General features: G+C 34.9%; 2 long non-coding RNA genes across 3 annotated transcripts; both read left to right on the forward strand.

Annotated features, from left to right (window-relative positions):
* Positions 1-31,917: 31,917 nt before the first annotated feature.
* Positions 31,918-33,062, forward strand: LOC141716966 (uncharacterized). Of its 2 annotated transcripts, none has more exons than XR_012573469.1 (3): positions 31,918-32,122; positions 32,233-32,303; positions 32,724-33,062. It is a non-coding gene; the product is annotated as an uncharacterized LOC141716966 (long non-coding RNA). The 2 variants fall into 2 exon arrangements; XR_012573468.1 differs by having other exon boundaries at positions 32,233-32,299.
* Positions 33,063-33,942: 880 nt separating this feature from the next.
* LOC141716990 (uncharacterized) lies at positions 33,943-34,726 on the forward strand. Its single transcript, XR_012573481.1, has 3 exons — positions 33,943-34,157; positions 34,239-34,342; positions 34,605-34,726. It is a non-coding gene; the product is annotated as an uncharacterized LOC141716990 (long non-coding RNA).
* The last annotated feature ends 37,363 nt before the right edge of the window (positions 34,727-72,089 follow it).

Consider the following 72,089-nt stretch of genomic DNA (forward strand, 5'->3'; position numbering starts at 1 on the left):
ATCCTCAATTGAATATTCAAATAATATTCATTTAATATAAAGGAGTCATACGCCTTCGAATAATATTCGAAATAATATTCAATAATAAAATAAAGTTAAAGTTATCGAATAAACCTTATTCGATTAATAGTTTTGAAAACTATGACCATATATATATATAAATATATATATATATATATCCATATCCTTATATACAAAATCTACTCGGGATCCTCGACTCCCGGTTTTAGAAAATATTTTCACCTTTGGGTCCCTATACTAAGGGTATATGCAAGTTACCGCTATTCTCTAGCATAGGTATTATCAACTGAACCAACAGATATATATTTCAAGAATATGAAACAGGCATGCATATATACCATATCACATGCTACAATATATCGCAAGAATTTTGCTAAATAACCAATATGCATTTATCGCAAGATCATGCATATACAAATGTATACATCACAACAACAGTATAACGGATAGAATACTTGCCTGAGCGACTTGGGGTGATAAAAGGCTCGGGACGAGTCTGGTAACCTATAAACAACAAGTAAGTTGGAATTAAACCAAAATCACTTGTAAATCTATACTTTAACTAACTTAGACTCTAACGCTTGATTTGCGCTCACTGATTTGCTTAAGTCACTCGGGTACCCTCGACTCCACCATTTTTAGTAATTTAACCTTTACGAGTTTTAAAGCGATTCCTTCGCGAGTGTCTTACCAACTGCCTAACACACTTACCATAAATGTTTCATACATTAATTAACCCTTTTTGGTCTTTAACCTATGTTTCAAAGTAAGGCGAGGGAAAAAGTTTCGTTCGCGAAACGCCGTTACTTGAAACGGTCGCTTCTCCTAAACCATGCATCGGAATCGAACGAACTACATATCAAAACGAAGCTCGTAACATGAGCTATCTAAACATGGCAGTGGTCATATTCTAGCAGGGGGTTCTCGGGTCCTAATGCCATGCACAAAAACAGTCCAAAGAAAATCGGACGTTACGACGGCTATGTTTACGCGATTTCCAAATTTTAAACCATTCAAAACCAACCACAAACCAACCTCAAATCCAACATACAACCAACACCCATCCTTATCACATCATAACAATCCCAACCAATTCAATTTAATCATTCATACTTATGCCTAAACTTAACTTTAATCATACTTAAGTTCTTTTAAATCAAAACCACAACAATTACCATTCCATTTCACTACCATTCCAAATCCCAAACTCTAAATCATAACAACAAGCTACAATATCATCCTACTAATCAAAATCATCTTATAATATATAGGAATCTAGGGTTTGGAGATGGTATATCTTCCTTGAAGTGGTGGGAGGAGCTAGGAAGCCTTAAGAAGCTTTGAGAAGTCTTAAGAATGCTTGGATCTTCAAGAAAAACAAGAAAAATTTCAAGTTAAAAACTTGAAAACACTATTCATTGTCTTCTTCTTTGATTAAATGATGAAGATTGAGAAGGAATTAATGGCTTAAACTCATGATATAGTCCTAACTAAGCATGAAGATGATTAGGGAATTATCTTACCAATTTAGGAGGCTTGGATCTTGAGTTTTGAAAATCTTCTTGCCTTTTGAATAGTGAAAAGCCGAGAGCTTCAAGAACAAAGCCTTGGTTGCTTTTTGATTTTTGATGAAAATGATTTTACTTGGCTTGGTTGCTTGGTTTTTGTATTTGATTTAGTCAATTACCTTTTTGCCCTTGAATTGTGTGGTTACAAAGCTACCACACCTCCTTCCTTCCCATGTCATGCTTATGTCATCCTCATGATGTCATCCTCCCTTCCTTGTCCTCTTTCTATTGGTTGGATGACATCATTCCCACTAATCCCTTTGATTAGCTTTTAATTGTTTTCCTAATGACCGCTGATCTGTTATACGGTTCGCTTAACTTTCGTTCTCGTTTATCGTTTGAGGGATCATACCCGGGATCTTATTACTTAGGTTCGCTTAACCTTTCTCAATATATTGTATTCCTTCTATGATCCTCTCTTATAATCCTTTAATTTAAATCCTTTTTATCATGTTATCTTATACTCAATTCTCTCCGTATCTTGTGGATTTCCGGGAAAAATCAAAGTGTTCGGAATTGGATTCTGACGATCTTTACATACACTTATATACCACATAGAGTACTAATAATATCCCATAAGATCAATAACAGAACCCCTACATAGCGTGGCATGAAAAGTTTTCTCGTTCAGCAAAAACACTATTCATAAGGGTGTCAAAATTTCTCAAAAATTGGGGTTATTACAGTTTACTTGGTGCTACTGTGCTGCCGTTCTTCTTCTCTATTATTCTCGGCCACCGCCGTGACTTTCTCCGGCGAGGTGGACGGCGTGCGTGTGACGAACATGTGTGTGTCCAGTTGTGTTGCTATTGTGCTACTGTTGCCTTGCCTGGGTGCTGTCTGTTAATTTCCGGCCGCCGCCGGATTCTTTTCCGGTTAGGTGGCCCGTGACTGTGTCGATATTGTTACTATTGTTCGGTTGGGGATTGTTTTATTTTTTAATTCCTTGCATACTAATGATTAATTTATTTTTTTCTTTGGGAAATAATAAATTAATATTGTGCGGGAAATTAATGTTTAATCGGTGAAATTTATTTGGAAAACCGACACGTATCGGGCACCGATAAATTTTACCGCCGTTGACGGTGAACTTCGGTGAGTCGGCGGTGGACGGTGATGAATTTATTCTGAGTCCTAATTTTATAAAATAAATAAAATGAGTCATGTAATTAGTTTCGTATGTGAATAGTTGTGGAACTGTGAAAATTGGAATGGGATTTGTTGTTATTAATGTCGATTAATGTTTCGACGGTAGTCCGATAAACAAAGGAGACGCTGCCCGATTTCCGGAAAATCAACTATGGAAATGCGGGAGCGTATCCAATAATTATCGGGACATCGAGGGAATATATATACTTATACTTTATATCAACTTGATTGTACGTTATGGTGAATGTTCTGTCCAAAATGCAGTAACCCTAATTTCGTAAAATAACGAGTGTACGTATTTTCTGAAAACGAACACTGAAACGATTTCGAGAACGTGAACCCTAATTGTTATTTGTATTATTATGATATGAATGATTACGAGTCGGAATATGTTATCGTATGGGTAGGTGGTTAGCGAGGATATGTCAAGCATAACTGGGTATCTAACATAGAGTATTTCGACCCTGTAGGTTCCAGTCGGAAAACCGAAAGTGGACAATGGACTAGAGATAACCTAGTGGTCAGTCGACGAGCTCAGTAGAGTTTCAACAGGAAAAACTTAGTGTCGAAGTCGAACCGAATGGGATCTAGTGGTTGGACGTTAAAGCCTGAGCGACAGAGTCGGCTCAGAATTGATCAGTAATAGTTGTAAAGCCCTGTAAGACAAGTACTTCTGAACTTTTCTTCAAGATGTATCGCAAATATTTTCGAACTGTTTCATAACATGTCTCTATTATTCAAAATTACTCCTGTTTTATATTGCAAGTGTTTTAAACTATTTAACCTTGAACCCTGATTTTTCTTGATCTTGAACCATAAGCCTTATTCTTTGTAAACCATCCTTTATTGATTTTCAGATACCAAACCACCCAAATATGATACTGATCCCCAAATGTATAACTGCCAAACACCAAACACTGGAAGAAATTTTTTTGAAAACACAGAAACTTTTATACCCCAGCCATTCTTTATAACATCAAAGAATTATACCTTGAAAAATCATTATTTATCTAATACCTGATCCTTTTACAGGCTGAAAACCGTTTCCCATACATACCTTGATATACCCTTGTGATACTCATGAATCGTATTACGCTTTTGTACAAGTGCTGTATCAATGTTGATTATGAACTTGTTTATTGAATTACATTATTTATTACACTGAATTGTTTTAGAATTGGACAGTTTTCTAAATGTGGACCAGATTCGTGGTCAGACCAGATTCGTGGTCAGACCAGATTCGTGGTCAATTATAGGCCAATGTGTACCTTGAATCCAGTAATTAAAGCAGTGCTGTGTGATTTGCTCGGGGATAGGGCGTGACTGATCAGCAGCCTAACCTTGGTTTTAAAACTTAAAATGAATATCCAATTATAATGATTGTTTAGCAATAAACTTGATTCCTCTGAATCATCTCGTTTGATCATTGATTAACCTCAATTATTGTCATAATGACTTGCTGAGCTAGTTAGCTCACTCTTGCGAATCTTTTTATGTATTCTACAGTTAAGAAGGATACGGTTGATAGCGAGGTTTCCCAGTTTAATGTACGAGCTAGGACCCCAGATTGAGTTGGATCGAGCTAGATGGAGTTTATTGCGGTAGTGAGATAGTAAGATTGTAAAAATAATTCCATCATCAGTTGTAAATTAAATTAGTTGGGATTTGGTGCGTTGTAATAAAAGTTAAGGTTGTGGCTTGTTTTCGTACTTTAACCTATTGCGATCCGTGGTTATGTAAAGCAGGGTCATTACAATTAATATTTCTTATACAGGTTTTTATATGGTGTATGTGTTGTGGACCCTAAACCTCTGACCCAGGTTTGGAGGGCACCACAGGTTAGTATCAGAGCTACAGGTTATAAGTCACTGAAACAAGCCTAGATTGTCGGGATTGGGTAGAAGGATAGGATTAGGACTAGGAAATAGAAAGATAAGACGTCGTGAGGATGAGTGCGACTATATAGTAGGTCCCCGGCACGGTTCGTGTTACAATTCGGGATTCTTAGCTTGCGACGTGATTTCCAGACAACGGCAATGGCAGATCCTGATTTCCTTGTATCATCTGATCGTTTGGAGCTTTCCGTTCAAGGATCGTCATCTTCTTTTGGATTTGATTTGCACCTTGTTCCTCCCTCAGTATTAATGGTACTACCTTCTGTTATGACAGTTGCACCTTTTCAAGCTATCATACGCTATTCTACCACCTCTTGATACGAGACTATCTATTTAAGAACCTCCATCTGTTTATTCTTGTTTTACTAGACATTCGGCTGTGAGTCTATCTCTTTAGGTTACCCTACATCCTGTTCTATACCTTCAGTTTAAAACTTGTCCTATGAAGCAGTAGTACCTACGAGGATGGATTCGAGGGTTACTGTAAATGGTGAGTACTTGAGATATAAATAAAGGTGAGGAGAAGTTTAGAAAGAAGATTCATGTGTTCCGGAGGATAGCTGTTATCAGGTTAAAATAAGTCATTAGTAATTAGGCCACCCATGGATGGCTTGTGGAATGGATTAGATAAGTATTGAAAAGAGAGAGTTAGAGGAGATTAGGGATCTAGAGATTTCTTGAAGTTAGATAATGGAGTTATGATGATGTGATATATATTTTAACAAGGTGATGTGACATTAGCTGACTTGTTGACTATTGGATAGTCTGTTCCACTTAACGATGGTATAGTTGATAACGGGAGTATTACCAGTATGGAAACTTGATGTGAAGCTACGAATAAGATAGCATGCAACGATAACTGAAGTTTTCATCGATTAAGGAAGGCAAATGGACCAAATAAAGGAAAGAGGATAGATTGAAGTAAAGGGAATGTGATCATTTCTTTAATTTGGTACCTTGTTATAAGAAGGAAGGACAACAACCAACTCATATAGTAAGGACAAGCAGGTTTGTGATTTTTAAAATTTTTAAACCAGTTTTCGAAAAAGATTTTCTCTTACAAAATTTCCAAAAGCCATTTTGAATAAAATAAGTTTTAAACCTTGATTGTCAAGTTACTACTTGAGTTTCTTGTTTGTTAAAAGAACCGGATTACCTGGAAGGATACTTGTTTCAGACTTAGTATTGTTAATTCAGAGGATAAAGTAACCCGCGATTATGAAGAAGTTGATTATTCCTAACAGAAAGGTATAAATATTATTTGATAAGATTAACAACAAAATCAGCGTACGGAGCAATTACTCATCCAATTACTAGGACTATCCAAGTTCAAAGAATTCATTAATCTAACAGAAGCCTGAGTATGACTGAAGGAGATTGAGAAGATTTCCAGATTTTCCTAAAAGAAGAATATTATTAACAAAAGGATCGATATGTTGAATGATTCAGGGTTATTCTAAATTGAAAAGAGGAAACTCGAAGTTATCTGGTAGGAACGCCATGATCGGATTGTTATAGTATTATACGTGTAGGTGCGATGTTAAAGATGCAAGACGTGACAAGTAAGAATCTACCATAATGCTTAATTTGTGAAGGCATTTCAACGTACTTTCTAAAGTTGTTATATAGAACAATGGGAATATGATCGAACAAGCTTGAAAAATGAATACAATTGAAATGTGGATGGTGATCAATGGTATCGTTCTTGTCTTCAATATTACAGCGTATATTCCTTTTTAATTCCTAAAAATGTATGAACTTCTTTTCTTAATAAACTCCTTATGATGATATCAAAAAGGAGGATATTGCATTCCTTTCGAATTTAATTGTTCCCCTCAAGTTTTGCCATATGGTACAAAAGACTGGCCATCTTAAGTACCAATATGGTTGTCTCGTTCATATCCAAATCATTATTTCTTCTTTCTTTTAAACTTCAAGTTTATTAAAATTATAAATCCTTTTAGTTAATTCTTTGTATTGTCGTTCTTTGTTAAAGTTTTCTTTCAAACAAAATCAACGTATCCTGAATCAAGAGGACGAAGTTCCATCTACCTCTCTTGCATGGAAGGGAAACAAGGGCATATAGCGAGGATTGCAAATCACTAGTCCTAGCCAGGGATGCACTAAGAATCAAGGGAATCTACTTCAATAAGGAATACGTCTCCAAGAGCAGGAGTTTACGATTTGTCTGTGAAATATGTTGTTCAGAATACGGATGTGATGACGGGAATGATTATTGCGGATACATTACGCATTAAAGTATGGAAAGATGTGAGAGCAACTTGATCAATTATCTCTCAAGGTTGTGTTGATAAGATGAGTTACTCTGTTGAATTGATAAGATTATGATTAAAGGATTAGTAAATTCAAGAACGTGTATTTGTTAAGTAACTGAGTACCAAGGGTGAAAATGAGATTTCTGACAATAAGTTTGTGAAGATTTGATATTATTCTATGGAATGGATTAACTATTTAAGCGTGATGCCCAGACAAACCGTCGTGATGAAAAGATAGTCCTGAAGACGTCAAATGAGAATATGATGAGGTATAAAGGAGGAAGGAAAGTAAAGAATTTGTTAATGATAATTACGGTGATCAAGATGTGAGTATTATGGTGATCATGAGATAAATAAAAGTCAGAAGCAAACAAAATTTGAAGATTTTATAGCAATTAAGGAGTTTTAAGATATGTTTCCAGATGAGTTATCAACATTTCCTCCAGATAGAGAAATGAAGCTCGCGATTGACGTAACACCTGAAACGAAGCCAGTGACCAAGGCCTTACACAAAATGGCACCAGTAAAATGAGGAAATTAGCAAAGCAGATGCAAGAGATGTTAGAAGAAGGAGCGATTAGACCTAGTGTACCCTATAAGGTGCACCAGTATTAATTATTAATAAGAAAGATGGAAGTATGAGATTATGCGTCGACTAGCGAACGCTCAACAAGCTTACTATCAAGAGCAAGTATCTGTTACCTCGAACTACTGATTTGTTTGATCAAACAGAAGAAGCAAAGTATTTTCTAAAATTGATTTAAGATTTAGGCGTTATCAATTGGAGATTGAACCTATGGATATATCAAGGATAATTTTCAGAACTAAGTACTGCTGCTATAGAGTTCTAGTGATGTCATTTGAATTAACCAATATACCAATAATATTTAAACTTGATGGACAGAATCTTTCAGGAATATCTGGATGAGTTGTATTTGTGTTACTTAAAGTCAATGGAGGACCATGTGAAGCATTTAATGATAACTGGGAAGTCGGAGAAGAAAGAAATTGTATGTAAAGTTTACAAGATGAAAGCTTTAATAGCAGGAAGCATAATTTTTAGCATAAATAGTAAGTGAGGAAGAGGCAAAAGGAGATCCAATAGGAATTAAAGTTACTATAAATGAAGGAAGACCAAACGAACCAACAAAAGTAAGAAGTGTTACCATGGGCTGGTTATTATCGAAAATTTTATGCAAGATTTCTTGAAATTCGCAATACCTTTGATGATCTAACCAGGAAAAAGCAAGAAGTTATATAAAATGGAGAAGGATGAACAAAGTTTTGCGGAGTTAAAGTAAAGAATGGTTACAGCACCTGTTTTATCACTTTGAAAGTATCAAGGAAATTTGGTAATTATAGTCATACTTCTCATAAGGGAATAGGATGTGTGTTGATGCATCACAATAAAATTATTGTATATGCATCCAGACAACCGAAACCTCAGGAACAGAAGTATCCTACTCATAATTGGGACTAGCAGTAATAATATTTTCTTTGAAAGATTGGGAAACATGATATGTATGAAGAAAAGTGTAAGATCTTTATGGACCATAAAAGTTTGAGGTATGTACTCATGAGGAAAAGCAAATGTAGAGGTAGGTGATAAGCGAAAAGGTGAGAACGAACATAGAAACTGTACCAGAAGAATTATCTATGGAATTTTAAAAGTTGGAGTTGGAAGTCAGATATATAATCCCAAGGAAACAAGGATGGGTAGTATGACCTTTCAGTCAAAATTGTTGAGAAAAGATAAGGAGATGTCAAGGGAAGATAATGGATTATGATGTTAACGGTTAGTAAGAGGAAGATTATGCACCCAGAAGAACGATCACAATATTCCTAAGTTTTCTTCCAGCATATGGATGTTACAAGTAAAAGGATTAAGAAATGAGATCCCACAGGGAATTCATAGTATAAAATATTTAATTTATTGAAGAAATGCCAAGATATACGGAATTTTAAAGAAAAATAGTGATAACCAGGTATAAGAAGGAAATTCGAAGATGGATTAGGAAGTGTTGGATATGTCAAAGGATTAAGGCGAAGTAGTGGAGGCCTAGTGGATAAGGTAGACCCAGGGAGTGGTTTTATAAAAAGCGAATCGTGAAGTGTACCAATGATGTTAAAGGAGAAAAGGTATGAAATTATGAGAGTATGTACAGATTATCGGGAGTTTAACGAAACAACGAATAAGAATAAGTGACCACTATAAAGAATTGATCACTTACGAGACCTAATTCAAGAAGTATGTTATATCTCGGGGATTAACTTAAGATCCGACCTGAGAACATATCAGAGATTACGATTAAAGTGAGTTAAGAGCATTGCAAGCTCTAGTGATATTATGTGAAATAACAAGTGTATCAGGTGACCATAAGGAATTAAGGAACGTGGTGTATAAGGAGTACTTGGATAAGCAAATTGTGTTTATTAATAACATCCTCAGCTATTCAAAGAATAAGAAAGTCTGTGTGGAATGCCCAAGGATTTTCCTCCAAAGATTAGAAGGAAAGCAACTATACGTTGAGTTTTCAAGTATGAAACTTTGACAGAGGTTAATAAAAGATTCTAATTAATTCGTTAACAACTACCTAAACAAAGCCGTATGGTAACAGATGCCTTGTGCAGAAAGAAAGGATTTGATGTAATTAAGACCCCTGAGGAGTTAATAAAACAATTGGAAAAAAAATGAATATGAAGTTCAAGTACCTAAAAGTGATAAGAAGTGAATATATGAGATTACTTTTCAGCCTTAACTGATAGAAATGAATAAGAGATGTTTAAATGTTTGAAAACTAAGTTGAAATTGAGCACCACCTATCATCCTTAAACAAAGGATCAGAGTGAGGAAGCGATTCAGGAAATATAAGGTATGTTGGGAGGTTGAATTTTAAGGAAAACTGGGATGATCATTTACCATCAATGTCAGCTTTAGAATGCCACTTTACCAAGTCTTATACGGACGCAAGTGTAGGTCCCCACTTTATTAAGATAAAGTGGGAGAAAGGAAGTTGTCAAATCATAAGTTAATCCAGCACACCAAGGGCGTAATGATATTGATTGAAGCAGCTCGGAGTAGACAAATAAAGAAGCAGAATTGTATCGAGAGAGAACATGAATATAGAAATAGGACCAGTACTGTTAATAAAAGTTTCACCTTGAAAGAGGTTGGACAGGTCTGAATAGAGGGGACAAGCTGAGTCCTAAATTTAATAAACCATTCGAGGTATTGATAAATATAGGTAAAGTTGTTCATGAGTGGATGTGACCGTCACAACAGTGTGTACACATAATGTGTTTTTCCTGTCAATGTTAAAGCGATAAGTATCTGATTTGAATTAAGCGATTGGTTAGGAGCCAATGGGCTCTTGTCTAAGTTTATTTTACATATAGTGATTGATACAAATTCTTGATCGTTAAAGGAGAATTCTTGAAAATGAGAGTATATCCATAGTAAGTACGTTTGAAACCCTCGAGTAGAAGAGTCTACTTGGGAACTAGAGTCAGATATGCTTGACAACTATCCTCACTTGTTTAGTTAGACCAGATTCTGAGGACATAATCTTTTGAAGGGGGAAGGATACAACGACTCGTGTATTTTAGAATTATTTAAATATGTGATTATAGAAATTATTAAATAAATAAAATATGTGTATTGGTTTTGACCGCTATGTATTATTTGATTATTATCTATGTGTGATTTATGGTGTACCGGGTTATCTGCGTGATTAATTATGGAGTCGTATTGAATTGTTTTCAATTTCAAAAGTGGATTTATTGCAAATTTATTTGCATAAATATATGGAATGTCTCTAAAATCATTTTTTTGGTTCTATAATTACAATAATTATTGTTAGGAATTTATAAAATTAAGAAATTAATATTTTATTAATTAATTATCTTTAAATGATTTTCTGATTGCTTTTATGTGTAAAATACATATTTAATTCAAGAATTCTTCAAAAATTATGAAACTCATATTTATTTAAGTTTGGAATATTCCGAGAAATTTAAAATTATTTTGGTAATTTTTGGGATTAATTTTACCCGCGCGTTGTTTCGTTTTATTGATAAAAGCGGGTATAAGTGGTATTTCAAAAATTGTGTAAAATTATGAAAATTACGTTTTTATAAACTTCGGGATATTTGTAACATTTTAAAATTATTCTCGTGATTTTCTGAGTTGGTTTTATCGTAACTTGATTCGTTAAATTGCGAATTTCAGAATGAATTTATGCTAGCAGCCAGTAAGTAAGGACACGTGTTTGGGTTTTATGCAGTTAGAGACACGTGTCATTGTTTCAACTGTAAAATGAAATAGAATAAAAGAACAAAACATAACAACCACCACAGCACTGCCTTCATGTGCTCGGCGGTATCATTTGTGGTGGGGTTCGATCTCTCTAGTCTTATTCCTCCTCTCGACCCTCCCTTTTTCTTTCTCGGACTTCCTGTTATCCCCTGTGTTCTGGTTTGCTATCGGGTAATTACCCTGCTGCCGCCTTGCTTCCCGATTTATTTTCCGATTGATATTCGGATGTGTTCTTGCATATTTGGTATATATACATATGCATATTTGTGTTAAATACGTATGATATATGTGTGCAGTTTACTTGGTGCTACTGTGCTGCCATTTTTCTTCTCTATTATTCCCAGCCGCCGCCGTGACTTTCTCCGGCGAGGTGGCCGGCGTGCGTGTGACGCACATGCGTGTGTCCAGTTGTGTTGCTGTTGTGCTACTATTGCCTTGCCTGGGTGTTGTCTGTTGATTTCTTTCCGACCGCCGCCGGATTCTTTTCCGGTTAGGTGGCCCGTGACTGTGTCGATATTGTTACTATTGTTCGGTTGGGGATTGTTTTATTTTTTTAATTCCCTGCATACTAATGATTAATTGATTTTTTTCTTTGGGAAATAATAAATTAATATTGTGCGGGAAATTAATGTTTAATCGGTGAAATTTATTTGGAAACCCGACACGTATCGGGCACCGATAAATTTTACCGCCGTCGACGGTGACCTTCGGTGAGTCGGCGGTGGACGGTGATGAATTTATTCTGAGTCCTAATTTTATAAAATAAATAAAATAAGTCGTGTAATTAGTTTCGTATGTGAATAGTTTTGGAACTCTGAAAATTGGATTGTGATTTGTTGTTATTGACGTCGATTGATGTTTCGACGGGTAGTCCGATAAACAAATGTTAGATATATTTGATAATGTCATGGCTAATATGATTTATGTTTAGTTTTTAGATCTTACTTAAAAAGGATAAATCAGTACTTACTGGAAGTCAGGACTTAAGGATACCAGTACTTATATTATCAGGAGATAATCATAAGAAGATGGATATCAGAACTTAAGTGCTGAAGTACATTCAGTTAAGGACAATAGCTGATTAAAGGAAAGAAGATCGAGATAAGCATAAGAAGAGATATGCATGAAGAAGGAATTCTATAAAGAATAGAATACTTGGAAGAAAAGATATCTGATAGATATATTTTAGGAAGCAGAATTATATTCCATATCAATTAGTGATTATCTTGTAACTGTGTAGTATATAAACACAGACATAGGGTTTACACTATAAGTGTTATCATATTCGAGAAGATTATTCATAGTAACCCTAGCAGCTCTCGTGATATTTTTTCATCACTGAGAGGTAATAGTTCCATATTGTAACAGAGTTTATTGTTTTAATAAAATTTGTTTTCTGTTACTTGAGATATTAAAGTTCGATCAAGATTGTACTTTACACTGTATTCACCCCCTCTACAGTGTGTGTGACCTAAAAAGTGGTATCAGAGCCTATCTGTTAACGCACATACAGTTAAAGATCCCAACACAATCATGTCTGACACAGAAACTCCAACTAAGCCTACCAAAACTGAAGAACCACCAAAGACACAAATTTAAAGTCGGTATGAGACCATCAGAGTTCCCATACTGAGACCATCTGAATATCCCATATGGAAGGTGAGGATGACCATGTTCCTGGAAGCAACAGATCCAGAATATCTTGATAGAATCAAGGAAGGGCCTCACAAACCAACCAAGCTCGCTGTTGCAGTTGCAGGTGAAGCAGCAAAGACCGTACCAAAGGAGAAGAGTGATTATACTGCTGAAGATATAGCATCAATTGCTAAGGATGCTAAGGTACGACACTTACTGCATAGTGCCATTGATAATGTAATGTCAAACAGGGTAATTAACTGCAAGACTGCTAAGGAGATATGGGATGCTCTGGAAACAAGGTGTCAGGGAACCGATACAATTAAGAAGAACAGGAAGACAATACTCACTCAAGAGTATGAACACTTTGACTCAATGGCTAATGAGTCATTGACTGATTTATATGATAGATTTGTCAAACTCTTGAATGATTTGTCATTGGTTGATAAGGAGTATGATCTTGAAGATTCAAACCTTAAATTCTTGTTAGCTCTTCCTGAATGCTGGGATTTGAAGGCAACAACAATAAGAGACAACTACAATCTTGATGAAACAACTCTTGATGAAATTTATGGAATGCTCAAGACTCATGAACTTGAGATGGAACAAAGAAGCAAGAGGAAAGGAGGAAAGTCAAGGACAATTGCTCTTAAGGCTGAAGAAGAATCCCCCAAGGCAGCTACCTCAAGGAAAGACAAGGGTAAAGCTCTTTTCACAAAGTCTGATACTGAGTCATCAAGTTCTGAAAGTGATGATGACTCAGATTCTGAAAGCTTGCCTGAGACTGATGCTGATGAGGAGATGATGAAGCTGTGTGCTCTTATGGTGAAAGGGATCACAAAGATTGCATACAGGAAGTTCAGGAAGGGAAAGAAGTTTTCCAGGAAATGCACAAGTTCTGATAAAAAGAATTTCAGAAGATCTGAGGGCAGAGGAGGAAAGACTGATAGAGGAGATTATACCAATGTCAAATGCTATAATTGTGGTGAGAAAGGCCACATATCTCCTGATTGCAAGAAAGTGAAGGGTGATAAAGGCAAGGCTCTGGTCACAAAGAAGAAAAGCTAAACAGACACCTCAGACTCTGAAAGTGAGGAGAACTATGCTTTGATGGCAAATGCTGATAAAGAAAGTGCTGAGAGCAGTTCTGAAGCTGCTGAAACAAAGGTACCTCAGACTACTTATGCTTTTCATACTGATGATATTAATGAGTTGAGAAGATATCTTAAAACCATATTTGTTAGTTATAGAGATCAAACTTTAACATGTGAAAGATTAACTTCTGAAAATCTTGCTTTTAAGAAAAGAAATGATTTCTTAGAAAAAGAGTTAGTTATGTTCCATCAAACTCAGAAGGATAGAGATGATGCTTTTTATGTTAGGGATGAAGTGCTAAAAATGAATGAATCTCTAAAAACTGAGTTAGAAAAGGAAAGAGAGATTATCAGGACTTGGACTAACTCTGGCAGAACAACTCAAAATTTGCTAAGTAGTGAAAATTGGAAAGAGGGCTTAGGTTATGGAGAGGATAAGAATGATAAAGGAACTGTAGAAATTAAGCCAGTTGTTGTCAAGAAAAAATCAAAGTTAAAACCTGTTAAGTTTGTAACTGTAAAGTCTGATAATGAGAAATCAGAAGTTAAAGTGGAATTAACTTCTGACAAACTAAAACAGGAGAAGACAGCTGAAGTAAACATAGGCTTAATGACTAAGAAGCAGCTTAAGCATAAGCTGAAAGATGTTAAATATGCAAACAAGGTAAAATCACCTAGGAAAAATAGGAATGGAAAGGAAGGTGTGAATAAAAGCAATAATTACAAGCCTGTTCCTAAAGCTCCTAGGAAAACGTGTCATAACTGTGGAAGTTCTAACCATCTGGCTTCTTGTTACAGGAAGAATAAGAACATAAACTCCTTACCTTCAAAGTTAGGAGTTAAGAGTCAGTCTCTTAGATACAAACCACAAAATCCTTGTTTTCATTGTGGTAGTTTATGGCATTCCATTTATACTTGTAAGGAATATCATAGTTTGTACTATGATTATTATCAAATAAAACCTTCTTTGAAGAAAGTTTCCATTGTTCCATCTAGTGTTAATTCTGATTCAAAGTCTGATAGTGTAAGTTCTGATAAGAAAATTGTTAACATAAACTCTGATGTTAAACCCGCTGCAAATGTTAACAAACTTGATAAGGCCAAAGGATCCAAGCAAGTCTGGGTCCTTAAAACTAATCATTAGTGGTCTTTGTGATTGCAGGGCAACAGGAAAAATATCCTAGTTCTGGACAGTGGATGTTCAGGACATATGACTGGAAATAAGGCCCTGCTATCAGACTTTGTGGAGAAAGTTGGCCGAAGTGTTTCTTATGGAGATGGCAACATTGGAAAAACATTGGGATATGGCAATATCAATCTTGGGAATGTCATCATTAAAGAAGTAACTCTGGTCTCAAGACTTAAACACAATCTGCTGAGTATAAGTCAAATCTGTGACAGAGGTTATCATGTTGATTTCTTTGAAGAACACTGTGAAGTTGTGAGTAAAGCTAAAGGCAAAGTTGTTCTGAAAAGATACAGGCATGGTAACATTTATGAAGCTAAGCTTTCAACAAGTACTGATGGTTCTGCAATATGTCTGATGAGTAGAGCATTAATTGAAGAAAGCTAGAATTGGCATAAGAAACTCTCTCATTTAAATTTCAACAATATAAATGAACTAGTCAAGAAAGATCTTGTGAGAGGACAGCCAAAGACAGTATTTGCTCCTGATGGCCTTTGTGATTCTTGTCAGAAGGCCAAACAAAGAAAATCTTCATTCAAGAGCAAGACTGAATCATCAATTCTTGAGCCTTATCATCTACTACATGTTGATCTATTTGGTCCAGTGAATGTCATGTCTATTGCAAAGAAGAAATATGCATTGGTCATAGTGGATGAGTTCACCAGATACACATGGGTGTATTTCTTGCACACAAAAAGTGAAACTGCATCTATCTTGATTGATCATGTCAAACATCTGGATAAATTGGTCAAAGATTATGTGAAAACCATAAGGAGTAATAATGGCACTGAGTTCAAGAATTTGATAATGGAAGAGTTCTGCAAAAACCATGAAATTAAGCAGGAATTTTCTGCTCCTGGAACTCCACAGCAAAATGGAGTTGTTGAAAGGAAGAATAGAACTCTCATTGAAGCTGCACGTACAATGCTTGAAGAAGCAAAGCTTCCAACCTATTTCTGGGCTGAAGCTGTGCAGACTGCTTATTTTACTCAAAATGCAACACTCATTAACAAGCAAGGAAAAACACCATATGAAATGGTGAAGAAAAAGAAGCCAAATTTGAAGTACTTTCATGTATTTGGATGCAAGTGTTTTGTTCTCAAGACTCATCCTGAACAGCTATCCAAGTTTGATCTAAAAGCTGATGAAGGAATTTTTGTTAAATATCCACTTTCCAAAAAAGCCTTCAGAGTCTATAATTTGAGAACAAGAGTGGTCATGGAATCTATCAATGTCTCTTTTGATGACAAGAAGATTACTGGTCTTGAAGATTTTATTGATCATGATCAGCTGAGATTTGAAAATGAAGACTCAAATTCTGATACTGAAAATCCTGACAGTCTAAGTCCTGATACTGCAAACTCTGATGGATTAAACTCTGATGTTATTGAAACTGTGGTGACTACGTCAAAGGAAGATGCACCTATGCAGGGGGAGCATACTCAAGAACATATCACATCTCAAGAAGCATCAGAACATACAACTGGCTCGTCAAGTTCTGATAAGCCAAGTTCTGATAGTTCTGAAAATCTAAATTCTGAAGAATCCAACTCAGAGAGCATAGTTTCATGGGGAGCATCAGAAAATGAAAATGAAGACAGCATGGATCATGGGGGAGCATCCAGTTCTAGAGAAAACATTCCATCTGCAAGGAAGTGGACTAAATCCCATACACCTGATTTGATAATTGGAAATCCTGATGCAGGTGTCAGAACTAGAACATGTACTTCAAACGAATGTCTTTACAATTCTTTTCTCTCTCAGACTGAGCCAAAGAAAGTGGAAGAAGCTCTTCAAGATGCTGATTGGGTGCAAACAATGCAGGAAGAGTTAAATGAATTTGAAAGAAACAAAGTCTGGACCCTAGTGCCAAGACCAAAGAATAGATCTGTTGTTGGTACAAAGTGGGTATTCAGAAACAAAACTGACAGTGATGGCATAATTACAAGGAATAAGGCAAGGCTGGTTGCAAAAGGATATTCTCAACAGGAGGGAATTGATTATGATGAAACATTTGTACCAGTTGCTAGATTAGAAGCCATAAGGATATTTTTGGCTTATGCTGCTCACAAAAAGTTTACTGTCTTTCAAATGGATGTGAAAAGTGCTTTTCTCAATGGAGAATTGGAGGAGAAAGTATATGTTGAACAACCTCCAGGCTTTGTAGATTCCAAACATCCAAATTATGTCTACAGGCTTGATAAAGCACTTTATGGAGTTAAGCAAGCTCCCAGAGCATGGTATGAGACTTTAGCTCAGTTTCTTCTGGAAAGTGGATTCAACAGAGGAACAATAGACAAAACACTATTCTACCTCAACCATGGAAAGGACTTACTTCTGGTCCAGATTTATGTTGATGATATCATTTTTGGGTCTACAAATGACAGACTTTGCAAGAAGTTTACCAAACTGATGCAGTCAAGGTATTAGATGAGTATGATGGGGGAACTTAGCTATTTTCTGGGCCTTCAAGTCAAGCAAAATGAAGAAGGAACTTTTATTTGTCAAACTAAGTACACCAGAAACTTGCTGAAGAAATTTGGAATGCAAGATTGTTCAAGTGCATCCACTCTCATGGCCACTGCAACAAAACTGGATAAGAATACTGGTAAATCAGTAGATATTACTGATTACAGAGGTATGATTGGCTCTCTACTCTATCTAACTGCTAATAGACCTGATATCATGTATGCTACCTGTCTTTGTGCAAGATTTCAAGCAGATCCAAGAGAACCTCACTTAACAGCTGTGAAAAGAATTTTCAAGTATCTTAAGGGAACAGCTGATCTGGGATTGTGGTATCCCATAGAATCGGATTTTAAACTAACAGGTTACTCAGATGCAGATTTTGCAGGTTGCAAAATTGACAGGAAAAGCACAAGTGGAAGCTGCCAATTTCTCGGAGGCAGATTGGTTTCTTGGTTTAGCAAGAAATAAAAGTCAATTTCCACATCAACTGCAGAAGCAAAATATATTGATGCAGGAAGCTGTTGCGCACAGATTCTTTGGATGAAGAATCAGTTACTGGATTATGGGTTAACATATTTCAAAATCCCTATTTACTGTGATAATCAAAGTGCTATTGCTATGACAGGTAATCCAGTTCAACACTCTATGACAAAGCACATCAGCATCAGGTACCACTTCATCAGGGAACATGTAGATGAAGCTATAGTGGAATTGCACTTTGTTCCAACAGAACAACAACTAGCAGATATCTTCACAAAACTATTGTGTGAAACTACTTTTACAAGATTGGTAAATGAACTTGGAATGGTTTCAGGTTCTTTCTCTAAATCTGCTTAGTTTTGTTCTGTTGCATCAGACTTTATGATCAGTATTTACAGAATTTAATCTCTTTGTGTATTCTATGCTTAATTGAAAAATATGTTTAAGTACTGACTGTTGTCTGATCAATGTTTCTAAACTCTGATAGTGATATGTCTGTTTAGGTAACTATTCAATCCTATGAGGATAACTGTGCTAGATGCTGATCTAGTAGTCTTCAATAAACAAGGGATCCCATGTAAGAAGTAATTATTTCTGTGGAAATCTATTGACATAGCAAATTCTGATAATTGAGCTTAGTTGAGTTTACTTTGTCTATCTTATTACTAAGTCATAAACTAGAATAATGCTACTCATCTGTTAAGTTCTGATGCTAGTAAAACTGTTGAATATACTAAGTGTTGATAAACCTCGCTTATTAAAAGAAAAAGAAAAAGAAACAAGGATTAAAAATCAGGTACTCCTTTGAGATCTAGAGTAAAAATGTGGAAGGGAAGACCCAAGTGCATTGCTGGTATTAAGTAATATGCATCAGAAAAGCAAATAAAAAATTTTCCTCCTGACTTTTCACACTCTATGATTACTGGAGAAATACTCTGATAATAGCATAAATTCTGATAAGCAGTCATGACTCACTTATACTGAGAAGCCACTGTAAAATAGAATTTAAAAAGATGCACAAAATTAGCACAAAATAGTTGAGGTGGACTCAAGCATGAATTCATTCAATAGTAGGTTTCAGAATATTGACAGGTTTTTAGTAAAGTTTTAGTTATGCCTTATTTCTAAGATGTACTGAAGTGAATCAGACTTTTCTCTTTGTCTGATATTTAGCTTAATGCACACACTAACCACTCCATATGAATGATGAAAATCATTGTGGGGATCTATGTTGTTTTAGATGAACAGTCATTGTGTCACATTGCACAAATTCTGAGGACAAGTTCTGATTGCATTTCTGATGATTAAGTTCTGAAGAATATAAATCAGAATTTGTGTGAGGACTTACTAAAATAGGCATTTTTTTCGAGTTAAGAAATTATGTTCAAGATGATTGTTAAGTTCTGATATAAGTCTAAGTTCTGATATTACAGTCTGATTCTTTACTTGACTTATTTTTGGATAAAATTTGACAACAGTCTCAGTTTAAACCAGAAGGATTCTGAAATTGGGGGATCTAGGCTTCTCAAGAGGCTTAGAAGAATGATTGTTCCTGAAACTCCCAAGGAATCCATATCTACAAAGAGATACAAGAAACAGAGGGCAAAAAGGCCAGTTTCAGATTATGAAGAAGCAGCAACTAAGGAAGGAAATCAGGAATCTCTGATCTCACAAGAAAAGGAATTTGCTAAAGTCACTTCTTCTTCATCAACTCCATCTCAGGAAGCTGTTCCTAAAAAGGCCAACACACCATCTGTGTCTCCTGTTCAAAAGTCTGTATCTCCTGTTAATACAGGCACAAGTGCTGATATTGATATCCAGACCTTGGTTGTGCCTGAAGTAATTCTTTTAGAAGCTCCAACAGCAACTAATCCATCAACAACACCTGTTACTGATGCTGCTCAAAATTCAGACTTCTCTTCTACACCTTCTCTGCATCTCGATGCTGATGATCAGAATATAGGTGAGCATCAGGATATGGCTGTTGATCAGAACTTAGAACCAGATCAGCAATTAGAGGATGCTGAAGCCTCCATTGCTACTCACACTGTTGTTTTATTAGAAGATACTGATTCTGTAAGTTCTGATTCTGCAAATGTTGGAGATACTGGTGATGTTGCTCCATATGTAGATGCTGATGAAGCAGGTCCTTCAGGACATGCTCCTCAACAAACTATTCTTAAATCTGAACTTGTTAAGAAGTTTGTTACCAAAGAAGCACCAGTGCCTTGGAGTGAAACTCCTGCAGGACAGGAGTGGACTAAGGAATGGAACTCAGTTTCCTGTGTTCCAAATGCAAAGCATCTTGCTGAGCACTTGACAAAAGCTGATGAAATGTTAATTTCTGATGATTTCAAAACCCAGCTTAGAGTCACTGCATTGAGTACTAAACATCTACAAGGTCTCCATTCAACTACTCATGCAGAGCTACACAAGATTCAGGAAGAATTCATCAAACAGGACCAAATTCAGAAAATTGACAAGAAAAAGTTCTTCCAACCTACCTTTGACAGGATTGCTTATATTGAGAAGACTCAAGAGAAACAACAAGCTCTGATTGATGATATTCTGAAAAATCAAGCTTCTCAGCATTCTCAACTTACTGAAATCCAAGCCTCAGTGGAATTGCTTGTCTCTCTTCTACTACCTGTTGATGCCAAAAAGGGGGAGAAAGTAATTAAGTCCAAATGCAAGACTGGCAAGACACTGAAAGGGAAGGATGATGAAAAGGATGATCAAGGAAACTCTGGAATGGGTAGAGGTCATAGTCAAGGTAGAGGTTTCTCATCAAGAAAAGCTGAAATCACAAGTTATAGGACAAGTTCTGATACTGGGAACAGAATTAGTTCTGCTACTGGTAAAAGGATAAGTTCTGATGAACTTTTAGATCTTGATGAAGAAATGTCAAGACAGTTATTTCTTCCGGAAAATCCAGGAATGGACTTGGAGAGTTTAATGGAAGAAGAAGCCAGACTTAAATCAGAAAAAGTCACATCTAAATATGAAGCTTCTGGTAAAAAGACACTTCCAAAAATCAAAGGCATTGTGATAAAAGAAAGGACAAATACTGAAGCAACATTGGCTAAATCACAACCGCAGATAGATCCAAGATCCAAGGGTAAAGAAAAGGTTGGTGAACCTATCAAGGTTTATGTGCCTCCTGAGAATGATGAAATCACTGATGAAAAGGATGATCTTGCTCTGACTTCAAGAAAAGTTCTTAAAACAACCTTTGACATGGCTCATGTTGTTCCGAGTCAAGAGACAGTAAGTTCTGATATTCCAAAGAAGCAAGAAACCTCTGACATAGCTCAAGTTAACTTGATATCAGAAGTTAGACCAAAGACACTCCTACCAGGATTCACTAAAGCAAAACAGACTCAACCTTTGAAGACTGCTGCAAGTGGTTTTGAAGCAAGAGTAGTTACTGGAAAGGAAGCAAGAGATAAAACTGGATTGGGAAGTGCTGATGAAAGAAGAATACAGAACACTACCAATGATCCAATTTCCTTGAGTGAACTAGGTATTGGAGCAACTCCTGAGAGATTGAATCAACTGGAATCTGTACAAATGGTTTACCATACCTACTTGAAAAAACACATCTTGTTGTACTTCATGACAGATGGTAGGGTTTATCATATAAGGCAAAATGCCATTCCATTGAAGTATTTTGAAGAATTGGAGTATGTACTATTCTTACTTCAAGTGGATGATAGATTGACAGGAAGTGCTGCAAACTATTTGAAGGATCAAATTCAGAGACAGAAAAGGCTTTATTCTGTTAAGTCTGGCAGCACATATGTTCCAAAGTACAGAGATCACAAGGGTGATATAGTTGAAATGAAGCCCAACACTGCTAAAATTATAACTACCTTTCTGGGTTACAGGGCTGTGGAATTCAATCTTGAGTCTGATAAAGCTTATTTGATCAGACTGGATCAGGATATAAGAAAAGCAAAGATTAATGATCTCAGGGCTGCAATCTTTCAAATTGGTGAAGATAATGCAGAGCTTAAAGATGCTAAAAGGAGAATGATTGATGAACTTAGATATGCTGAGAGATGTTTGTTGAAGAACTATCTCAGAACAACTCCTGACATCGGAGAGATCAGAAGATGAAGCCAAGTCAAGATCTACAACTGATTAAATTCTGATATTTGTACAGACTGAAGCTGTTATCAGAAGTTAAATATTGGTAAAGCTTTAAGAACTGTAAGTTGTAGTTATCTAGTCTAATTCTCATGCATTTGTACTTAATATTTTTGACATCATCAAATATCTGTTAAACTTGTATATTATGCTAATTTACAAGTTGGGGGAGATTGTTAAATATATTTGATAATGTCATGGCTAATATGATTTATGTTTAGTTTTCAGATCTTACTTAAACAGGATAAATCAGTACTTACTGGAAGTTAGGACTTAAGGATATCAGTACCTATATTATCAGGAGATAATCATAAGAAGATGGATATCAGAACTTAAGTGTTGAAGTACATTCAGTTAAGGACAATAGCTGATTAAAGGAAAGAAGATCGAGATAAGCATAAGAAGAGATATGCATGAAGAAGGAATTCTATGAAGAATAGAATACTTGGAAGAAAAGATATCTGATTGATATATTTTAGGAAGCAGAATTATATTTCATATCAATTAGTGATTATCTTGTAACTGTGTAGTATATAAACACAGACATAGGGTTTACACTATAAGTGGTATCATATTCGAGAAGATTATTCGTAGTAACCCTAGCAGCTCTCGTGATATTTGTTCATCACTGAGAGGTAACAGTTCCATACTGTAACAGAGTTTATTGTTTCAATAAAGTTTGTTTTCTGTTACTTGAGATATTAAAGTTTGATTTGATTGTACTTTACACTGTATTCACCCCCTCTACAGTGTGTGTGACCTAACAACAAAGGAGACGCTGCCCGATTCCCGGAAAATCAACTATAGAAATGCGGGAGCGTATCCAATAATTATCGAGACATCGAGGGAATATATATACTTATACTTTATACGAACTTGATTGTATGTAATGGTGAATGTTCTGTCCAAAATTCAGTAATCCTAATTTCGTAAAATGACGAGTGTACGTATTTTCTGAAAACGAACATTGAACCAATTTCGAGAACGTGAACCCTAATTGTTGTTTGTGTTATTATGATATGAATGATTACGAGTCGGAATATGTTATCGCATGGGTAGGTGGTTAGCGAGGATATGTCAAGCATAACTGGGTATCTAACATAGAGTATTTTGACCCTGTAGGTTCTAGTCGGAAAACTGAAAGTGGACAATGGACTAGAGATAACCTAGTGGTCAGTCGACGAGCTCAGTAGAGTTTCAACAGGAAAACCTGAGTGTCGAAGTCGAACCGAATGGGATCTAGTGGTTGGACGTTAAAGCCCGAGCGACAAAGTCGGCTCAGAATTGATCAGTAATAGTTGTAAAGCCCTGTAAGTCAAGTACTTCTGAACTTTTCTTCAAGATGTATTGCAAATATTTTTGAACTGTTTCATAACATGTCGCTATTATTCAAAATTACTCATGTTTTATATTGCAAGTATTTTAAACTATTTAACCTTGAACCCTGATTTTTCTTGATCTTGAGCCATAAACCTTATTCTTTGTAAACCATCCTTTATTGATTTTCATATACCAAACCACCCAAATATGATACTGCTCCCCAAATGTATAACTACCAAACACCAAACACTGGAAGAAATTTTTTTGAAAACACAGAAACTTTTATACCCCAACCATTCTTTATAACATCAAAGAATTATACCTTGAAAAATCATTATTTGTCTAAAACCTGATCCTTTTATAGGCTGAAAACCGTTTCCCATACATACCTTGATATACCCCTGTGATACTCATGAATCGTATTACGCTTTTGTACAAGTGTTGTATCAATGTTGATTATGATCTTGCTTATTGAATTACATTGTTTATTACACTGAATTGTTTTAGAATTGGACAGTTTTCTAAATGTGGACCAGATTCGTGGTCAGACCAGATTCGTGGTCAATTATAGGCCAATGTGTGCCTTGGATCCAGTAATTAGAGCAGTGTTGTGTGCTTTGCTCAGGGTTAGTGCGTGACTGATCAGCAGCCTAACCTTGGTTTTAAAACTTAAAATGAATATCCAATTCTAATGATTGTTTAGCAATAAACTTGATTCCGCTGAATCATCTCGTTTGATCATTGATTAACCTCGATTATTGTCATGGTGACTTGCTGAGCTAGTTAGCTCACTCTTGCGAATCTTTTTATGTATTCTACAGTTAAGAAGGATACGGTTGATAGCGAGGTTTCCCAGTTCAATGTACGAGCTAGGACCGCAGATTGAGTTGGATCGAGCTAGCAGGAGTTTATTGCGGTAGTGAGATAGTAAGATTGTAAAAATAATTTCATCATCAGTTGTAAATTAAATTAGTTTGGATTTGGTGCGTTGTAATAAAAGTTAAGGTTGTGGCTTGTTTTCATGCTTTAACCTGTTGCGATTCGTGGTTATGTAAAGCAGGGTCATTGCAATTAATATTTCTTATACAGGTTTTTATATGGTGTATGTGTTGTGGACCCTAAACCTCTGACCCGGGTTTGGAGGGCGCCACACAAGGAAAATACAAAGAATCAGAAGATTAGAAGAAGGCCTGAAGTCTGTCTATAGGTCACTGAAAGAAGTTCATTAATATGATCATGCCTCAGTGAAGAACAAAGGTTAAATACTTTCAGGGTATCAGAAATGTTGAAGATTCAGTATACAAGTGCTATCGGAAGATTTCAGTGTATTGGCATTGATTGAAGATAGACAGTGTTCAAAACATAGAATTCTGAAGAATTGAAGACAGGGTATATACAGAGGTTAATGAAGACACTGTCTAAAGTAACAAAAAGGATTTCAGTGAAAGTACAATTGTTTATTGACAATCAGTGTCTGAAGGGATAAAGTTGTTGCAAGCTTAACAATTTAATCAAGGCCATAATACGAAAACCCAGAATCGGGGTTAGTCGTCTGTGAACCAGACCAGTTGCACTAGGCGTCAACAGCTCATGAAAGGAATCTGGGTATTATTTATAGAAGAATTGTTAAGTTGAAAAACGTACTTGGATTGAACGTTTATCTGTTAAAGTACGAGAAGAGGTGTGCGGGGTATACAGCTAAACAGCTCAGGGGACTAGCGAAGCTCAATGTTTAATTGTTAAATTAAATAAATTTATTTAATGGACTTTAATATAATTTATTTAATAAACTTAAAATGATTTATTTTATAAACTTTAAATAAGTTTATCTTATAAATCTAAATTAGTTTATTTATATAAGTTATATTTAAGTTAATTTTATAAATTAATTTACTTACAATTTAAATTAAAAGAAAACAAAACAAAAAAAAAGAAAAGAAAAAGAAAAGAGAAAACAAAAAGAAAAGAAAAAGAAATAGAAAAAGAAAAAAAGGATAAAGGAAAAAGAAAAGAAAAAAACAAAATCAGAATCAAAATAAATAACAGGAAATGAAATAACAAAGTACAAGTTAGTTTGTTTTGGTGTGTAGTTGTCGCCACACAGATGTAAACAAATAAACTGAATATATATATCCAAGGCATCGCCACAGACTGTTTACTCTTGGTCGCAATAGACAAGATCAAGACAAGTAAATGTACTGTACTTCACCCTGGTCGCCACAGAGCGACACTACTCCCTCCTATATCCCTTGGTCGCCACAGAGCTCTCCTCAATCTCAGCCACTACTTTATTGATTGATTCAATTTATTTGTGTGGTTAAAATTGAGCCACACATTTGAATTGAATATAAAGTCTACACATCAGCAGCAGAAGCATTCAAGCCATTTTTTAGGATTCATTTTGTTCATCTTCTCTCCCAAGAGAGTTGTGAAAATGGCAGCAAATATTTACAGAGAAGCTCAAACTTTTTGTATATCCGTTTAACTTCTTACCGGAGTAACGTTTTTATGCCCGATTTAATTTTTGTATATTAATAGGTGTATTATAATCGTTACCCGGTAAATAAATCCTTAGACAAAGAAAAGCTAGATAATTGTATAGGATTTAAATTAGTTTCTCAGATTAATTTGCTGCTTGATTGTTTTGGTTACTTATTTTTGGCACCTATCTTCGTGATTTTAGTGTACAATTGGCAGTTATTACTAGAGAAGCTTCTTTTGGCACCCTGGTTTTTCACGCACAAGAATGAACAATCAACAGAGAGTTTGTGTCTCGTGCAGAAAGGTTGTTTAATCGCCACACAAGCAGAAGCTAGGAAGTTCCCTGGTCGCCACAAAACTCAGAAGTCGCTACAGCCTTCCAATTTGATCTCTTTTTATTTGTTTGTTTTTGGCACCCTCAGGCTGGTTATTTGTGGCTTCCAAATTCCAGTCAACACATTAAAGCATGCAAGTGATGTTGGTAGTTTTATTTACTGTTAGCTAGCTGATGGAAGGCCTTGATAAAATAAATTGTTTTATTAATTTCATTTACATAAATTTATTTTATAAAATTGATTTAGCAAATTTATTTTATAAATTTAATTTAAATAAGTTTATTGTATAAAATTAATTTAAATAAATTTATTTACTAAATTTATCTAAATTAATTTATCACTTAAGTTTTAGTGAATAAAAATTTTAATTTTAATTTATTTCCGAGGCTGTCAGTTTTCGGCTGAAGGACATGTTTGACCGGTTTTTGACGAAGTTTAACAAAAATAACCGATTTTGTTAGAATGGCCATCTTTAGCCGATCGAATACGCATTTGACATAAGGGTAATATTGAATACGCATTCTCAAGTGTTGTATTTGTATTTTATTTATATTTTAAAATTTTCTAGTGCTGGTTACGCATAAAGTGTGAGGGTATTGCCATATATTCAAAACCACAACACGCATATCAGAGTGTAGTAAAAAGGAATACGCATTCCTTAGTGAAGTAATGCTAAATATTTTTTTTAAATATTTTTTTTTGTAAAAGATTACGCATTTGTGGGAGTAGTAAGGTTTAAAAAAAAATTATACTCCCTCCGTATCATAATATTTTTCTCATTTTGATTTTTGTCACTGTTCACGTTAAGCGATTGACTATTAATTTATGGTTAATCTATAAGATCAAACATAGTCATGAGTGATCTTGTTGTATTTGTGTTTACGAGTACTTTAATACAGTGAAGTTTTTATATTTAATACTAATACGAAATTAAATATATTAACAATTAAAAACGTGCATTGACAAATGTGTCCGACACAAATGAGAAAAGTATTTAGGGACACAGGGAATATTATCTATACAGATTACGCATTTGCGGTGTGGTGTTTCGATATATAATCCGACATTGTTAATAGGTGTAATGTCTAATTTAACTTTTTTTATTATTATAAATTCTCGATTAATACCTTAAAATACCTTAAAAAAATTGATCGATTTAATTTTAGAAAATCGAGTATCTTTACAAATTAGTTTTAATTTTTATTTTAAATTATTTTAAAAATATTTTTAAAACCCAAATAGAAAATTGTTGAACCCTAAATACACTACAAGAAAAACGCAATCAGACAACACCGATCAGACAACACTCGACCAAAAAAGTGTTGCCCGAATTTTTCATACAACGGTTTTTCTGCAACCAAAAAACTGGTGTTGTCTGACGTTGATTACTACAAGCAATTAAAAAATGTTGTCTAGTAAAACAAATCAGACAAGTGTTTTCGAAATCAAGGTGTTGTGCGAATGGGAAGGCTTTAGCATTAATACAACACTTTAAAATCCATTGTCTAGTTGATGGAGACAGACAATCCTTTCTAAAGTAATGTTGTGCAAATGAGTAAGTTTGCACAATGAGTTTTAGAATGCATTGTCTGAAAATGATTGAGATAACGTCTACTTTAACAGTTGTGGAAATGAGACAAGTATTTTTTCTATTGGTTATTTAAGCTTGAATCGCACAATGTACAAATTAGGTGTTGTATAAATGATACCTGATAGAGAAGTGTTTTACCTATATTGTATACCACCTATATCAGACAATGGTCAAATTCTTAAAATAGTTGTCTTTCTTACAAAATTTAAAAACATGTTGCATAACAAAATGTTCAAATAAACCGTTGTCTGATTTATTACAGTAAAAATAGTAAACAATTTAAAAAACAATTCCAAACAATTAATTTTAATTTTTTTTAAAACTACAAATTCTAATTAAATCCACTTTCATCCAGATTAAATATTTAAATTTTATATTTCAAAATAGTTTAATTATATACTTTATAATTAATAAAAAAAATAATCACAAGTACTTCAAATTTATATTGTTAATTGTTCAATTCAAACAAGTGTTTTTCGACAAAACACGTTGTATTAATCTACCTTATACAAGTTTTTTTAAAATAAAACACTTGTAACAGTCAGACAACCGTTATCGATATTTATAATCTGTTGTAAAATTTATAATTCTGCAACAATCTTAAAGAAAAAATCGTTGTAGAATTCCAACAACGGTATTTCCTAAAAACGCTTATGTAAAGTAACTTACCACAACAAGATTTTAGAAAAAACCGTTGTTTATACTTTTACTAGTTTTTATTTTTTTTTTGAAATAATTATATGCCACCGTTTATTAATTTATACGAGTAACCAATAACTTACACCAAATTAATTTGTGTTTATTAAGATTTCAAATCACCTTTTTCATAGAATTTTGAATTCTTTTACCTATTAGTATTATACGTTAGACGAATATTAATAGCGTCAACAGATAATCACATTGATGAGGACATAACGTATAGATTAAGTTAAAAATGTAACTCATAATATCTATTTGTTGGTTTTGTGGACTTCGTACGGACGTTAATAGCGTTAACTTATGAATATTACTCATAATAACATAAAGCATCACATAATCTAAATACTAACTTACAGATATAAGTCATAATAACGATATAAGGATTTAGTTGACATTATCTACGAATGTTAATAGTGCTACTTTTCAGATATAACTCGTTATAATATTATTCAGCGTATCATATGTGTGATAACCTACAAATATACCTAATAATTACACTTCAAATTTACATTGTTAATTGTTCAATTCACACAAGTGTTTTTCGAAAAAGCACGTTGTATTAATCTACCTTATACAAGTATTTTTAAAATAAAACACTTGTAACATTCAGACAACCGTTATCAATATTTATAATCTGTTGTAAAATTTATAATACTACAACAATCTTAAAGAAAAAACCGTTGTAGAATTCCAACAACGGTATTTCCGAAAAAACACTTATGTAAAGTAACTTACCACAACATGATTTTAGAAAAAACCGTTGTCTATACTTTTACTAGTTTTTAAATTTTTTTCGGAATAATTATATGCCACCGTTTATTAATTTATATGAGTAACCAATAACTTACACCAAATTAATTTTTGTTTATTAAGATTTGAAATCATCTTTTTCATAGATTTTCTGAATTCTTTTAAATATTCGGATTAGACGTTACACGAATATTAATAGCGTCAACTAGATTATCACATTGATGAGGACATAACATGTAGATTAAGTTAAAAATATAACTCATAATATCTATTTGTTGGTTTTGTAGACTTCATACAGACGTTAATGGTGTTAACTTATGAATATTACTCATAACAACATAAAGCAGCACATAATCTATATACTAACTTACAGATATAAGTCATGGTAACGATATCCGGATTTAGTTGACATTATATACGAATGTTAATAGTGCTACTTTTCAGATATAACTCATTATAATATTATTCGGCGTATCATATGTGTGCTAATCGATATATCGATATCCTTCACGATATATCGATTTACAGGATTAATTTTTTAAAATAATTTTTCGACGATCCAACCGTACGGATGTTAAGATATATCGATTTTAGTCATAAGAAAAAATTATTAAAAAATTTGAAATTCATTTTGCATGTCAGGATTAGAAAAATCTGGTAAAAGTATCCCTCCCGACAACGAGACTCGTTCCCGATTTACAGGATTAATTTTTTAAAATAATTTTTGGACGATCCAACCGTACGGATGTTAAGATATATCGATTTATGTCATAAGAACAAATTATTAAAAAATTTGAAATTCATTTTGCATGTCAGGATTAGAAAAATCTGGTAAAAGTACCCCTCCCAACAACGAGACTCGTTCCCGATTTATAGGGTTAATTTTTTAAAATGATTTTTCGACGATCCAACCGTACGGATGTTAAGATATATCGATTTTAGTCATAAGAAAAAATTATTAAAAAATTTGAAATTCATTGTGCATGTCAGGATTAGAAAAATCTGGTAAAAGTAACCCTCCCGACAACGAGACTCGTTCCCGATTTACACGATTAATTTTAAAATGATTTTTCGACGATCCAACCGTACGGATGTTAAAAATATATCAATTTTAGTCATATGAACAAATTATTATAAAATTTGAAATTCATTTTGCATGTCAGGATTAGAAAAATCTGGTAAAAGTACCTCTCCCGACAACGAGACTCGTTCCCGATTTACAGGATTAATTTTTTAAAATGATTTTTCGACGATCCAACCGTACAGATGTTAAGATATATCGATTTTAGTCATAAGAAAAAATTATTAAAAAATTTGAAATTCATTTTGCATGTCAGGATTAGAAAAATCTGGTAAAAGTACCCCTCTCGACAACGAGACTCGTTCCCGATTTACACGATTAATTTTTAAAATAATTTTTCGATGATCCAACCGTACGGATGTTAAAAATATATCAATTTTAGTCATATGAAAAAATTATTAAAAAATTTGAAATTCATTTTGCATGTCAGGATTAGAAAAATCTAGTAAAAGTAACCCTCCCGACAACGAGACTCGTTCCCGATTTACACGATTAATTTTTAAAATGATTTTTCGATGATCCAACCGTACGGATGTTAAAAATATATCAATCTTAGTCATATGAAAAAATTATTAAAAAATTTAAAATTCATTTTGCATGTCAGGATTAGAAAAATCTGGTAAAAGTAACCCTCCCGACAACGAGACTCGTTCCCGATTTACAAGATTAATTTTTAAAATGATTTTTTTGACGATCCAACCATACGGATGTTAGGATATATCAGTTTTAGTCATATGAAAAAATTATAAAAAAATTTGAAATTCATTTTGCATGTCAGGATTAGAAAAATCCGGTAAAAGTACCCTTCTCGACAACGAATATAAAAATATATTAGCTTTTGTCATATTAAAATATTAAAAACATTCAAATTTATTTTATATTATTTTATAAAAATAATTTCTTAAATCTATTTATAAAAAATTTATAAATATACAATATTTATTTATCGAGTTTTCTTGTTATAATTGGTTTCCCTCCTTCAACTTTTCATTTCCCCCTTCTTTTCTTTTCAATACCCGCTTCCCCCTCCCCCCCTCCCATGCCCCATTTCATCTCCTTCTCTGTAAACATAAAACACCAAAGTACACAAATCTAAATCTCTCTCTCTCTCTCTCCTAACCCTCTCAATCCACCTCTATTTCAAACACTAATTACAATCTGAATGATGAATTAACTTCATAGCCGTCCGCTGTTTGTGCTTCCATTTCCGATCCGAAGGATCTCAGCTGCTTGAATTGAGTTAGGTTTCATGATTTTTCGTGTTTTCACTTTTTTGAATTTTGGGTTTTAGATGTGTTTGTAAAATCTTTCTGTTATTTTGGGGATTTTTATGTGTGGTGTGAATTTTGTGGTCCTATTGAGTTTTGATTTAGGTTGTGGTCTCTCCCCTTCCCTCTCTCCCTCTCTTTCTCCCCCTCTACTCTCCTTGTTATGAAAAAATCTATACATACATAAATATTTGCTTTGATTTGAGCCTCCTTTGATTGATTTGTATGTTTCTTTAATGGAGTATGGTTCCGTTTAGGGTTTCAATTCGACTTCAATTTGGGGTTTTAGTTCGTGTTCAAAACTAAGGCTTTAGGGCTTATTTGTGGATTCAATGGAAGGTGCTTGTCTTTAATTTTGAGGTATCACACACACACTCTCTCTCTCTCTCTCTCTGTCTCTCTGTCTAACTCTCTCTCTCATTTTAGTTCTTATTTTGTGCTGATTTTAGTTCTTATTTTGTGCGTACAAGTAAGTAAAGGGGATGTGGAGGGGAAAATTGAAGCTCAAGAAGAAAATTGAGTGTTTTGATGATTTGTGTAGGTTTGTTTCTGTGTGATTTAAGATGTAAGTGATTTTTTCTTCTCCCAGTAGCAGTTTTGTGGGTGTGTCTGTTATGACTTGCTTGAATGCTATATGATAGTTTCCATAACATCTCTGTATAAGGTATTATCCATCTGGACTGTGTAATGATTTTAGGATTCCCACCATTCTACATGAAATGCAAATATGTGATCAGCTAAGAACTGCAAGAGTACTTGTTTCAAATAGTCTGCCTTGTAATATTCATATAAATTGTATCTGCAAACAGGTTAAGCCATGGGTGAAAACAAGTCTTGCACCAGGGTCTGGAGTTGTTACCAAGTACATGCTTCAAAGGTATTACAATTATTCTGTAAAAGGGTGTATTTCTGACTGATAATAAATTCCGAGCTTTGAATTGTTTACCTTTCCGTGTTTTAGTGGCCTGCAAGAGTACTTGAACCAGCACGGCTTCAACATTGTTGGGTATGTTTGTACGACATGCATAGGAAACTCTGGGGACCTTCATGAATCAGTTACTGCTGCAATTACAGACAATGGTATTGTCTTCTTTTTTCTGATATTTCATTCAATGCCTCCACTAAAATTAAGAAATGTCAGGGTGCTTTCCATCAATATTTTGCCTCCCACTGCTCTGTTCCACTGGTATATTGGTCTTAAGATTTTGATTATTAAAACAATTTTCATATCACCCCATGGTGAAATCATCACTTGTATTGTATCTTATATTGTGGTCAAGAGGCTATATTTGTGAAAACATACGGAATTTAAGATTTTATCTTTTTACAAGGGAGTATCATTTTTTATTTCACATCAAGATTGATTATGTTACTATGGATGAATTAGAAGATAATACAACCTGTATTTTAAATTTAAGTTACCCTTTTAAACGGAGAAAAAAGTATTATACATTGTCCTGAATGAAGGCAACAGTTGTGTGTTGTTAGCTGTCTTGATTTACCTTCTTTTCTTCCATTTTTGTGGACCAGACAATAATCGTTGTACACCTATACTCTGTATATGTTTGTTTTCCGGACATTGTAGCTACAGCTGTTCTTTCTGGAAATAGAAACTTCGAAGGACGTGTTCACCCACTAACAAGAGCCAATTATCTTGCTTCGCCTCCATTAGTTGTGGCTTATGCACTAGTAGGCACAGTATGCTTCCTTACTATTTACTTTAATATTATTTGTTTTTCCCCATCTAAAATCTGATTAATAATGTGTATGGGAGGGTTCCGCTAAGCTTTTTGTGCTAAAAGATGAAGAGCTTTCAAGCTACCATGTTATGTCATTTTTTCAAATAGCCATATTATTGTCTTTTTCTTTATCCGGGGTTTTTGGAGCTGGGGGATTATGTTTTATATTTATTCAGGGCTTTCCTTTTCGTTGTCTGAACTTCTGATTCCAGCTCAATGCGATGAGCTTACTGTTGACATTGTCCAGCTGACATATACCTTCTGTACATTCTTCTTGCTTGTAATATTAAGCTAGGCCATTTTGTATAGCTATCTGATATTGAATATAAAAATTTAATGTTATGATCAAGAAATTCTTATCATTATATACAATTGCTAAAGTAGTATCAAATTTAATGTTATGTTTCCTTGCCCAGATGGCAGGCTTTGCTCTATACAGAAGATACATATCCCAGTTCAAGAAGATGCTCAATATCATTTCCCGAAAGTTTGTCAGTGCACTTGAATAACGACCAGATCTAGCCAATGTAGTCATGAACACTTCTTCCTGTATGCCTGCCTTCCTTCTGTCCACACAAAATTGCAAATATGAGTTCAATTTTCAGCACAAATATTATGTTTTCACTTGAGAAACTGTCCTTAACATGCTAAACTAGGTATGTTTCTAACCTTACAGAAGATAAAATTTGTTCTAGTTAACTAGGTTGAATATCTTTTATTAAAAAGTGTGTTGATAGTCATATAATGCAGGTGAGAGGGGAAAGGGATAAATTCAGCAGGTGATCTGTTGATAGTCCTGACCAGCAGAGTTGCTACCATCCACATGTACAGAAAAAACCAGGTGCCAAGTTCTATTTTTCTTAAAACTTAAAGATTTTAAATCTCTCTAAAATTACTCTTTCTTATTTAAAATAATCTAGTGTACATCCCTTTATGATATCTAACAGTATCTAGTGTACATTTAGGTCAATCACATCCAAAAGTTTGTCACAAGGATAAATGATTTTCTATGTAATTATGTTGTATGTAATTATGTTGTAATTATGTAATTATGTAATTATGTAATTATGTTGTCGATTTATTTTGAAGATTGTTTTCTCCAGATTGGGAAATTGCCTATCACATGCTGTAATGATATTGCAAGGACAACATAGCTCTTGCGGAAGACGTGAAGAGAAGCTGAAAATCCTTGTAGACTCTATATTTTCTTTAATTTGTAGTAGAAATCTTAAACTCATGAAGGCAGTGATATCAATATGCTATTAGCTTTTGTATAACTATGTTGCTATGATTTTCGATCATGGATTAACTTTAGAACTTTTGTTTAGATTTGCAAAGTTAATTTCATTTGATTACTTGTTATATTTTGTGTAAGACAACGCTTTTAACAACCAAGCTTCATTAAAATATCATGTTTTTAATACTAAAACAATGCTTTCGAACACAAAACTCTGGTGCAAAATTAACTCTCACAATACTAGTAAACCATTGTCTATATAATATTAAGATAATGTATCAAAGGTATTCATGCAATACGTTTGGACAAATAAACAGTTGTATGTATCTGATCATGCTATACATTAAAATCCAAAATTGTTGTGTGTAGAAATTTATTACAAGAGTTCTACGAGCTCAATTTCATTTTTGTTGTCTATTTGAATACACAACAACGTTTATACAACAATAAGTGTTGTAGGATTGGTTTTAATGTTTTACCATACACAACGGTTTTCTGAGTTTGTGAGAACCCTCGAGTAATGTCGCTTGTTACGACGAAAACAAGTAAAAAACGTTGTCTTTTCTGGATGTAATACAACGGGCTTAATCCATAATCATTGTCTGTATAATCTCAGACAATGTTTTTTAGCCGTTGTCTGATCCAACTAACAGACGGCGGCTCAATAGTCAACGGAAAAATAGGGTATCAGACAACGGACATAAACCGTTGTTGAAGCTTGTTTTCCTTGTAGTGATATTAATTAAAACCGTTAAATTAGGGTCCAAGATTTAAATTAGTGTTTGGTTTCTAAAGGCCCTAAAGCCTAGATTAAATTAGGGTTTAGGCTCTAAGATTTAGGCCTTAAATCTTAAAACCTAAACCCTAAATCAGTGTACCTTTTATTAATTTAAAAGAAAATATTTCTAAAACGTAAAAGGGAATTGGTGAACCCTAAAATGTTAAAAATTGTTAAACTAGTTGTGTTTTTTATTTAATTTTGTAATGTTTCTAAAACCTAAAATAAAATTTTTAAACTCTAAAATATTAAAAACTATTAAATTAAATATAAAAATATTAATTTTAAAATGACCGTAAGAGCAAAAGGTTTCCTGTGAGGATGACGGGCATAGAACACTAATAATAGCGCTCTTATTCTCTATTCAGAGGTGGCATAATCTCAGTAAAATTTGAAAAACATTACATTATTGTGATACGCAAGTATCAGTCATGTAATAATATATATGCATGTGTGGATGACAGGATGAATCGGCCAATATTATTGGCCAACTTGATGAATCCCGCTATTTTGGTATAATTTAATAAAAATTCAGCTACTTGTGTCATTCTTTCCGCGCTATTATTAGTGTTCTATGCCCGTCATCCTCACAGGAAACCTTTTGCTCTTACGGTCATTTTAAAATTAATATTTTTATATTTAATTTAATAATTTTTAATATTTTAGAGTTTAAAAATTTTATTTTAGGTTTTAGAAACATTACAAAATTAAATAAAAAAACACAACTAGTTTAACAATTTTTAACATTTTAGGGTTCACCAATTCCCTTTTAGGTTTTAGAAATATTTTCTTTTAAATTAATAAAAGGTACACTGATTTAGGGTTTAGGGTTTAAGATTTAGGGCCTAAATCTTAGAGTCTAAACCCTAATTTAATCTAGGCTTTAGGGCCTTTAGAAACCAAACACTAATTTAAATCTTGGACCCTAATTTAACGGTTTTAATTAATATATAGGGTTCAACAATTTTCTATTTGGGTTTTAAAAATATTTTTAAAATAATATAAAATAAAAATTAAAACTAATTTGTAAAGATACTCGATTTTCTAAAATTAAATCGATCAATTTTTTTTAAGGTATTTTAAGGTATTAATCGAGAATTTATAATAATAAAAAAAGTTAAATTAGACATTACACCTATTAACAATGTCGGATTATATATCGAAACAACCCACCGCAAATGCGTAATCTGTATAGATAATATTCCCTGTGTCCCGAAATACTTTTCTCATTTGTGTCGAACACATTTACCGATTCACGTTTTTAATTGTTAATATATTTAATTTCGTATTAGTATTAAATATAAAAACTTCACTGTATTAAAGTACTCGTAAACACAAATACAACAAGATCACTCATGACTATGTTTGATCTTATAGATTAACCGTAAATTAATAGTCAATCGCTTAACGTGAACAGTGACAAAAATCAAAACGAGAAAAATATTATGGTACGGAGGGAGTATAATTTTTTTTAAACCTTACTACTCCCATAAATGCGTAATCTTTTACAAAAAAAATATTTAAAAAATATTTAGCATTACTTCACTAAGGAATGCGTATTCCTTTTTACTACACTCTGATATGCGTGTTGTGGTTTTGAATATATGGCAATACCCTCACACTTTATGCGTAACCAGCACTAGAAAATTTTAAAATATAAATAGAATACAAATACAACACTTGAGAATGCGTATTCAATATTACCCCTATGTCAAATGCGTATTCGATCGGCTAAAGATGGCCATTCTAACAAAATCGGTTATTTTTGTTAAACTTCATCAAAAACCGGTCAAACATGTCCTTCAGAGGTGGCATAATCTCAGTAAAATTTGAAAAACATTACATTACTGTGATACGCAAGTATCAGTCATGTAATAGTATATACGCATCTGTGGATGGCAGGATGAATCGGCCAATATTGGCCAACTTGATGAATCCCGCTATTTTGGTATAATTTAATAAAAATTCAGCTACTTGTGTCATTCTTTCCCAGTTTTGTGCTACCAGTTCATTTGGCATCTTCAGTTCATTTGTTTGTTTTGGCAGCTCCACGTACAAAAGAGTATACATGTCTTGGGAAAGAAATTGGATGGTAGTCTAATACAAAATAAACAACATCAGCCAGAGTAAAGGAAAAGGAAACCAGAAGGAAAGCCACGCGCAAGATGAATTAAACTGAAGCAGCCTTCAACTTGAAATACACGCGCCCGATTGATGCACCATTATCTGTACAACACGCGCGGATTTTAAAAAGAAAGCAGCCTACCTGTTAGTCACGCGGGGAGTGCATTGCATGTTGCTACCAGTTGAATTAGTTGACACACGCGAGACAAGCGTAGGAGGTCGCCATAGTAGAAGATCGCCATATAGAATTGTCAGCTGTCCCTAGTCGCCATATAGTGGGTCACCACCGGGAGATCCTTGGAGTGCAGCTGTCGCCATTTAGCACTTAACATTATTTTGTTGCCCCTAATTAATTATTTATGATTTATTTATTTTTTCATAAAATTTAAAATTCTTAAATTTAAATTTTCTTAGATAATAATTTACGTTTTATTTAATTTTTAAGAAAATTCGAAATTCTTGAAAATTAGATTTTACGTAAATATTTTTTTTGATTAATTTAATTTTTAAGAAAATTAAAATATTGGAAACTTAAATTTATCTTAATTATTAAATTAAGGGTACTCAAAGGATTGGTAGACTCAAGATTCCTCCGGGCTTTTAAAGTGGATTTCAATCTTTTGAAGAAAACTCTTACTCTAATGGAACTGATTTCAAAACCTACAGAAGAAAATTGTGGAACTTCCTCAAAGGCTTACTCCATAGTATACCACTGGATTTTCAGACGCAGGAATTGAATGAAATTTCTACGGGTACAATTTTTCTCAGAGATTTTAAGACAACTCTATGATTCCAGATTATACAGTCACACGGTGGTTTGTACCAATGCTATATTTATCCGGGAATCAATGAGATCATACATGCAGGAATTGTGGAGGTCAGAGAGAATGGTGGGGACAAACAAATATCTAAATTACATGCAATAAAGTTGGAACCTCAGGACAGAATGTAAGAGTTACTGATTGTTGAATCAGAAGAAACTCAGGTAGAAGTACTTGAGGGACTGGATGTCAGGACAGTGTTTCACTTGTCAGGGAATTTTAGTCTGAAACAGAGATTCTTACAGATTCAATTCAAGAGGTGGTTACAGACTGAGGTTAGGACATAAACAAGATTTGATAGCTACAGGTTTGACAAGCAATATGTGTTAAGTAACTATCAGGGGTTTTGCTATAACGGAACAAGAAGCTTGACAAACAAGGATGAGTAGATATTCAGTTGAGTTGAGACAAAGGTGGAATGTTTTATTAGGGAAGCAGCCAGTCAAAACTTATAGTGCACGGGAAAGAGTTGGGATGGATTAGATGACGAGAATAATGAATATCTTGCTTTCATAGCAATCTCTGAAGATGGTCCAACTCACATATCTCAGGTTTCAAATTCTTGAACCACTGCAATACATTGCTCTCAATATTTAATGCATGATAAGATCATAGTGTTTAAATGTTTAACACTCGCACAAGCATGATAACATCACACATAGATAATGTTGAACTAGTTCACTAGACTATATTTCTGGTAACTAGGATTGATGTTTACTTTTGCATGTTACTTTAGATGATCTTAAATATGTGTTTGAATATTTTTTGAACATGATTAATTGCTTAAGGTATATGTTTTTCCAGTATATAAGACCTTTGTTTATGCTTATCTTTTGGATCCTATTACATAGTAATTTATTCATTTAATCTAAATTGTTTGTTGAGATGTATTAGTTTATAATTGGATTGAGATAACTAGATGAGATTCTTCAACAGGATTGGACTAGATAGAATTAGTGATTTATTTGTTAATTCTATTTGTTCCATATCATGCATGTCTTGCTTAATTCTTATGCGTAATGTTTCTGAATGAATGCCATGTATTCTCAATGCAATGCTTGTTTATTTCTATTCCATGGATGCATCTCTTAGTACTTGCATTAATTGTAGAAGAAGCATGTTTAGGATTACAATAGGGCAAAGACTGTCAGTCCTCCTTATGTAAGGTTGTAACCATTTTCCCCTAGCCTAGAGACAAATCTGTCAAGGGTGTTAAAATGGAGAAAATGGTTAGTCAAAGATAAGAATTAGCATGATAAGGTTGCAGATGTTGGTATCTCTATTTATAGTAAAATCTCTAATCCAACTGGACCCAAACTGATAAGTTGGGTACCACTGTTAATCCATTTGTGAGTGCAGGACATAACAGGTTAATTGATTCATATATATTCTTGGTAATTCTTACTCAAGGCATATGATCAAAGAAAGACCCTCACAATCAAATGTGATTGACAAAAGCTATTCTGTCAATAATCTTTGGAGATGACAGCAAAGTTTTTCATTATGGGACAAGCTATGAGGAAAAGGAATGTCATCATGGATTCAACAATTATTATCACTTATAATAATTAATCATTAGAGTCACTGATAACAATTGAAGCAACTTCCTTGCTGGAGAATCAAGGCACAAATCCTCTAATCAGACGGTTCTGCATCAAAGGACAAAATGTCAATTCAAAGAAGGATTAGTGTCTCATCTGAAGCAGGAAGGTTGAGAAGCTTGCTCTTCTCAGAGTAAGGGAAAAATATGCTCGTGGCCAGACTGTAATCTCAGGAATGGTGAAGTCATTGGTTTCTACCGTAAAGCTTCATCTGACAAAAGTTTAGCTATGGCATTAGAAGCTCTCACCCTTGAACATCAACTCAAGGAACTCTTTTGTAAAAAGAGATTAGTGAGAGGGCTGCCTCATCGAAGACGATAAATGTGAGGCATGTCAGAAAGAGAAGTCAAAAACAACATCACATCAAAGTAAATATATATCTTAGTGATGGTGGATGACCACTCTTAACATAAAGTTCTTGATTCGTGTATTCTCAATACAAGACATCACAGATGGTGATTGATCATATTAGAAGATCAAGCTGGAAGCAACTGTAAAAGAAATGATCTCGTGGTCAGATAATGGGACTGAATTCAAGAAGCAGTTCTGATTAATATCTGTAACATCAAGAACATTCTGAGATATACTCAGCACTGGGAGCTCCGTGTCATGATGGAGTGGTACAAGGGAAGAACCGGAACTTGATTAAAGCTACAAGGGAAATATCAAGCTAATCAAGACTTTCTAAATACCAAAGGGCTGGAGTAGTCAAAACATTTTGCAACAAGTAAGATCAAGCCTTGATCGGAATGTATACATGAAGACCACTAATGAGTTAATGGCCAACAAAAGCAAATACTGGATAACCTGAAAGTGTTTGGAGAGAATGTTCTACAGAAGAAAACAATGAATTTTTTTCAGTTGTTTGAAGATCTTAGCATTTGCAGCTAAAACTTATAAGGATATTCTTCATGGCTACTCAGTGGAGTCTACAACCTACAGGGTAATTGTCATTGATCAAAAGACGATGATTGAAAGTCTAAGTGCACAGTTCAACAACTCCATGCTCCATGTTGTTAAAGGAGAAATTAATGGTATTGATGATTCATATCCAAGCAGTAGAATGGCAGTGTATCTACACATATCATTACTTCAATGAAGCCAGTCATCAAGGATAAGGATTTTCAGGAAATCCCAGCAACAGCTTAAGAGGAGCAAAAGAAGGATCAACTAGTTAGACACAACACCACATTGAAAATCAAGAGGACACTAAAGAACATATCTGCTGAGACAAAGGGTTTGATGTCAATATTATTCCCAGAGTCTAGTTCTTAAGTGATCCAGATGGTGGAGTAATGATTAGCAGGGCTACTGAGTATGAATAATTAATTCTCTAGTTTTCTACCTGACGAAGAAACTGAGAAAGTTACAAAAGCTCTGATAGATCCAGATTGGTTGGGTGATTGCAAAGCAAGATGAACTCAGTCAATCAGCAAGCAGGTTATAAGGAAGTTGGTATCCAAACCGAATGATAATATTGTAATTGGTGCAAGGATAACCAGAAGTCAAACTGGATGACAATGGCATTGTTATGAGGGACAAGGCCAAACTGGATTCTAGGTTATTATCAGGAAGCAGTATCTGACAGAAAACACCAGTGGCGAGACTTGAGGATATTACGACATATTAGGCACCTGATGCACATTCTACCTGGAATTGGACTCTGGTAAATATGTATAAGTGCACTCCTGGTTGGTGAGTCAAAAGAGAAAGTCAATGCATAACAGTTCATGGACTTTGCAGTGCAGACCTATTGGACTTCGTATATCTCTTCTTCACAAGCTCACTTCAGGTTGGTATGAACTAGTATACAACTCAAGCAATCGTCAAGGAAATGGTATGGCACTCTAACTGAAGTTACAGTTAAATATAAACTAGTAAAGTCATCATATTAATAACTCTCTTATCACCAGGCACGAACATAATGTTATATATGTGCAGTGATATCATGATAATGTTATATGTTGGTCCACTAACAAAAACTTGTGCAAGATTATTTACTAAGTAGTTGCAGAGTAGGTATGGAGGAGCATGTTGGAAATATTGCAATTGTATTTAGAATTACTACAAGCATGCCAAAATAATATTTCTTTTATAAGCTCAAGTAAACCAAAAGAATGATGGCAATACAAGTTAAGGATCTTTTGAAGATGTAAAATTTTGGAAGATTCTGAACATGCCAAGACTATTTACCTACAGAAACCCCTAAAGCTTGATCAATGCAACTCAGGTATAATGATAAGCTATAGAGGTATGACAAGCTCACTCTTTTACTCAAATGCTAATAGAAAACATATAATGTTCTCAAGATGCCAATGTGCAAGGTTCCAAGTGGATCCTAGAGAATCCAATCTTATAGCTATTAACAAGATTATTAGATATCTTAAGGGACTACCAACTCTGGGAGTAAAGTACCCTAAAGATATTATGCTTAACATGTTTGGCTATATAGATATAGATTATGCAGGTTGTAAGAAAAACAGGAGAAGCATCTCTGAAGCTGTCAACTTAAGTGACATGAGAAGCATCTCAGGAAGCTGTCAACTTCATGGAAGAAGATTGATTTCTTGTTATGATGAGAAACAACTTCAAATCCAACAACTCCGTGGAACACTCTATGACAAGTTACCTTCACACCAGGTATCATTACTTTATAGAGCATGTCTCTTACTCAAAGAGTTACTGACAGAAACTTTATTAAATCACTTGATGAAGTTAATTTTTCAAGATTGGTTTGTAAGTGTGGGATACCATTCATTGCATATTAGTTGGAAATCCCATACGTAAGGAATTCTTTATAGAAGTTCATAAGTATTAAATCTTCCATATTTAAAGGACTTGTGAATTTATCAGAAATCCAGTACCTCGTACTTAGTGCTACTATCTTGATTATCATGATTACTGTTAGATATATTTAAGATGTCATATGGCACCCTCCAAACCCGGGTCAGAAGTTTGGGGTCCACAACACATTCACAATATATAAACCTGTACATAAAATATTAATTGCAATGACCCTGATTCACATAACCACGGATCGCAACAGGTTAAAGTATGAAAACAAGCCACAATCATAACCTTTATTACAACGTACCAAATCCCAACTAATTTAACTTATAATTGATAATAAAATCATTCTTACAATCGGACTATCTTTCTACCGTATGAAGCTTCTGCTAGCTCGATTCAACTCAACTGGAACCTTAGCCCGCACTTTGGACTGAGGAACTTCACTATCGTCCATATTCTTTTCAACTGTAAAATATATAAAAGAATCGCAAGGGTGAGCTAACTAGCTCAGCAAGTTATAATAGTGATAACTGAGGTTAAACAATGATCAAATGAGATGATTCAAAGGAATCAAGTTTCTTTTTAACTCATCATTAGAATTGGATATTCATTTTAAGTTTTAAAAAACAAGGTTAGGCTGCTGATCAGTCACGCACTAACCCCGAGCAAGCACACAGCACTGCTCTAATTACTGGATCCAAGGCACACATTGGCCTAACTTGACCATTGGTATGGTCTGACCACGAATCTGGTCCACATATATAAAAACTATCCAATCCTAAAGCAGTTCAATATGATAACAAGATGATTCAATAAAACAAGATCATAATCAATAATGTTTAAACATTTGCATGAAAATGTCAGAAAACTCATGGATATCATAAGGGTATATCAGGTTATGTATAAGAAACGGTTTTCCAGTTTGTAAAATGATCAGGTATTTGACCAGTAATGATTTTTCGGGATATGGTTCTTTGATGTTATAAAGAATGATTGGAATATAAAAGTTTTAGTGTTTCAAATCATTCTCTTTCAGTGTTTGGGTGTTTGGTACTTATACTTTTGAAGAGTAGTATCATATTGGTGTGATTTGATATCTGAGGATCAACAAAGGATGGTTTACAAAGAATAAGGCTTACAGCTCAAGATCAAGAAAGAATCAGGGTTCAAGGGTAGGTAGTTTAAAACACTTGCATTATAAAACAGGAGTTATGTTTAATAATAACAACATGTTATGAAATAGTTCGAAAACATTGGTAATATGTCTTGAAGCAAAGTTCAGAAATACTTGCCTTACAAGGCTTTACAACTATTACTGATCAACTCTGAGCCGACTCTGCTACTCTGGCTCTAACTTCCAATCACTAGATCCCATTGGATTCGACTTTGACACTCAGGTGTTTCTGTTGAAACTCTACTGAGCTCGTCAACTGTCCACTAGGTTATCTTTAGTCCATCGGGTCGAAATACCCCACGTTAGACATCTAGGTATGCTTGACATATCCTGTTAGGTCACACACACTGTAGAAGGGGTGAATACAGTGTATAATACAATCAAATCGAATTTAGTATCTTAAATAACAGAAAACAAACTTTATTGAAATAATAAACTCTGTTACAGTATGGAACTGTTACCTCTCAGTGATGAACAAATATCACGAGAGCTGCTAGGGTTACAATGAATAATCTTCTCGAATATGATAACACTTATAGTGTAAACCCTATGTCTGTGTTTATATACTACACAGTTACAAGATAATCACTAATTGATATGGAATATAATTCTGCTTCCTAAAATATATCAATCAGATATCTTTTCTTCCAAGTATTCCATTATTCACGGAACTCCTTCTTCATGGATATCTCTTCTTATGTTTATCTCGATCTTCTTTCTTCTAATCAGCTACTTTCCTTATCTAATCGTCCTTCAGCACTTAAGTTCTAATATCCAACTTCTGATGATTATCTCCTGATAATATAAGTACTGATATCCTTAAGTCCTGACTTCCAGTATAAGTATTGATTCCCAGTTAAGTACTGATTTGTCCTGTTAAGTAAGATCTGAAAACTAAACATAAATCATATTATCCATGACATTATCAAATATATCTAACAATCTCCCCCAACTTATAAATTAACTTAATATACAAGTTTAACAGATATTTGATGATGTCAAAAAAACATTAAGTACAAATGCATGAGAATTAGACCAGATAACTACAACTTACAGTCCTTAAAGCTTTACCAATATTTAACTTCTGATAACAACTTCAGTCTGTACAAATATCAGAATTTAAGCAGTTGTAGATCTTTGACTTGGCTTCATCTTCTGATCTCTCTGATGTCAGGAGTTGTTCTGAGATAGTTCTTCAACAAACATCTCTCAGCATATTTAAGTTCATCAATCATTCTCCTTTTGGCATCTTTAAGCTCTGCAGTATCTTCACCAATTTGAAAGATTGCAGCCCTGAGATCATTAATCTTTGCTTTTCTTATATCCTGATCCAGTCTGATCAAATAAGCTTTATCAGACTCAAGATTGAATTCCACAGCCCTGTACCCTAGAAAGGTAGTTATAATTTGAGCAGAATTGGGCTTCATTTCAACTATATCACCCTTGTGATCTCTGTATTTTGGAACATATGTGCTGTTAGACTTAACAGAATAAAGCATTTTCTGTCTCTGAATCTGATCCTTCAAATAGTTTGCAGCAGTTCCTGTCAATCTGTCATCCACTTGAAGTAAGAATAGTACATGCTCCAATTCTTCAAAATACTTCAATGGAATGGCATGTTGCCTTATATGATAAACCCTACCATCTGTCATGAAATACAACAAGATGTATTCTTTCAAGTAGGTATGATAAACCATTTGTACAGATTCCAATTGATTCAATCTCTCAGGAGTTGCTCCAATACCTGGTTCACTCAAGGAAGTTGGATCATTGGTAGTGTTATGTATTCTTCTTTCATCAGCACTTCCCAATCCAGTTTTATCTCTTGCTTCCTTTCTAGTAACTACTCTAGCTTCAAAACCACTTGCAGTAGTCCTCAAAGGTTGAGTCTGTTTTGCTTTAGTGAAATCTGGTAGGAGTGTCTTTGGTCTATCTTCTGATATCAAGTTAACTTGAGCTATGTCAGAGGTTACTTGCTTCTTCTGAACATCAGAACTTACAGTTTCTTGACTCTGAACAACTTGAGCCATGTCAGAGGTTGTTTTAAGAACTTTTCTTGAAGTCGGAGCAAGATCATCCTTTTCATCAGTAATTTCTTCATCCTCAGGAGGCACATAAACCTTGATAGGTTCACCAACATTTTCTTTACCCTTGGATCTTGGATCTATCTGCGGTTGTGATTTAGCCAATGTTGCTTCAGTATGTGTCCTTTCTTTGATCACAATGCCTTTGAGTTTTGGAAGTGGCTTTTTACCAGAAGCTTCAGATTTAGATGTGACTTTCTCTGATTTAAGTCTGGCTTCTTCTTCCATTAAACTCTCCAAGTCCATTCCTGGATTTTCTTGAAGAAATAACTGTCTTGACATTTCCTCATCAAGATCTAAAAGTTCATCAGAACTTATCCTTTTACCTGTAGCAGAACTTATTCTTTTCCCAGTATCAGAACTTGTCATGTGACTTATGATTTCAGCTTTTCTTGATGTGAAACTTCTACCTTGACTATGACCTCTACCCATTCCAGAGTTTCCTTGATCATCCTTTTCATCATCCTTCCCTTTCAGTGTCTTGTCAGTCTTGCATTTGGACTTAATTACTTTCTCCCCCTTTTTGGCATCAGCAGGTAGAAGAAGAGAGACAAGCAATTCCACTGAGGCTTGGATTTCATTAAGTTGTGATTGCTGAGAAGCTTGATTTTTCAGAATATCATTAATCTGAGCTTGTTGATTATCTTGAGTCTTCTCAATATAAGCAATCCTGTCAAAGGTAGGTTGGAAGAACTTTTTCTTATCAATCTTGTGAACTTGTTCTTGCTTCATTAGTTCTTCCCTTAAGAGATGTAACTCTGCATGAGTATTTGAATGAAGACCTTGTAAATGTTTAGTACTCAATGCAGTGACTCTAAGCTGTGTTTTGAAATCATCAGTATTTAACATCTCATCAGCTTTTGTCAATTGCTCAGCCAGATTCTGTGCAGTTGGAACACAGGTGACTGAGTTCCATTCCTTAGTCCACTCCTGTCCTGCAGGAGTTTCACTCCAAGGCACTGGTGCTTCTCTGGTAACAAACTTCTTAACAAGTGCAGACTTAAGAATAGTCTGTTGAGGAGCATGTTCTGAAGGACCTGCTTCATCAGCATCTGCAGTTGGAGCAGCATCACCAGTATCTCCAGCATTTACAGCATCAGAACTTACAGACTCAGTATCCTCTGATAAAACAACAGTGTGAGTAGCAATGGAGGCTTCAGCATCCTCTAATTGCTGATCTGGTTCTAAGTTCTGATCAACAGCCATATCCTGATGCTCACCTAAAGTCTGATCATCAGCATCTAGATGCAGAGAAGGTGTTGTAGATAACTCTGGAGTTTGAACAGCATCAGTAACAGGTGTTGTTGAAGGATTAGTTGATGTTGGAGCTTCTAAGAGAATTACTTCAGGCACAACCAAGTTTTGAACATCAATATCAGCACTTGTGTCTGGATCAACAGGAGATACAGAGGATGTGTTGACCTTTTCAGAAACAGCTTCCTTAGATGGAGTTGATGGAGAAGACGTAACTTTAGCAAATTCCTTTTCTTGTGAGATCAGAGATTCCTGATCCCCTTCCTTAGCTGCTTCCTCTTCATCATCTGAAACTGGCCTATTTGCCCTCTGTTTCTTGTATCTCTTTGTAGATTTGGATTCTTTGGGAGTTTCAGGAACTGTCATTCTTCTAAGCCTCTTGAGAAGCCTAGATCCCCCAATTCCAGAATCCTTCTGAGAAGTCTCTTTCTCAGCTTCACTAACAACAGGTTCTGCAGAAGGAACATGTTCCTCAGTATCAGATTCATCTCTCAAAGCAATCCTCCTTCTCTTTTGAGATGTTTGAGGAACAGTCTTTGTCCTCTTAGGTTTGGAAGAGGAAGGCTTCACAGTAGGTGCTGAGGATGAGGGTTGAACAGTCTGTGAAGTGGAGAGATAGGATTTGATATATTTCCTGAGGGTTGGTTGAGTAGAATGAGTGGTAGGTGTTGATTGTTGTGGTGTTTGGGTGGTTGTTGTTGGTTGGACATCAGAATAAACAAATCTATAAGTATCAGGATCAACATTTACTAAGATCTGTTTTACAGACTGAGGAATCTGTAATGGTCTAACCACTGATTTCTTAGTGTCAACATTTATCAGGTCATTAAAGTAGCGTTTGGCAACCTTAAAAGGTGGAGTTGAGGAACTGACTAATTGAGGTTCATCAGTACAAAAAGTATATATAAGTTGACAGAATCTAGCAAAGTAAACAACATGCCTATCCTCTGTCATCCTATCCCCAATAAAACCAATTATAGCAGTTGCAAAATCAAAATGAGTTTGGTTTATAACAGCATACCCGATGTGCTGACTCATAATTGGGATAGCATCAAAATTTGAACACTTGTTTCCAAAAGCTTTAGTGATGCAGTCGAAGAAGAAGCTCCATTCTCTTCTGATATGAGCCCGTTTCAACTGCCCAAGTTTTGCCAAACTCTGTTCATACCCCAAAGTGGCCATTAACTCCTGAAGAGCGGATTCCTCTGGAATTGAAAAAGTACATCCTTCTGGGAGATGTAGAGCCCTGCGTATTGTACCAGGAGTAACTGCATATGAAGAATCACCCACTTCGAAAACAATACTAGGAGTGCCATGTGTACCACCATTATCAAAGTGCCCAGTCCGCCAAAATGTCAGAACTTGTTGGCTCGAAAAGACTGAAGGCTGGGTCAATGCATACCCAAACTCACTGTGTGCAAGAAGATCTTGCACAAAATGCAATTCAGATGGAGCTTCAGCATGATCAAGAACTGCAGCATAGTTGTTTGGAATAAATTTAGCTCCATCAATGATTAAATCCTTAGGTGCCATGTGAAAAATTGAGATTTAAGAGTGCCTGTTAGGTGTTTGGTAAAGTGTCTGTATGAAAAACCAATGTGAGAAGAAGAAGGAGAGTAAAAGCAAGGAGAGAAAAAAATATGAAGGAAAATAAAAGATTAAAAAAAAATCTTCTCTCTTTCTTACTTATACTCTGAAAAAAAATGTTACCGTTGGACACCTGTCAGACATGCAGTAATAACGGATAGTTACTGGGCTCGAGAAAACGGTAATCATTACTTACCCACTTGCCGTTTTTCAAGGAAAAACCGTTCCACTTACCCAGATATTCCATTAATCAAGGTGAAACAGTTTTAATTCAAAATTAAAACCGTTCCCACTTATTTAATTATTTTTCACTGCAACATCAATATTCTGAAAAGAAATCAAGTGAAAATGACCAAGATAAATCATATGAGTAAGTACTGATAAAGTAAAATCAGAACTTAAATTAAAACAGAATTTATATGGTCATCAGAATATGAGTATTTATCAGGATTTATCAATGCATTACAAAATAACTTAGAGACAAAATCTTGAAACAAAAACAAATTTCATTAATATATCAAGTGAATACATTCATGAAATTGAAATTACATCAGCACTTGTACAAGATTTCCCTAAGCTGCTAAACCTAACGTCAACAGCCTTTGTCCTAGCTCAAGAAGCAGGGCAAGGCTGATGATGAAGAAAAATAGGAAGAAGAAAATAAATCATTTCTTCTTCCTACTCTCGACAAACAGAATGGCGAGTCGAATGATTCGCTCTTGCTGGCGGAGAGCTTCCAGCCTTTCCTCCTCCAATCGCTGCAGATGGCGATGGTAGTCCATATAGAAGAACAGGAGGTGGGTGAGTACCTCCTGTGGGACAGAGTCCCATATCTCATCAGGAATAGCAGTGACGTGCCATTCCTGCTGCCAATCGGCACAACTTAGCTCCATGTTGAAGGTTTCGTAGTTCAAAAACATGTTGTATCTGACCATGGTGTTTTTGAAAGAAAAAGTATGAAGGTAAGGTGAGGTTGAGAGAAAAGATTTGATGGGAAGGCTGATGTGAAGTGGTTGCTTATATAGGCAAGAGAATGCCAGGAGACGCAAAGGAATTTAATGTAGACAGGTAGAATTAATTCTACCTCGTCTCCCTAGACTTGGAAAAAGAAAAACATTCATTGGAAAGAGAAAACATGGTTTAATGCGCACAAGAAGCAAATAAAAGTTGACTGTTCAAGTACGAATACCATTAACCCTAACCATAGTGACTATTAATCTTCCACTTCAACATATTCTAGTTTGAACCGAGACTGTTATCAAATTTTATCCACAGATAAGTCAAGTAAAGAATTAGACTGTAATATCAGAACTTAGACTTATATCAGAACTTAACATTCAGCAGAACATAATTTCTTAACTCGAAAAAGGAATGCCTATCTTAGTAAGTCCTCATACAAGTTATGAGTTATATTCTTCAGAACTTAATCATCAGAACATGCAATCAGAACTTGTCCTCAAAGTTTGTGCAAAGTGACACAATGACTGTTTATCTAAAACAACATAGACCACCACAGTAATTTTCATCATTCATATGGAGTGATTAGTGTGTGCATTAAGCTAAATGTCAGACAAAGAGTAAAGTCTAATTCACTTCAGTATATCTTAGAAATAAGGCATAACTAAAACTTTGCTAAAGAGCTGTCATTATTCTGTAACCTACTGTTGAATGAGTTCATGCTTGAGTCCACCTCAACTATTTTGTGCTAATTTTGTGCATCTTTTTAAATTCCATTTCACAGTGGCTTCTCAGTGTAAGTGAGTCACGACTGCTTATCATAATTTATGTTATTATCAGAGTATTTCTCCAGTAATCATAGAGTGTGAAAAGTCACATAAGAAAATATTTTGCTTTTCTAATGCATATTTACTTAATACCAGCAATGCACTTGGGTCGTCCCTTCCATATTTTTACTCTAGATCTCAAAGGAATACCTGATTTTATTCTTTGATCCTTTTGCTTCTTTTTTTTATTTTTTATTTTTATAAGTGAGGTTTATCAGCACTTAGTGCATTCAGCAGATTTACTAGTATCAGAACTTAACAGATGAGTAGCATTATTCTAATTTGTGACTTAGTAATAAGATAAACAAAGTAAACTCAACTTAGCTCAATTATCAGAATTTGCTTGTGTCAATAGATTTCCACAGAAATAATTACTTCTTACATGGGATCATTTGTTTATTGAAGACTACTAGGTCAGCATCTAGCACAGTTATCCTCATAGGATTGAATAGTTACTTAAACAGACATATCACTTATCAGAGTTTAGAAACATATATCAGACAACAGTCAGTACCTAAACACATTTGTCAATTAAGCACATAATACACAAAGAGATTAAATTCTGTAAATACTGATCATAAAGTCTGATATAACAGAACAAGACTAAGCAGATTTAGAGAAAGAACCTGAAACCATTCCAAGTTCATTTACCAATCTTGTAAAAGTGGCTTCACACAATGGTTTTGTGAAGATATCTGCTAGTTGTTGATCTGTTGGAACAAAGTGCAATTCCATTGTACCTTCATCCACATGTTCCCTTATGAAGTGGTACCTGATGCTGATTTGCTTTGTCATAGAGTGTTGAACTGGATTATCTGTCATAGCAATAGCACTTTGATTATCACAGTAAATAGGGATTTTGAAATATGTTAACCCATAATCCAGTAACTGATTCTTCATCCAAAGAATCTGTGCACAACAGCTTCCTACAGCAATATACTCTGCTTCTGCAGTTGATGTGCAAATTGACTTTTGTTTCTTGCTGAACCAAGAAACCAATCTGCCTCCAAGAAATTGGCAGCTTCCACTTGTGTTTTTCCTGTCAATTTTGCAACCTGCAAAATCTGCATCTGAGTAACCTATTAGTTTAAAATCTGATTCTCTAAGATACCACAATCTCAGATCAGCTGTTCCTTTAAGATACTTAAAAATTCTTTTCACAGCTGTTAAGTGAGGTTCTCTTGGATCTGCTTGAAATCTTGCACAAAGACAGGTAGCATACATGATATCAGGTCTACTAGTAATTAGATAAAGTAGAGAGCCAATCATACCTCTGTAATCAGTAATATCTACTGATTTACCAGTATCCTTATCCAGTTTTGTTGCAGTGGCCATGGGAGTGGATGCACTTGAACAATCTTGCATTCCAAATTTCTTCAGCAAGTTTCTGGTGTACTTAGTTTGACAAATAAAAGTGCCTTCTTCATTCTGCTTGACTTGAAGGCCCAGAAAATAGCTAAGTTCCCCCATCATACTCATCTGATACCTTGACTGCATCAGTTTGGCAAACTTCTTGCAAAGTTTGTCATTTGTAGACCCAAAAATGATATCATCAACATAAATCTGGACCAGAAGTAAGTCCTTTCCATGGTTGAGGTAGAACAGTGTTTTGTCTATTGTTCCTCTGTTGAATCCACTTTCCAGAAGAAACTGAGCTAAAGTCTCATACCATGCTCTAGGAGCTTGCTTAAGTCCATAAAGTGCTTTATCAAGCCTGTAGACATAATCTGGATGTTTGGAGTCTACAAAGCCTGGAGGTTGTTCAACATATACTTCCTCCTCCAATTCTCCATTGAGAAAAGCACTTTTCACATCCATTTGAAAGACAGTAAACTTTTTGTGAGCAGCATAAGCAAAAAATATCCTTATGGCTTCTAACCTAGCAACTGGTGCAAATGTTTCATCATAATCAATTCCCTCATGTTGAGAATATCCTTTTGCAACCAGCCTTGCCTTATTCCTTGTAATTATGCCATCACTGTCAGTTTTGTTTCTGAATACCCACTTTGTACCAACAACAGATCTATTCTTTGGTCTTGGCACTAGGGTCCAGACTTTGTTTCTTTCAAATTCATTTAACTCTTCCTGCATTGCTTGCACCCAATCAGCATCTTGAAGAGTTTCTTCCACTTTCTTTGGCTCAGTCTGAGAGATAGAAGAATTGTAAAGACATTCGTTTGAAGTACCTGTTCTAGTTCTGACACCTGCATCAGAATTTCCAATTATTAAATCAGGTGTATGTGATTTTGTCCACTTCCTTGCTAATGGAAGGTTTTCTCTAGAACTGGATGCTCCCCCATGATCCATGTCTTCATTTTCATTTTCTGACGCTCCCCCTGAAACTATGCTCTCTGAGTTGGATTCTTCAGAATTTAGATTTTCAGCACTATTAGAACTTGGCTTATCAGAACTTGACGAATCAGAACTTGAAGATCCAGACGTATGTTCTGATGTTTCTTGAGATGTGGTAAGATCTTGAGTATGCTCCCCCTGCACAGGTGCATCTTCCTTTGGCATAGTCACCACAGTTTCAATAACATTAGAGTTTAATCCATCAGAATTTACAGTATCAGGACTTAGACTGTCAGGATTTTCAGTATCAGAATTTGAGTCTTCATTTTCAAATCTCAGCTGATCATGGTCAATAAAATCTTCAAGACCAGTAATCTTCTTGTCATCAAAGGAGACATTGATAGATTCCATATCCACTTTTGTTCTCAAATTATAGACTCTGAAGGCTTTTGTGGAAAGTGGATATCCAACAAAGATTCCTTCATCAGCTTTTAAATCAAACTTGGATAGCTGTTCAGGATGAGTCTTGAGAACAAAACACTTGCATCCAAATACATGAAAGTACTTCAGATTTGGCTTCTTTTTCTTCACCATCTCATAAGGTGTTTTTCCTTGCTTGTTAATGAGAGTTGCATTTTGAGTAAAACAAGCAGTCTGCACAGCTTCAGCCCAGAAATAGGTTGGAAGCTTTGCTTCTTCAAGCATTGTACGTGCAGCTTCAATGAGAGTTCTATTCTTCCTTTCAATAACTCCATTTTTCTGTGGAGTTCCAGGAGCAGAAAATTCCTGCTTTATTCCATGGTTTTTGCAGAACTCTTCCATTATCAAATTCTTGAACTCAGTGCCATTATCACTCCTTAAGGTTTTTACAGAATCTTTGAACAATTTATCCAGATGTTTGACATGATCAATCAAGATAGATGCAGTTTCACTTTTTGTGTGCAAGAAATACACCCATGTGTATCTAGTGAACTCATCCACTATGACCAATGCATATTTCTTCTTTGCAATAGACATGACATTTACTGGACCAAATAGATCAACATGTAGTAGATGATAAGGCTCAAGAATTGATGATTCAGTCTTGCTCTTGAATGAAGATTTTCTTTGTTTGGCCTTCTGACAAGAATCAAAAAGGCCATCAGGAGCAAATACTGACTTTGGCAGTCCTCTCACGAGATCTTTCTTGACCAGTTCATTTATATTGTTGAAATTTAAATGAGAGAGTTTCTTGTGCCAATTCCAGCTTTCTTCAATTGATGCTCTACTCATCAGACATATTGCAGAACCATCAGTACTTGTTGAAAGCTTAGCTTCATAAATGTTACCACACCTGTTTCCTTTCAGAATAACTTTGCCTTTAGATTTACTCACAATTTCACAGTGTTCTTCAAAGAAATCAACATGATAACCTCTGTCACAAATTTGACTTATACTCAGCAGATTGTGTTGAAGTCCTGAGACCAGAGCTACTTCTTTAATGATGACATTCCCAAGATTGATATTTCCATATCCCAATGTTTTTCCAATATTGCCATCTCCATAAGAAACACTTGGGCCAGCTTTCTCCACAAAGTCTGATAGCAGGGCCTTATTTCCAGTCATATGTCCTGAACATCCACTGTCCAGAACTAGAATATTTTTCCTGTTGCCCTGCAATCACAAAGACCACTAATGATTAGTTTTAAGGACCCAGACTTGCTTGGATCCTTTGGTTTTATCAAGTTTGTTAACATTTGCAGCGGATTTAGCATCAGAGTTTATGTTAACATTTTTCTTATCAGAATTTACACTATCAGACTTTGTATCAGAATTTACACTAGAAGGAACAATGGAAACTTTCTTCAAAGAAGGTTTTATTTGATAATAATCATAGTACAAACTATGATATTCCTTACAAGTATAAATGGAATGCCATAAACTACCACAATGAAAACAAGGATTTTGTGGTTTATATCTAACAGACTGACTCTTAACTCCTGATTTTGAAGGTAAGGAGTTAATATTTTTATTCTTCCTGCAAAAACAAGCCAGATGGTTAGAACTTCCACAGTTATGACATGTTTTCCTAGAAGCATCAGGAACAGGTTTATAATCATTGCTTTTATTCACACCTTCCTTTCCATTCCTATTTTTCCTAGGTGATTTTACCTTGTTTGCATTCTTAACATCTTTCAGCTTATGCTTAAGCTGCTTCTTAGTCATTAAGCCTATGTTTACTTAGCTGTCTTTTCCTGTTTTAGTTTGTCAGAAGTTAATTCCTCTTTAACTTCTGATTTCTCATTATCAGACTTTACAGTTACAAACTTAACAGGTTTTAACTTTGGCTTTTGCTTAACAACAGGCTTAATTTCTACAGTTCCTTTATCATTCTTATCCTCTCCATAACCTAAGCCTTCTTTCCAATTTTCACTACTTAGCAAATTTTGAGTTGTTCTGCCAGAGTTAGTCCAAGTCCTGATAATCTCTCTTTCCTTTTCTAACTCAGTTTTTAGAGATTCATTCATTTTTAGCACTTCATCCCTAACATAAAAAGCATCATCTCTATCCTTCTGAGTTTGATGGAACATAACTAACTCTTTTTCTAAGAAATCATTTCTTTTCTTAAAAGCAAGATTTTCAGAAGTTAATCTTTCACATGTTAAAGTTTGATCTCTATAACTAACAAACATGGTTTTAAGTTATCTTCTCAACTCATTAATATCATCAGTATGAAAAGCATAAGTAGTCTGAGGTACCTTTGTTTCAGAAGCTTCAGAACTGCTCTCAGCACTTTCTTTATCAGCATTTGCCATCAATCATAGTTCTCCTCACTTTCAGAGTCTGAGGTGTCTGTCCAGATTTTCTGCTTTGTGACAAGAGCCTTGCCTTTGTCACCCTTTACCTTCTTGCAATCAGGAGATATGTGGCCTTTCTCACCACAATTATAGCATTTGACATTGGTATAATCTCCTCTATCATACTTTCCTCCTCTACCTTTAGATCTTCTGAAATTCTTCTTATCAGAACTTATGCTTTTCCTGGAAAACTTCTTTCCATTCCTGAACTTCCTGTATGCAATCTTTGTGATCCCTTTCACCATAAGAGCACACAGCTTCATCATCTCCTCATCAGCATCAGTCTCAGGCAAGCTTTCAGAATCTGAGTCATCATCACTTTCAGAACTTGATGACTCAGTATCAGACTTTGTGAAAAGAGCTTTACCCTTGTCTTTCCTTGAGGTAGCTGTCTTCGGGGATTCTTCTTCAGCCTTAAGAGCAACTGTTCTTGACTTTCCTCCTTTTCTCTTGCTTCTTTGTTCCATCTCAAGTTCATGAGTCTTGAGCATTCCATAAATTTCATCAAGAGTTATTTCATCAAGATTGTAATTGTCTCTTATTGTTGTTGCCTTCAAATCCTAACATTCAGGAAGAGCTAACAGGAATTTAAAGTTTGAATCTTCAAGATCATACTCCTTATTAACCAGTGACAGATCATTCAAGAGTTTGACAAATCTATCATATAAATCAGTCAATGATTCATTAGCCTTTGAATCAAAGTGTTCATACTCTTGAGTGAGTATTATCTTCCTGTTCTTTTTAATCGTATCAGTTCCCTGACACCTTGTTTCCAGAGTATCCCATATCTCTTTAGCAGTCTGGCAGTTAATTACCCTGTTTGACATTACATTATCAATGGCACTATGCACTAAGTGTCGTACCTTAGCATCCTTAGCAATTGATGCGATATCTTCAGCAGTATAATCACTCTTTTCCTTTGGTACGGTTTTTGCTGCTTCACCTGCAACTGCAACATCGAGCTTGGTTGGTTTGTGAGGCCCTTCCTTGATTCTATCAAGATATTCTAGATCTGTAGCTTCCAGAAACATGGTCATCCTCACCTTCCATATGGCATATTCAGATGGTCTCAGTATGGGAACTCTGATGGTTTCATACCGACTTTGAATTTGTGTCTTTGGAGGTTCTTCAGTTTTGGTAGGCTTAGTTGGAGTTTCTGTGTCAGACATGATTGTGTTTGGATCTTTAACTGTATGTGTGTTAACAGATAGGCTCTGATACCACTTGTTAGGTCACACACACTGTAGAGGGGGTGAATACCGTGTATAATACAATCAAATCGAACTTTAATATCTTAAGTAATAGAAAACAAACTTTATTGAAACAATAAACTCTGTTACAGTATGGAACTGTTACCTCTCAGTGATGAACAAATATCACGAGAGCTGCTAGGGTTACAATGAATAATCTTCTCGAATATGATAACACTTATAGTGTAAACCCTATGTCTGTGTTTATATACTACACAGTTACAAGATAATCGCTAATTGATATGGAATATAATTCTGCTTCCTAAAATATATCAATCAGATATCTTTTCTTCCAAGTATTCCATTCTTCACGGAACTCCTTCTTCATGCATATCTCTTCTTATGTTTATCTCGATCTTCTTTCCTATAATCAGCTACTTTCCTTATCTAATCGTCCTTCAGCACTTTAGTTCTGATATCCAACTTCTGATGATTATCTCCTGATAATATAAGTACTGATATCCTTAAGTCCTGACTTCCAGTATAAGTACTGATTCCCAGTTAAGTACTGATTTGTCCTGTTAAGTAAGATCTGAAAACTAAACATAAATCATATTAGCCATGACATTATCAAATATATCTAACATATCCTCGATACTAATTCTTACCCAACGATATTCAAATTCGACTAGTAATTATTCATATTAGAATAACACATAAAACAATTAGGGTTCACATTCTCAAAATCAATCCAGTGTTCATTTTCAGAAAATACGTATACTCATCATTTTACAAAATTAGGGTTACTGTGTTTTGGTCAAAACATACAACACAACATCCAATCAGGTTCTGTATGAACATACGTATATGTATTTGCTTATACTCGCCTGACGTCCCGATAATCCTTGGATACGCTCCCGTATTTTTGTAGTTCGATTTTCCCGGAAATCGGGCAGCGTCTCCTTTGTTTATCGGACTACCCGTCGAAACATCAATCGACGTCAATTCAATAACGACAATCCAATTCATAATAACCACGATTCCAATCCTCAATTTAACCCAACAATCACTCCAATCACAATTCGTCAACTAAACTACGTACTCGACTTTAGTGTAAAATCAAATTCTTGTTTCAAAGATAACTTCACGAATTAATTTATTTTAAAATATTAGGACTCAGAATTATATCATCACCGTCCACCATCGGCTCGTAAAAGTCATCGCCGACGGTGACAAAATTTCACGGGTACCCGATTAATTCACGGGTTTCCAGCGCGAAATTCTATCGATTATTTATAAAAGTCATTTTCGGAAAAGCCATTAATTTCACCAATATTAGTCATCGAATTTCTGTACAAAATATGGAAACCCAATCAGAATAACAGCGTGAAACCATTCGAACCAAACACAGCAACAAGAACAACATAACCCGATAGCATACACGCGCGGTACACGCGCGCTGTCCACACACAACAACAACACACACACTACACACATACATATACTACCATATATATACATATATATAAGTACACAATCTGAAACAGGGTGGAAGTCGGAAGAACCGCCGGAAAACACCGGCTTAACTCACCGGAATAAAAGGCGAGGAAAACAGGGCACGGCGGAGGAGCAACATAGAAATGAAATAAAAGAAAGAATCAGAGATACAGAGAGATAACTGGGAAATAATCGAGAGAGGGGAATACAGAAGAGAGGAGGAATATATGTGTGTGAGAATTGGAGGAAAAGGGAATGGAACCGCCGGGAAAAACAGAGCAGGGGGGTAAGCACTGTGGTGTTTATCTCCTCTCCTTAAATTATTATTACTAATATTATTAACTCAACACAGCTTGCCACGTACCTGTGATTCAGGACACGTGTCAAATAAATAGACACGGTCTCTTTTTGCCCCGAAATTCAAAATTAACGAAACGAGGTGCGAATAAAACCGCCCCCGAAAATTACGAAAATATTTTTAAAATATCATAAATATCCCGGAATTTATAAAAACATAAATTTCGTAATTTTAAAATAATTTTTGAAATACAATTTATACCCGTATTTCTTATTTAACAAACCGAGGTGTACTTAAAACAGATTCAGAAAATCAGGATAGTAATCTTAAAATATTACAAATATCCTGAAGTTAATAAAAACACAAATTTTGAAATTTTAAAACGATTTTTAAAATACACTTTATATCCGCTTTTATCAATGAAGCGAAACAACGAGCGCGTGAAATTAATCCCGAAAATTTCCAAAATAATTTTAAAATTCTCGGAATATTCTAAACTTAAATAAATATGAGTTTCATAATTTTTGAAGAATTTTAAAATTAAATATGGATTTTACCATTAAACATACTCAGAAAATTATTTAAAAATAAATAATTAATGAAATATTGATTTCTCAATTTTATAAAATCCTAAAAATAATTATTGTAATTATTAAATCATAAAAACAATTTTAGAAATATTCCCAATATTTATGCATATAAATTTGCACTAAATCCACTTTTGAAAGTGAAAATAATTTAATACGATTCCATACTTAATCGCGTGGATACTCCGATACACTATAAATCACATATGGATAATAATCAAATAACACATAGGGGTCAATATCAACACACATATTTTATTCATTTATTAATTTTCCATAATCATATAATTAAATAATTCAAAAGTACACGAGTCATTATATCCTTCCCCCCTTAAAAGGATTCTGTCCTCAGAATCTGGTCTAACTAGTTAAGTGAGGATATTTGTCAAGCATATCTGACTCAAATTTCTAAGTAGACCCTTTTACTCGAGGGTTCGAACGTACTCACAATAGGTATGCACTCATTTCCAAGGACTTGCCTTTAACGATCAAGAATTTGGATTGATCACTATATGCAGAACAATTTGGACAAGAGCCCCATTGGCTCCTGATTAATCACTTCATTCAAACCCAATACTTATCGCTTTAACATTGACAAGTAAAATACATTAGGTGTACACACGGGTATGACGGTCATATCATTTATGAACAACTTTATCTATATTTATCAATACCTCGAATGGTTTACTAATTTTAGGGCTTAGCTTGTCCCTTCTACTCAAACTTATCCAATTTCTTTCAAGACGACACTTTTACTAACACTAATGGTCCTATTTCTATACTCATACTTTCTCTCAATACAATTTTATCTTCTTTCTTTGTCTACTCCGAGCTGCTTCAACTAATAGCACTACGCTCTTGGTGTGTCGAATTAACTTAGAATTTAACAACTTCCTTTCTCTCACTTTATCTCAAAAAAAATAGGGTCCTACACTCGCGTTCACATGAAGCTTGGTAAAGTAGCATTCCAAAGCTGACATCGATGATAATTAATCATTCCAGTGTTTTCTTAAAAACTTAATCTCTCAATACATCTTACAGTTTCTGAATCACTTTCGTACTTTGACTTTCCGTTTAAGGATGATAGGCGATGCTCATTTTCAACTTGATTTCCAAATATTTGAACATCTCTTACTCTTTTTCATCAGTTAAGGATGAAAAGTAGTCTCGTATATCCACGTATTATCACCTTTAAGTATTTAAACTTCAGATTCCACTCTTTCCTATTCGTCTATTAACTCCTCGGTGGTCTTAATTACATCCAATCTTCTCTGTCGGCATAATGCATATGTTACCCTACAGCTTTGCTTAGGTAGTTGTTCGTGGTTCAATTCAGAATCTTTTGTAAATCTTAGTCAAAATTTTATTCTGGAAAACTCAACGTATAGTTGCTTTCCTTCTGATCTTTGGAGAAAAACTCTTAGGCATCCCACGCAGGCTTTCTTATTCCTTGAGTAGCTGTGGATGTTATCAATAAATACAGTTTGCTCATCTAAATACTCCTTATACACCATGATCCTTAATTCCTGGTAGCCGCCTGATACACTTGTCATTTCACATAATATCATCAGAGCTTACAGTTCTCATAACTCATTCTAACCATAATTTCTGATATATTCTCAGGTCAGATCTTAAGTTAATCCTCGTGATATAACACACTTCTTAGACTAAGCCTTATAGGTAATCGATCCTCATAGGGGTTACTTATTCTTATTCGTTGTTTTATCGAACTCCCGCTAATCAGTACATAATCTCATAATTTCATTTATTTTCTTCAACAATATCACCGATACATTTTACGATTTGCTTGTTTTAAAACCACTTCTTGGTCTGCCTTGTTCATTAGGCTTCCGATACTTCGCCTTAATTCTTTGGCGTGTCCAACACTTCCCAATCTATTTTGAAATTCGCTTCTTATACCTGGTTATTACTATTTTTCTTTAGATTTCCATATATCTTGGCATTTCTTTAATAACTTAAATACTTACTGTTGTGAATTTTCCTGTGGGATCTCATTTCTTAATTCTTCTACTTGTAGCATCCAAGTGTTGGAAGAAAATCTGGAGATATCGTGATCATTTTCCTGGGCGTATAAATTTCTTCTTACTAACTGCTAACATCGTGATCCATTATCCTTTCTTGATATCTCGTCATACTATCCATCCTTGCTCCTTTTGATTATAACCTTTAGCTTCCAATTCCAACTTCCAAAATTCCATAGTTAATTCTTCTGGTGCAGATTCTATGTTCGTTATTGCTTTCCTCTATCGTTGCTTTTCCTCGTGAATACATACTTCAACCTCTTATGGCCCGTATAGATCTTACACCTTTCTCCATACATATCATGTTTCCCAAATCTTTCAAAACGAATATTATTACTGTTAATCCCAAATTATGGGTAGGATACTTCTGCTTATAAGGTTTTGGTTGTCTGGATGCATATACAATAACTCTATTGTGATGCATCAACACACATCCTATTTCCTAATGAGAAGCGTCACTATAAACTACCAAACCTCCTTGGTACTTTTAAATTGATCAAACAGGTGCTGAAACCATTCTTTCACTTAATTCCGCAAAACTTTCCCTTCACCCTTCTCTATTTCACAAAACTTCTTGATTTTCCTGGTTAGCTTCACCAAAGGTATTACAACTATCAAGAAACCTTGTACAAATTTTCAGTATAGCCGGTCCATGGTAAAACTTTTTACTTTTATTGGTGCTTTTGACCTTCCTTTATTCATAGTAACTTTAATTTCTACTGGATCTCCTTTGGTCTCCTTCTCACTAACTGTGTATGCTTTCTACCATCAAAACTTTCACCTTGTAAACTTTACATACAACTTCTTTCTTCTCCAACTCCCTAATTGTCATTAAAGGCTTCGCATGGTCCTCTATTGACTTTAAGTAACATAACTACAACTCATCCAGATATTCCTTAAAGATTCTGTCCATAGGTTCAATCTCCAATTGGTAATGCCCAAATCTTAAATCAATTTTAGGAAATGCTTTGCTTCTTCTGTTTGATCAACAAATCAGTAGTTCGAGGTAACAAATACTTACTCTTGATAGTACACTTGTTGAGCTTTCTTTAGTCGACGCATAATCTCATACTTCCATTTTCTTATTAACAAATAGTGCCGGTGCACTTCATGGGATACACTGGGTTTAATCACTTCTTTTTCTAGCATCTCTTGCATCTGATTTGCTAACTTCCTCATTCTAACTGGTTCTATTTTGTGTAAGGCCTTGGTCACTGGCTTCGTCTCCGATATTACGTCACTCGCGAGCTTCATTTCTCTGTCTCGAGGAAATGTTAATAACTCATCTGGAAACATATCTTGAAACTCATTAATTGCTATAAAATCTTCAAAGTTTGTTTGCTTCTAACTTTTACTTATCTCAAAATCACCGTAATGCTCACATCTTGATCACCGTAATCATTAACAAATTCTTAACCCTCATTTTTCCTTTATACCTCATCGTACTCTCATTTAACGTCTTCAGGACTATCTCTTCATCATGACGGTTTATCTGGGCATCATGCTTCCATAGTTAATCCATTCCTTAGAATAATGTCAAGTCCTCTTGTCTCCCATGTTATCAATTCTTCACAACTTATTTCCAGACATCTCAATTCCATCATTGGTATTCACTTATGTAACAATTAAACGTCCTTGACTTACTAGTCCTTTAATCATAATCTTATCAATTTAACAGAGCAATTTGTCATCAACAAAACCTTGAGAGATAAACAATTAAGTTTCTCTCACATCTTTTAATACTTTAACGCATAAGGTATTTACCATAATCTTCCATGTTATCACGTCCATATTCTGAACAACATATTTCACAGAAAAATTGCATATTCTCGTTCTCGAAGACGTATTCTTTATTGGAGGAGATTCCCTTGATCCTTAGTACATCCCTGACTGGGTTAGTGATTTGCAATCCTCGTCATGTGCCCGTGTTTCCTTTCCCTGCATAAGAGGTAGATGGAACTTCGTCCGCTTGATTCAGGATACGTTGATTTCTACTTGAAAACCTCTTGCAAAGAACAACAGTACAATGAAACGACTAGAAGGATTCAAAATTCACAGAAATTAGGGTTGAAAAGAAAGAAGAAGTAAAGATTTGAATATGAATGAGACAACCACATTGGTACTTAAGATGGCCAGTCTTTCATACCATATGGCACACAGCACATGATTAGGTGGCGTCCCACCCGACTCTTCGTCATTCTGACAAAGTGTCTCACCAAAACACTGTTTGTCCCAATCAGAAAGCAAAACTGGAGGGTAGCAAATAAATTTGAAAGGAATGGAATATCTTCTTTTTTGATACCATCATAAAGAATTAAGAAAAGAAGTTCATACATTTTTAGGAATTAAAAAGGAATATATGCGGTAATATTGAAGACAAGAACGATACCACTGGTTACCATCCACATTTCATTTGTATTCATCTTTCGAGCTTGTTCGATCACATCCCAATTGCATCATATAGCAACTTTAGAGGGTATACTGAAATGCTTTTGCAAATTAAGCATTATGGTAGATTCCTACTTGTCACGTCTTGCGTCTTTAATATCGCACCCACACGGATAATACTTTAACAATTCGATCATAATGGCGTTCCTTACCAGGTAACTTCAAGATTCCTCTTTTAATTTAGAATAACCACGTACCATTCGATATAACGATCTTTTTGCTAATAATATTCTTCTTTTAGAGAGGTCTTGAAATCTTTCCAATCTTCTTCGATCACGCTCCGGCTTCTGCTAAATCAATGAATTCTTCGAACTCTGATATTCCTAGTAATTGAGTGTATAGTTACTCCGTACGCTGATTATGTTGTAAATTTTATCAAACAATACTTGCACTTTACTGTTAGGAATAATCAACTTCTTCATAATCGTAGGTTACTTTGTTCTCGATATTAGTAATACTAAGTCTGAAACAGCATCCTTCCAGGTAATCCGGGCTTTCTAACAAACAAGAAACTCAAATAGTAACTTAACAACCAATATTTAAAAAATCATTTTATTCAAAAAGGCTTTTAGAAATTTGTAAAGGAAAATCTTTTTCGAAAACTTGTTAAAAGTTTGGAAAATCACAAACCTGATTGTCCTTACTGTATGAGTGGGTTGTTGTCCTTCCAACCTATAGCAAGATACCATATTAAAGAAATAATTACATAAAAATTCATTCACTCCAATCTACCTTTTCTCCTTCATCGGGTCCATTTGCCTTCCTTAATCGACGAAACTTCAATTGTCATTGCATGTTATCTTATTCGTAGCTTCACGTCAAAGCTTCCATACTGGTAATACTCCCGACATTCCCGTTATAGTAGTTAAGTAAAACAGGCTATCCAATAGTCAATAAGTCTATTTCATAGAACAAAGTTTGCTCGTATCACATCACATTACTACTTTACATATCGAATTTATCATATCATCATCATTTAATTTTACAAAAATCCCAGGTTTATACTTTTCTTTCTTACTCTTTCAAATTTATCTAGTTCATCCCATACTTATTCACGGGTGGCTTAGTCACTAAGGGCTTCTTTTAACCCGATAATAGCTATCCTCTGAAACACTTAAATCTCCTCTCTAAACTTCATCTCACCTCTATTTATAACTCAAGCACTCACCATTTACTGTAGCTCTCGAATCCATCCTCGTAGATACAATCGCTTCATAGGACAAGTTCTAAACTGGGGGTATGGAACAGGATGTAGGGTAAACTAAAGAGATACACTCACAGCTGATGTCCAATGAAAAAAGAATAAACAGATAGAAGTTCTTGAATAGGTAATCTCGCATCAAGAGGCAAAAAATTAGCGTAGAATAGCTTGAAGAAGTGCAATCATTATACCAGAAGGTAGTACCATTAATGCTGGTGAAGGAACAAGGTGCAAATCCAATCTGGGAGAAGGTGACGATCCTCGAACGGAAAGCTCCAAATGATCCAATGACACCGGAGAATCAAGATCTGCCATTGCCGTTATCTGGAAATCACGTCGCAAGCTGAGAATCCCGAATCGCAATACGAATTATGCCTGAGACCTACTATACCATCGCACTCAACCTCACAGCGTCTTATCTTTCTATTTCCTATTCCTAATCCTAACCCTCTACCCAATCCCGACAATCTAGGCTTGTTTCAGTGACTTATAACCTGTAGCTCTGATACCAACCTGTGGCGCCCTCCAAACCCGGGTCAGAAGTTTGGGGTCCACAACACATTCACAATATATAAACCTGTACATAAAATATTAATTACAATGACCCTGATTCACATAACCACGGATCGCAACAGGTTAAAGTATGAAAACAAGCCATAATCATAACCTTTATTATAACATACCAAATCCCAACTAATTTAACTTATAATTGATAATAAAATCATTCTTACAATCTGACTATCTTTCTACCGCATGAAGCTTCTGCTAGCTCGATTCAACTCAACTGGAACCTTAGCCCGCACTTTGGACTGAGGAACTTCACTATCGTTCATATTCTTTTCAACTGTAAAATATATAAAAGAATTGCAAGGGTGAGCTAACTAGCTCAGCAAGTTATAATAGTGATAAATGAGGTTAAACAATGATCAAATGAGATGATTCAAAGGAATCAAGTTTCTTTTTAAAAAACAAGGTTAGGCTGCTGATCAGTCACGCACTAACCCCGAGCAAGCACACAGCACTGCTCTAATTACTGGATCCAAGGCACACATTGGCCTAACTTGACCATTGGTATGGTCTGACCACGAATCTGGTCCACATATATAAAAACTATCCAATCCTAAAGCAGTTCAATATGATAACAAGATGATTCAATAAAACAAGATCATAATCAATAATATTTAAACATTTGCATGAAAACGTCAGAAAACTCATGGATATCACAAGGGTATATCAGGTTATGTATAAGAAATGGTTTTCCAGTTTGTAAAATGATCAGGTATTTGACCAGTAATGATTTTTCGGGATATGGTTCTTTGATGTTATAAAGAATGATTGGAATATAAAAGTTTTAGTGTTTCAAATCATTCTCTTTCAGTGTTTGGGTGTTTGGTAGTTATACTTTTGAAGAGTAGTATCATATTGGTGTGATTTGATATTTGAGGATCAACAAAGGATGCTTTACAAAGAATAAGGCTTACGGCTCAAGATCAAGAAAGAATCAGGGTTCAAGGGTAGGTAGTTTAAAACACTTGCATTATAAAACAGGAGTTATGTTTAATAATAACAACATGTTATGAAACAGTTCGAAAACATTGGTAATATGTCTTGAAGCAAAGTTCAGAAATACTTGCCTTACAAGGCTTTACAACTATTACTGATCAACTCTGAGCCGACTCTGCTACTCTGGCTCTAACTTCCAATCACTAGATCCCATTGGATTCGACTTTGACACTCAGGTGTTTCTGTTGAAACTCTACTGAGCTCGTCAACTGTCCACTAGGTTATCTTTAGTCCATCGTCCACTTTCAGGTTCCCGACTATAACCTACAGGGTCGAAATACCCCATGTTAGACATCTAGGTATGCTTGACATATCCTCGATACTAATTCTTACCCAACGATATTCAAATCCCACTAGTAATTATTCATATTAGAATAACACAGAAAACAATTAGGGTTCACATTCTCGAAATCAATCCAGTGTTCATTTTCAGAAAATACGTATACTCGTCATTTTACGAAATTAGGGTTACTGTGTTTTGGTCAAAACATACAACACAACATCCAATCAGGTTATGTATGAACATACGTATATGTATTTGCTTATACTCGCCCGACGTCCCGATAATCCTTGGATACGCTCCCATATTTTTTGTAGTTCGATTTTCCCAGAAATCGGGCAGCATCTCCTTTGTTTATCGGACTACCCGTCGAAACAAAGTCATCACCGTCCACCGTCGGCTCGTAAAAGTCATCGCCGACGGCGATAAAATTTCGCGGGTACCCGATTAATTCTCGGGTTTCCAGCGCGAAATTCTATCAATTATTTATAAAAGTCATTTTCGGAAAAGCCATTAATTTCACGAATATTAGTCATCGAATTTCTGCACAAATTATGGAAACCCAATCAGAATAACAACGTGAAACCATTCGAACCAAACACAGCAGCAAGAACAACATAACCCGATAGCATACACGCGCGGTACACGCGCACTGTCCACACACAACAACAACACACACACTACACGCATACATATACTACCATATATATATACATATATATAAGTACACAATCTGAAACAGGGTGGAAGTCGGAAGAACCGCCGGAAAACACCGGCTTAACTCACCGGAATAAAAGGCGAGGAAAACAGGGCACGGCGGAGGAGCAACAGAGAAATGAAATAAAAGAAAGAATCAGAGATACAGAGAGATAACTGGGAAATAATCGAGAGAGGGGAATACAGAAGAGAGGAGGAATATATATGTGTGAGAATTGGAGGAAAAGGGAATGGAACCGCCGGGAAAAACAGAGCAGGGGGGTAAGCACTGTGGTGTTTATCTCCTCTCCTTAAATTATTATTACTAATATTATTAACTCAACACAGCTTGCCACGTACCTGTGATTCAGGACACGTGTCAAATAAATAGATACGGTCTCTTTTTGCCCCGAAATTCAAAATTAACGAAACGAGGTGCGAATAAAACAGCCCCCAAAAATTACGAAAATATTTTTAAAATATCATAAGTATCCCGGAGTTTATAAAAACATAAATTTCGTAATTTTAAAATAATTTCTGAAACGCAATTTATACCCGTATTTCTCATTTAACGAACCGAGGTGTACTTAAAACAGATTCAGAAAATCAGGAAAATAATCTTAAAATATTACAAATATCCCGAAGTTAATAAAAACACAAATTTTGAAATTTTAAAACGATATTTAAAATGTACTTTATATCCGCTTTTATCAATGAAGCGAAACAACGAGCGCGTGAAATTAATCCCGAAAATTTCCAAAATAATTTTAAAATTCTCGAAATATTCCAAACTTAAATAAATATGAGTTTCATAATTTTTGAAGAATTTTAAAATTAAATATGGATTTTACCATTAAACATACTAAGAAAATCAGTTAAAAATAAATAATTAATGAAATATTGATTTCTCAATTTTATAAAATCCTAAAAATAATTATTGTAATTATAAAATCATAAAAACAATTATAGAAATATTCCCAATATTTAGGCATATAAATTTGCACTAAATCCACTTTTGAAAGTGAAAATAATTCAATACGATTCCATACTTAATCGCGCGGACACTCCGATACACTATAAATCACATCTGGATGTAATCAAATAACACATAGGGGTCAACATCAACACGCATATTTTATTCATTTATTAATTTTCCATAATCATATAATTAAATAATTCAAAAGTACACGAGTCATTATATGTCATGTCTAATCTGATTTGTGTTTAGTTTTCAGAACTTAACAACAGGTCTTATCAGGACTTACTGGAAATCAGAACTTACTGAAGTCAGAACTTAAGGTGTCAGAAGATATATATCAGGACTTAAGTGCGGGACGACTTCAGATAGGGAATGCGGCTGATTTACGGGAGAAGATCTGGACTAAAACAAAAGAAGATATGCATGAAGGGTTAGAGTACTAGAAGACTTGTAGAAGATATCTTATTGATATATTTTAGGAGACAGAATTATATTCCATATCAATTAGAAGATATCTTATAACTGTGTACTATATACACATAACTTAGGGTTTACACTATATGTGTTATCATTATCGAGAAGATTATACCTTGCAACCTAGCAGCTCTTAGTGATATTGTTCATCACTGAGAGAGAACAACAGTTCTATTGTAACAGAGTTTATTTGAATATAGTTGATCTTTGTTACATACTTGTGTTGAAATCGATTTGATTGTATAAACACTATATTTAATCCCCTTCTATAGTGTTGTGTGACCTAACAAGTGGTATCAGAGCTTTTCTGTTAACAAACATACAGTAAAGATCCAAACAATCAATCATGTCTGAAGAAACACAAACTCCAACTAAGCCCACCAAAACTCAAGAAACTCAAAACACTCAAACCCACAGTCGATATGAGACTATTAGGGTTCCCATACTGAGAGCATCTGAGTATCCTATATGGAAAGTGAAGATGACTATGTTTCTGGAAGCTACAGATCCAGAGTACCTTGACAGAATTAATGAAGGACCATATAAGCCTACCAAGCTCTCTGTTGCAGTTGCTGATCAACCAGCAAAGACCATACCAAAGGAGAGAGGTAAATACACACCTGAAGATATCTCATCTACTGCCAAGGATGCAAGGGTAAGGCATTTGCTGCATAGTGCAATTGATAATGTCATGTCAAACAGGGTAATTGGACGCAAGACTGCAAAGGAGATATGGGATGCTTTGGAGACAAGATACCAGGGAACTGATGCAATCAAAAAGAATAGGAGGACTATACTCACTCAAGAGTATGAGCACTTTGACTCAAAAGATGATGAGTCATTAACTGATTTATATGACAGGTTTGTCAAACTCTTAAATGATCTGTCACTGGTGGACAAGGAATATGATCTTGAAGATTCAAATCTAAAATTCCTTTTAGCTCTTCCTGAAAATTGGGATTTGAAGTCTAATACCATAAGAGACAACTATGACCTTACTGAAACAACTCTTGATGAAATTTATGGTATGCTCAAGACTTATGAACTTGAGATGGATCAAAGGAGCAAGAGGCATGGAAGAAAGCCAAGGACAGTTGCTCTTAAAGCTGAGGAGGAGTCTCCTAAAATTGTTGTCTCAAAGAAGGGCAAAGGAAAGGCTCTCATCATAAAGTCTGATTCAGAGTCATCATATTCTGATGATGATGATTCAGAAACTGAAAGTTTATCTGAAGTTGATGTTGATGCAGAGATGATGCACCTGTGTGCTCTTATGGTGAAGGGTATCACAAAGATAGCCTACAAGAAATTCAGAAAAGGCAAGAAGTTTTCCAGGAAAGGTGGAAGTTCTGATAAGAAAGGGTTCAGAAAGTCTCAAAGCAAAGGAGGAAAGTCTGACAGAGGAGACAACTCAAATGTCAAATGCTACAATTATGGTGAAAGAGGCCACATATCTCCTGACTGCAAGAAATGAAAAAGTGATAAAGGCAGGGCACTTGTCACAAAGAAAAAAGCTGGACAGACACTTCAGATTCTGAAGATGAGGTGAACTATGCCTTGATGGTAAATGCTGATAGCAATACTGACACTGCTGAATTGAAGGTACCTCAAACAACCTTTGCTTTTCATACTGATGATATTACTGAGTTGAGATTATACCTTAAAACCATGTTCATTAGTTTTAGAGACCAGACTTTAACATGTGAAAGATTAACATCTGAAAGTCTTGCTCTTAAAAACAGAAGTGACAATTTAGAAAATGAGTTAGTTTTTCTTCATCAAACTAAGAAAGAAAGAGATGAGGCTTTATATGTTAGAGATGAATTGCTAAAATTGAATGAATCTCTAAACACTTATTTAGAGTTAGTTTTTCTTCATCAAACTAAGAAATAAAGAGATGAGGCTTTGTATGTTAGAGATAAAGTGCCAAAATTGAATGAATCTTTAAAAAATAATTTAGGAAAGGAAAGAGAGATCATCAGAACTTGGACTAACTCTTGTAGAACAACTCAGAATATACTAAGTAGTGGAAATTGGAAAGAGGGCTTAGGTTATGGAGATTTGAAAATGAAGATGTAAATTCTGATGACCTAAATCCTGATCCTGTAAGTTCTGACAGGATAAATTCTAATGTCATTGAAACTGTGGTAAATACTCCAAGGGAAAATGCACCTGTTCAGGGGGAGCAAGCTGAAGATCCTGCCACAACTCAAAACTCTCAAGAAGCATCAGAACCTGTCACTGGCTCTTCAAGTTCTGATTCATCAAGTTATAATGAGCCAAATTCTGATAATTCTGGAAACTCTGATTTTTCAAATCCTGAAGGACCCAACTCAAATTCTGAAGTCTCAGAGAGCATAACTACAGGGGGGCATCAGAAAATGCTGATGGAGACATCATGGATCATGAGGGAGGATCCAATTTTAGAGAACAACTTCCATCTGCAAGGAAGTGGACTAAAACACATACACCTGACTTAATAATTGGTCAGAACTAGAACTGCAACATCAAATGAATGTCTCTATCATTCATTTCTATCTCAGACTGAACCAAAGAAAGTGGAAGAAGTTCTTCAAGATGTTGATTGGGTGCAAGCAATGTAGGAAGAGTTAAATGAATTTGAAAGAAATAAAGTATGGACCTTAGTGCCAAGACCAAAGAATAGATCAATTGTTGGCACAAAATGGGTGTTTAGAAACAAAACTGATAGTGATGGCATAATTACAAGAAATAAAGCAAGGTTGGTTGCTAAAGGTTACTCTCAACATGAGGGTATTGATTATGATGAAACATTTGCGCCAGTTGCTAGATTGAAAGCCAACAGAATCTTTTTGGCTTATGTTGCTCACAAGAAGTTTAAAGTCTTTCAAATGGATGTGAAAAGTACTTTTCTCAATGGAGAATTGGAAGAAGAGGTATATGTTGAACAACCTCCAGGATTTGTAGATCCAAAATTTCCAAATCATGTCTACA

Source organism: Apium graveolens, chromosome 4, assembly GCF_009905375.1.
Source record: "Apium graveolens cultivar Ventura chromosome 4, ASM990537v1, whole genome shotgun sequence".
Classification (NCBI taxonomy): Eukaryota; Viridiplantae; Streptophyta; class Magnoliopsida; order Apiales; family Apiaceae; genus Apium; species Apium graveolens.